Raw genomic sequence first — 71753 nt, forward strand, 5'->3', positions numbered from 1 at the left:
CACTGAATTAAGTAAGGACATCTAAAATAAGTCTCTTGGGTTTTGTGAAGCAACATGAGAAGCTGAATGTCCTAACTTCCTTGCAAATATTAATTCCTGTAATTTTAAAATACGTCAAAATTAGATCCATGGCACTTTCAAGAGAAAGGGGATATCCTCCATTCTGAGCACCAAAGTAAGAGGCACAAACCACACGGCTCTGGGAGCTCCCAAATTGCCAGTACCAGAGGTTCATGGATAATCTCTGACTTGGATATTACAGTTTGTTTTAATGTTTCATAACCATATCCTCATTATTCTGCAAGTCTTTACATAGGCAGTTCTGTGCTGTGAATTTATAGGAACAGCCACTGCTTCAACTAGTTTAAGAGGGAACTGATTTCCATCACTTACTTAAAATTAGAAAGAAATAATTCCAACAACCTAGTTGAAGGCATCATTATATTATCAACAATTGAAATAAAAGCCCTGTCATCAGTTACCCATCATTTAAATACTGTAATTACAAACACGAGGAAGACAACTGAACATGTCGTGGTTTAACCCCAGCCAGCAACTAAATCCCACATAGCTGCTCACTCACTACCCGCACGATAGGATGGGGGAGACAATCAGAAGGGTAAAAGTGAGAAAACTCGTGGGTTCAGATAAAGACAGTTTAATAAGTAAGCCAAACGCCACACGTGCAAGCAAAGCAAAACAAGGAATTCATTCACCACTTGCCATCGGCAGGCAGGTATTCAGCCATCTCCAGGAAAGCAGGGCTCCATCACGTGGAACAGTTACTTGGGAAGACAAACGGCATAACTCCAAACGTCCCTCCCTTTCTTCTTCCCCCAGCTTTATATACTGAGCGTGATGTCACAAGGTATGGAATATCCTTTTGGCCAGCTGGGAAGAGACATAGCCAATCCCAACTGACCAAGGGGATACTTCATTCCCTGTAAAATGTCCATAAATATCCACAAAATGTTTACTGAGATCATTTAATCCGTGACTTTGGGCTCCATCTCTTATGGTGGTCACTCAGGACAGGAGAGGTGGTGTGTTGCATGGAGTTATTGGGCACCGGCTCAGGTGAGGTCACTGCTGCACGTGCACTGCTTCTTCTAAGGCCTGTTCTCCATTGGTGTGGGTGGTTCCTGCTCTAGTAATTCCTATAACATGCAACTCAAATCATGGGTTATAGCAATTGAAAGACATATCCATTACATTCTCCACCCCTGGTCCCTTTGGGCCAGGTTATAGGGTTTAACTTTTCAATGAAATCCCCCCCCTTGCCCTTAGTCTGGATAGCAACAAGGAGTTCCGTCTATAGTAATTCCTATAACATGCAACTACAGCCCTGGCTTTAACTTTACTCCTGATTTCTCTACCTCCCACTCCTCCCCTCGAGCAGTGCAGGGGGACGGGGAATGGGGGTTGCAGTCAATTCATCACACGTTGTCTCTGCTGCTCCGACTTCCTCAGGGGGAGGACTCCTCACGCTCTTCCCCAGCTTCTCCAATGTGAGTCCTTCCCACAGGCTGCAGTTCTTCATGAACTGCTCCAGCGTGGGATCCTCCACGGCTGGACATCCACTCCATCGTTAACCTCCATGGGCTGCAGGGGGACAGCCTGCCTCACCATGGTCTTCACGAGCTACAGGGAAATCTCTGCTCTGGTGCCTGGAGCACCTCCTCCCCCTCCTTCTTCACTGACCTTGGTGTCTACAGAATTGTTTCGACTCGAGTTCAAACTGGAAGTCCAGCTTGTCCAGTATCGCAGCACAGAAGCCGTGATGCCCTGGCCATCTGCCAGCCCAGGTGCATCCCCATTGCTGTTATCAAAACATTCCCAGGCACAGCAGAGTAACATGATAAGCAGTACAGCAGCACAGCAAGCAGAGAAAGCAAAAATCAGTCACTAACGAGCACAAGATGCTAATTTACAGTAAGGCAAGAGAGCCCCATGGCAAGCACAGGAGCCTGCCAATTAATAACTAGACAGCAATAACAGCTATAAATTTGATCTAGCACATTCCAATCAAACCTGTCGTTACCTCGAACCCTTGGAGCTCCACGTTAGGTACCAAAAAGGACTGTTGTGGTTTACCCCCAGCTGGCCATTGGGACCACGCAGCCACTCGCTCACATCTTCCCCCTCAATGGGATGGGGAAAAAATTTGGAAAAAATTAGGAAAACTCATGGGATGAGATAAAGACAGTTTAGTAAGTAAAGCCAAAGCTGTGCACACAAGCAAAATAAAACAAGGAATTCATTCACCACTTGCCATTGGCAGGCAGGTATTCAGCCATCTCCAGGAAAGCAGGGCTCCATCACGTGGAATGGTTACTTGGGAAGACAAAATGCTGTAACTCCAAACATCCCTCCCTTTCTTCTTCCCCCAGCTTTATATACTGAGTGTGATGTCACAAGGTATGGAATATCCCTTTCGCCAGCTGGGAAGAGACATAGCCAATCCCAACTGACCAAGGGGATACTTCATTCCCTGTAAAATGTCCATAAATATTCACAAAATGTTCACTGAGATCATTTAATCCGTGACTTTGGGCTCCATCTCTTATGGTGGTCACTCAGGACAGGAGAGGTGGTGTGTTGCATGGAGTTATTGGGCACCGGCTCAGGTGAGGTCACTGCTGCACGTGCACTGCTTCTTCTAAGGCCTGTTCTCCATTGGTGTGGGTGGTTCCTGCTCTAGTAATTCCTATAACATGCAACTCAAATCATGGGTTATAGCAATTGAAAGACATATCCATTACATTCTCCACCCCTGGTCCCTTTGGGCCAGGTTATAGGGTTTAACTTTTCAATGAACTCCCCCCCTTGCCCTTAGTCTGGGTAGCAACAAGGAGTTCCGTCTATAGTAATTCCTATAACATGCAACTACAGCCCCGGCTTTAACTTTTCTCCTCATTTCTCTACTTCCCACTCCTCCCCTCGAGTGGTGCAGGGGGACGGGGAATGGGGGTTGCGGTCAATTCATCACACGTTGTCTCTGCTGCTCCTTCTTCCCCAGGGGGAGGACTCCTCACACTCTTCCCCTGCTCCAGTGTGGGATCCCTCCCCCTGGAGACAGTTCTCCACCAGCTTCTCCAATGTGAGTCCTTCCCACAGGCTGCAGTTCTTCATGAACTGCTCCAGCGTGGGATCCTCCACGGCTGGACATCCGCTCCATCGTTAACCTCCATGGGCTGCAGGGGGACAGCCTGCCTCACCATGGTCTTCACGAGCTACAGGGAAATCTCTGCTCTGGTGCCTGGAGCACCTCCTCCCCCTCCTTCTTCACTGACCTTGGTGTCTACAGAATTGTTTCGACTCGAGTTCAAACTGGAAGTCCAGCTTGTCCAGTATCGCAGCACAGAAGCCGTGATGCCCTGGCCATCTGCCAGCCCAGGTGCATCCCCATTGCTGTTATCAAAACGTTCCCAGGCACAGCAGAGTAACATGATAAGCAGTACAGCAGCACAGCAAGCAGAGAAAGCAAAAATCAGTCACTAACGAGCACAAGACGCTAATTTACAGTAAGGCAAGAGAGCCCCATGGCAAGCACAGGAGCCTGCCAATTAATAACTAGACAGCAATAACAGCTATAAATTTGATCTAGCACATTCCAATCAAACCTGTCGTTACCTCGAACCCTTGGAGCTCCACGTTAGGTACCAAAAAGGACTGTTGTGGTTTACCCCCAGCTGGCCATTGGGACCACGCAGCCACTCGCTCACATCTTCCCCCTCAATGGGATGGGGAAAAAATTTGGAAAAAATTAGGAAAACTCATGGGATGAGATAAAGACAGTTTAGTAAGTAAAGCCAAAGCTGTGCACACAAGCAAAGCAAACCAAGGAATTCATTCACCACTTGCCATTGGCAGGCAGGTATTCAGCCATCTCCAGGAAAGCAGGGCTCCATCACGTGGAATGGTTACTTGGGAAGACAAAATGCTGTAACTCCAAACATCCCTCCCTTTCTTCTTCCCCCAGCTTTATATACTGAGCGTGATGTCACAAGGTATGGAATATCCCTTTGGCCAGCTGGGAAGAGACATAGCCAATCCCAACTGACCAAGGGGATACTTCATTCCCTGTAAAATGTCCATAAATATTCACAAAATGTTCACTGAGATCATTTAATCCGTGACTTTGGGCTCCATCTCTTATGGTGGTCACTCAGGACAGGAGAGGTGGTGTGTTGCATGGAGTTATTGGGCACCGGCTCAGGTGAGGTCACTGCTGCACGTGCACTGCTTCTTCTAAGGCCTGTTCTCCATTGGTGTGGGTGGTTCCTGCTCTAGTAATTCCTATAACATGCAACTCAAATCATGGGTTATAGCAATTGAAAGACATATCCATTACATTCTCCACCCCTGGTCCCTTTGGGCCAGGTTATAGGGTTTAACTTTTCAATGAACTCCCCCCCTTGCCCTTAGTCTGGGTAGCAACAAGGAGTTCCGTCTATAGTAATTCCTATAACATGCAACTACAGCCCTGGCTTTAACTTTACTCCTGATTTCTCTACCTCCCACTCCTCCCCTCGAGCAGTGCAGGGGGACGGGGAATGGGGGTTGCGGTCAATTCATCACACGTTGTCTCTGCTGCTCCTTCTTCCCCAGGGGGAGGACTCCTCACACTCTTCCCCTGCTCCAGTGTGGGATCCCTCCCCCTGGAGACAGTTCTCCACCAGCTTCTCCAATGTGAGTCCTTCCCACAGGCTGCAGTTCTTCATGAACTGCTCCAGCGTGGGATCCTCCACGGCTGGACATCCGCTCCATCGTTAACCTCCATGGGCTGCAGGGGGACAGCCTGCCTCACCATGGTCTTCACGAGCTACAGGGAAATCTCTGCTCTGGTGCCTGGAGCACCTCCTCCCCCTCCTTCTTCACTGACCTTGGTGTCTACAGAATTGTTTCGACTCGAGTTCAAACTGGAAGTCCAGCTTGTCCAGTATCGCAGCACAGAAGCCGTGATGCCCTGGCCATCTGCCAGCCCAGGTGCATCCCCATTGCTGTTATCAAAACGTTCCCAGGCACAGCAGAGTAACATGATAAGCAGTACAGCAGCACAGCAAGCAGAGAAAGCAAAAATCAGTCACTAACGAGCACAAGACGCTAATTTACAGTAAGGCAAGCAAGCCCCATGGCAAGCACAGGAGCCTGCCAATTAATAACTAGACAGCAATAACAGCTATAAATTTGATCTAGCACATTCCAATCAAACCTGTCGTTACCTCGAACCCTTGGAGCTCCACGTTAGGTACCAAAAAGGACTGTTGTGGTTTACCCCCAGCTGGCCATTGGGACCACGCAGCCACTCGCTCACATCTTCCCCCTCAATGGGATGGGGAAAAAATTTGGAAAAAATTAGGAAAACTCATGGGATGAGACAAAGACAGTTTAGTAAGTAAAGCCAAAGCTGTGCACACAAGCAAAATAAAACAAGGAATTCATTCACCACTTGCCATCGGTAGGCATTCGTTCAGCCATCTCCAGGAAAGCAGGGCTCCATCACGTGTAGCAGTTACTTGGGAAGACAAACGCCATAACTCCAAACATCCCTCCCTTTCTTCTTCTTCCCCCAGCTTTATATACTGAGTGTGATGTCACATGGTATGGAATATCCCTTTGGCCAGTTGGGGTCAGCTGTCCCGCCTGTGTCTCCTCCCAATTTCTTGTGCACCCCCAGCCTACTCGCTGGCGGCGTGATATGAAGAGCAGAAAAGGCCTTGACTGCCTAGCAACAACCAAAAACATCAGTGTCCTATCAACTCTGCTTCCATCCCAAATCCAAAACAGCACCATGCCCGCTACTAGTAAGAAACCCCACTCTATCCCAGCCGAAACCATGTTATTTCCCCTTTTCTCCCCTTGGTATTATTTCCCCCCTTGCTATTATTTCCCCCCTTGGCACTATTTTCCTTCTTGCGATTATTTATTTGAAGAACATGTGTTATGAGGAACATAGTCATTACTGCATTTTCTACTGTAAGATGAAAAGAATGAATTAAAGTGTAAAATAATATTATATTTCACAGTTTTGAGGTTTGTTGTGGGTTTAGGTTTTGTTTTTTTTTAAAGTATCGAGTTATGTATCAGAGGCATGGAGGCTTCTTCTACCCTAAGTACATGTTGTCTCTCTACTGCTGAAGTATCAGTGCTAAATAATTGCTGAAACCTTTTTTCATTTTTCTTTTTATCTTCACTTGGCCTTCACTGACTTTGAAGTTTGGTTCAGGTCAAATTGTACATTCATCTTTTAAAGCATCTGAAGCGGTAACATCAGTTTGTCCTTTAGGTCTTGAAAGCTTACATTTCTGTTCAACTTTAATTCAGCTCTTCACGGTCTGTACCAAAATTATTAGAGGCACTGAGTGATTTATTTTTAATGAAAAATAAGAGGCATGCATCAGGCATTGCACAGACTTTTCAAGAATGTATCTTAGGAAAAAAAGCTCTTAGATTTTGCTGCAACTATCACCAGTCAGCTTGCTTTCTAACAATATCTGATTTATGGACATGAAAAAAGGACCCTTGAAAGCTGCCTGTCCAGTGAGAACAATTCATTGTTTATTAGTACTTCTTCACTCGTGATTATGAACCATATAAACTTATGTACTGGAATTTTCTTTCTGCCCCCAGAGAGTCTAATCTGTATAACATGTTTGTGCCTCCACATATGTTACATGCACCGGGATAAAAAAGTGTCATAGACACTTTATAAAATTATCTTCACATACTTTCTAAAGATTTACATTTTCTGCGTCAGCATCATAATCTGTCTGGCAGATTTCTATCATCATTCTGCTGGAGAATTTTGCTCTCTCCAAAATGGAGACCACATTAGGACATCCATTTTGAATTATGAGCTGTCTTCCCAGAAAAAACTGTTCAGACATCTCAGAGAACAGCCATGGTAGGACAATTTTTGGTTTGATCTCAGAACTGCTGAAGCAGGCCCTGGAAGTGGAGAGCTCTGGATTTGTTATTTAATTATTTTTTTTTTTTGCTTTGTTTTTACAGAAGGGAACCAGCATGGCTGATTGATAGACCTGCTGCTGCTCAGCAGGAGCGCAGAACAAGCAGAGGGAGAGCCGGCTTGGCTGAAGAGACAGGTAGGAAGCAGACCTGGATTCTCTGTGAATGGGGGCGCTTGGAGGGAGAGGGAGGAGGAAAATCTGTCTGACTTGAAACACTGACAAAATTTGGACTGCTGTGGAGGCAAGGCCAAGCTTTACCGAATTCTGGGACTCGGCAGCACTTCTTAACAATAAAGCAACTGGTTGAGAAATTCCTTTGTTGAGCCCAAGTACCAGGTGTCTTGGGTTGGGGTTTTTAGTGTGTGTGTGTGTGACATAGTGCCTGGAGGTGTCAAACTAGGATTACGACACTGAGGAGGAGTTCTGAGAAAATATAAGATTACTGAATGGGAAAGGGGACTCTTGGACATACAAAGCTGCAGTTCAAAGCCCTGTGACAGCCAGATCAGGAAGCACCGTGGCTCAGGGAAGGGTTTACACATGGATTTGGGGCCTGGGCGAGAGCAATGCTGATCCAGAGGTAAAAAGAGTAACCAAGTCAGTTTAAAGATAGTCAGCTTTGGATTCGTCTGGCTCTTCTGACAGGTTAGCTGCTATCCCAGGCCTGGGGGCTCAGCCTTAGATTTCAGTAAGGACTTGTAGCAATCTTTGATCCTGCAGCTCTTAATGCTGCGAATAATCCTGATTTTCAGAAGAGAAGTTGCAGAAATTGCTGCTGTTGTCTTCCACGGCAGCTTTTGGGGCACTTCTAGTCTGGCTGCATTCGTGGGATGGGAACACTGTGATGGTGTGGTTCTTTGCGAGTCCTCATTTGCCATGTTATTGTGGGCAAGTCATGATCCCCATTTAAGAATGGAAGATGGAGATGCTAATGGGGGAATTGGATCCAAATGTTAATGTTACAGTGCCTATATTTAGGTACTGTATGTTCTTAGTGCCTTACTAAGAGGTGACATATGTGTCCTGCATAATGAGCACTGAGAACACATTGGACCTGTTCCCAATCTGATAGTATTTTATCATGATTTTAACTTTGATGCCAATTATTGCTTAAAATTTTTATCCTCTGAAGCAGAAGAATCGGGTTCTTGTATTTTCTCTAACTGTGGGGAGACCTTGACATTGGTTGTGGTCTTCCCTTGCTTTGTGTAGCTTCACTTCTCAGGGATAGCACTGAGATACTTGTGGAGCTTAATTGTAACACAGCTTTTTCAGTATCTGCTACTAAGATAGTGAATTAGCTGCCAAAGTTCAGGTTTGTTAAGAATCACTCCCTTTTTCTGTAATTAACAGAATGCTTTCACAGGCACAGCCAGACATAGCACTCAGTGCTAAAGCGTTGCGATAAGGCTATAATGATCATGCACCAGTTTGCAACAGATGAGTACTTCCTTCATGAACTTTAATTTTGCCATTTAAGAAAAAAAAAGTGAAAAAGGTAGGAGGAGAGGACAAAAGGGGAAAATCTTTACTGAAAATAATGACATTAGCTTTTCTGAGATGTGTTCTGTGTAAGAAACTGGGACTGGAGATCTGGATAAAGGTGACACATTTGAATTTCCTTGCTTAGAGACTTGCTGTGTGTCAAATGTGTTGTGGCAACCGCCACTGTGTATGTGCTGCTAGGCTATAGGAAGCTTAAGGTAAAATATGTTAGCATGAACCTCCAGGAAAAAGGTTTGCGCTAAATCATTCTGTCTCCTTTTGATAAGCTAAAAAAGCAGGCACATACTGTGTTCCTACAGCCTCCTGCGAAGTGTCATAATTCATAGAATCATAGAATCATAGTATGGTTTGGGTTGGAAGGGACCTTAAAGATCACCTAGTTCCAACCCTTCTGTCCTGGGCAGGGACACCTCCTGCTAGACCAGGTTGCTCAAAGCCCCATCCAGCCTGGCCTTGAGCACCTCCAGGGATGGGGCATCCACAGCTTCTCTGGGCAGCCCGTTCCAGTCCCTCACTGCCCTCAGAGTGAAAAATTTCTTCCTGATATCTAATCTAAATATACCCTCTTCTAGCTTGAAGCCATTACCCCTTGTCCTATCACTACAAGCCCTTGCAATTCAGCCATACCTCATGGTCCTGAGGCGGAACTGCTGTGCTAAAGTCATTAAAACCTGGATCTGCAGTGTTTCTTCTTTGGTGCCAGTATCGTTTGTTTTCAAAACAGTGGATTAAATGAGGAAGGTTTCGGTTAGATCTAGTTATCCCATTCGAATGAGTGATTATGCAATTTTAAAAGTATTTTGGGACCAGTGACCTGAGTTCTTAGTGCTGGTCATTCCTGCATTCACTGAAGTGCAAAGTCTAGCTTTGTAAATGGCATTTGTTTGACTGGGCAGTCAGCCCTGGCTTAATCCCTAACGCTGACTCTGTCCAAGGAAGGCTTGGGCTGAATTCACTTGAAGGAATGAATACCTGCAATGATATGCTTGCACTCTGAGTCCCATTCCTTCATTCATACCAAGTGGGAAACCAGACAGCCTGTACACCAGCTCCCGCCCAGCTGTCCCACAGGGAAGGAACGGCACAGGGAACGCTGAGTCGTGTCCGATCTCACCCTGGTGGGACACACGTTTCGTGTAATGTTGCTGGAATGGTTTACCCTTTTACAACCAAAGTAAAAATATATCTAAACTGACTGTTATTATCCCTCCCCTACCCCTCATGTTTATTTGTGTCCACATGTGTTTGTTTACAGAAGGCTGTTTGCATTGTACTTAGTACCATTTTGGTTGCCTTGTGATCAACTCTCACCCGCAGGTCATTTGATAAAAATCAGTGAACCAGAGGTCTGGGTCAAACATGCCTTTGTGCGGCCCGTCATTTTCTCCTTTATCTGTGACCTAGAGATCATATTGAAAAGGCCACGATTTAGAAAAACTAAAATTGGGCTAAATGGGTTTTGATATTTTCCAGAGGAAGAATTCACTGTTTCAAGAATTTGTATCCAACATGGCAGGAGAGAGGAAAGGAAAAATAAGGTATTTTTTAGAAACTTTTATGTTTTCAGACATCTTGCCAGTTTCCTCTGCTTGAATTTAAACACGGTAAGATTCCAGGGAGTTTAATTTTTGAAGGTGGCTCCCCCCCCGCCATTTAGTTAACTCTTTGTCAGGGATTCAGTTTCACGTTTGTCTTGGTGACTGTTAAGAGACGTGTTCTTTGTCTTCAGTCTACCGTATATTTTTTCAGTTTCAATTCAGACCATTGGGTCACTCCACCTGTGAGCAGGTAGCTGGCCTTGCCGTCTCACCCTTCCATTTAAATCCTCTCTTGGAAGGATTGCTGTTTTTCCAAGTCACTGTATTCAGCTGGCTGCCCAAACAGGAGAGTGAACCGAAATAGCTGTGATTTCCAGTATCACGAGGACTGTTCAAGTCCTCCTTAATGATTAAGGTTGTAATCTGTCTCTCTCTGTCATCATCCTCTCCAGGAGCTCTTTCCCCGCCAAGCTGTGGAAACTTTTTTTTTTTTTTAAAGCCATGATCTTTAAATCTGGCGAGTCATTCAAAGGTAATGCCAGTCATTAGCTAGAACAAGCATATGCTGCTTAGTCATGAAGTGAGACACATCCCGAGGGAATGTTCCAGCTCCCAGATTCCTGCGTGCTCTGTAGGAGATCTGTTCCAGCCTCTTGTAACTAAATATTTATTAAGTCAGAGAGAGAGAACGACTTCCTCTCTCACTCAGCTGCGTTGTCACTGAGCACAGTTCATATCTTTGCTTTAATGGATGTGTAGTTATTTATACAAAGCTATATAAAGTTATTTAAACAGCTTACCTAATAGAGACTTACCCAAGAACAACCTGTGTTACACAGAGTTACAGACCCCTGGGTTAAAGTCCAGTTCAAGGGCCTGAAACAAGATCTTCCATGGTAGCTGTAAATACTCTAACCACTAAGTTAACATGAGAATATAGGTGCTAAACATATGGGGAAAAACAGTCTTGTTTCAGCTTTTGCGAGCACTACATATAGCTTAGGGATGTTCTGAACTGCCCTGCAGGCTCCAGTTGTCCTGGTGAATGTGCTGGAGGAACAGACTGGTTCAAGGGTTCTGCTTTGAGACTTCGGGAGTTTCCATCAGTCAGCGGCATACCTATGGAGTGATGCTAGGATGGGTTTGAGGACATCAGATCATGAAAGTGTACCTACCTGTGGGATTAGAAAGCAGCTTTTGCAGAATTCAACAGTGCTTATAGTGGCCTTAGTCATCTAGTATCACTTGACGCTGGAGAGATTTTCTTTTGTTTATCTGATTTTTAGGTTGGAGTTACTGATATAGGAAGGGATTAGTTATGTGTCCCAATACTGCCATTTTAGAATGAAAACCAAAATAAATAAAATGGTCATTGAAAGTATCTCAGTTTCTTAGGTAGTAAACAGATCTAAAGAACTAGTTGTAGCTTTTTAGATTGATGTTTCTAAGAAAGAGACACTTATTCTTGTGCCTATATTCTTCTTGAAAATGTGACTTGAGAAAAGGCTGAGTGACTGCATTTCAACTAAAGACATAATACATAGTAAGCTTGAGGGAACACGACCCACCTGTTCCCCTCCAAAAGGAAGCATTTAACATTCAGTTTGTTTCTTCTCACGAGCATTTTCATAGACTCTGGAAGCCAGGAAAATATACCGGCTTTGCAGCATGGACAGAAGATCATGATAGCAATTGCTTTATTTCAGTCTTGGTAGGCAGTGGGAAGCTGAGCAACCTCTTTGGAGAAAGCCACCAGGCAGATTCAAAGCACAAACACTTGATGCCTGTGAAAACTACGTTCCTGTAACTAAGGAACTGCCCAACACTGCAATAGTTTCAGTGTCTGGATATGTTTAAAACATGGTTTAGCAGTGGGCCCGGTAGAGTTAGATAATGGTTGGACTTGATGATCTGAAAGGTCTTTTCCAGCCATAACAATTCTATGATTCTGTGATTCTGTGAAAATGCAATGTGACATGAAGGAAGGGGAAGAACAGTTTTCAGGGTTATAGTTTCATCTGTGCTACTAAGCCTAACTGTTAATTTAACAAGAAGCTTAATTTCATTCCGGGTCTTCGTTTGCTCAGTCACCTGGGGTAAATGCAAAGTGGATTTAGTGTCATCGTTTCAGACTTGTGCTGAATTAAATCAGGATGTGAAATCAGGATGTGGCCTAAACCATAGTAAGTACAACATATTTTTCCACAGTTCTCTTTTCAGTGCTTATTTCAGTTTATGCTGACAATGATTGCATGCTTTCTCTACTTGTCTTTTTGCACAGTTGTTTGGAAAAAGTATGGCTGCTGTTTAGGCCTGACTTAATGATTTGAGTTTGAGGGTTTTTTATCTTGTGTCAGTGACAGCAGAGTAGAATTAGGACAGGATCAGGATAAATAATTACATGTAAAAATAAATTAGTTCGGTCACTCTTTTGGGGAGGCACTGCATGCTGCTCTCTGATATCTTTATACATATTAATTTACCACAGTTTCTAACATGAATGCTCTCAAGCAGTCTCCACGTCCATGCCTTCCTTCTGATGGCACTCTTGAGCAGCAGGACTGCGCAGCCAAGCTGCTCTAGTACATCAGTCATCTCAGTTGCAAGGCAAAGCCAGCGCAGCCTTCAGTTAAACCTTCAAAGGCCCCTACAGCATCCTCAATTGATGCTATGTGCAGGTAGGGGTCATGTCTGCAGTTATAGTCTTTGGGAAGGGTCTCGGTATCGCTGCCTCTGAGCAGGGGCAGGTTTCCTGGGGGTAAGCAGTGAGGTTGGGTGTTTCTGGGGAAGATGTTTAGGGAATGAGGGCTGAAACTGTCACGGACTAACACCATGCCTTTTGCATGCAAAGCAAAACCTTACAAGCTGTGTGCCACCCCTCTTCTGCAGAACTGGTGGGAGGTCTGTGGCTCGGCCAGAGCCAGGACAGCCACTTGGGAACACCTCGCACGCAGCCTGGCTGAAGGAGGGTCTGTACCTCCTGAGGGAGGCAGCAGGTCTGGGAGAAACATGCCTAGGGAGGGCTTCCCCTTCATCTGTGTCCTGGTTTGAGGTAAAACAGAAAAAAATTTCTTTTCCATAATTCTACTTTTAAGTTAAACCTCTTCTACCTCTGAAATTAACAGCATAGTTTTCAGACAGTGTCCGCTTCTAGCAGATAAGGTCTGATGTTCATAGTGAATACCAAGGAATGGTATGCAGAGAGGCTCCTGCTTATACTTATTGCTATAACAGCCAAGGGCAGCTAAACTTTGTTATTTGCCACGCTGGAGGGTCGGAAGCGGAAAAGCACAGAGGGGTCGCACCTGTGGGGAGGAGCGGACAAGGACAGGTGACCCAAAACTGACCAACGGGGTATTCCATCCCATCTGCCTCATGCTCAGTATAAAAGCTGAAGGATCAAAGGGGTCGGCCGACATGCGAGGAGGACTCTGCCTGTTTGTCACCCTTTGATCCAATCCACGTGTTCCTGAATCCAGATCTGGAATCCAGTTCCCATCCGTCACTGAGTCCAGTCTGGGACTTTCCCAGTGCCTGCCAGTGATGTGATCATCATCCTGGGAGCTCAATACAGTTTTGTATATATTTCATTATTTTCTTATTAATATTACTATCTTTCTCTTGTTACTATTTTATTATTAATATTTCATTATAGTTTAGTTTCTTTTCAACTCGTAAGTCTCTCTCTCTTATTTTCTCTTCTCTCTGAAGGGGAGAGAGATAAAATAGGACATCTGTCATTCTTTTTAGTGGCCAGCACAACCCAAACCACGACAATCTGGTACGCTGAGCTCTCCTCTACAAGAAGTAGTGGTCTTGTCTTTGGTTCCTCCTCTGTGAGAAGGGCAAAGCACAGCAGCATCTGAACAGGGAGGATTTTCTTCACCTGCCAGAGGGGAGAGAGAAAAACAGGGGCCTAAACTGTTGACTCCATGTGAGCAAGACAGGTCTTACAGGCATGGCTCTGCTCTGCAGACCCATGTTGGGTGTTTGGCCAGATGAGTGTGAAGGGTCTTACCTTCCCTAGTGGGATGCTTTGCATGCAGTGGTGATGTAGGAGATTCTACCAGAGCAGCCAAGGCAACAAATCCAGCAGCACCCTGTTTGAGACGTGTGTCCCTTTCACCCAGCACACCCAACTCCACCAGTGAAAGCAACCTTGTCAGTAGTTCAGTTTGTGAGATGCGTCCAGTCCCGTGGCATTGCAACAGATTCAAGACTTCAGTTCCCTTGAGTTCCATGTTCTGCTCTTGGGTGTTCCCCAATATTCAAGGCAGCAGCCTTCAGGGTTCAAGGTGAAGCTTGTGACCGCTGTGTCTCACCTGACTATGGAAGGGAGGGTGGTTTTGGCAATGTGAGGACTATGCCAGCAAGCCGATGAGGCAGCACCAAGGGAGAAAAGCACTTCTGATTTAGTGTGTCCTGACATAACGGTTGCAGGGTGTTCTCCAATCAGAAAGCAGCACTCACAAAATATGGATACCTGTTTAATCAGATGTGCCTTCCAGGACCGAATTTGATGTGGGTGTTTTAACGTCCACTTCTATATGAAAAAAATTGTTTATATTAAAGAACCCTAGTCTGCTTAAAAAGATAATTGGCTGCCTACCACCAACAGGATTTTGATGGAAAACTTTTAAATAAAAGTTGCGGAAGAAGTGTTTGCCTAGGGTCAGAATGCTAGTTTCGAAGAATGGCAGTGTAATATATTAAAGAAGTTTTGCCCAGGAATGCTTGATGCATTAAAGATTACCTTCTTACTCTAAGTTGTTAAACCAGGTGTCTGTGGAAAGATAAGCAAAGTCTGTGTTCAGTAGCTTGGCCTTTGCTGCACAATGCATCCAGTAACATTAATATTTACCTTGTACATTAGTTTCTCTGGTTTGGAAATGTAAATATGTACTTGTAGCTATAAGATCCTGTTAATAATTTTATCAGGAGATCCAGTTCACCAAATCTTGCAGCTGGACTGTTGCCATGGTCATAACTTATAATCAAGGAGGAGATTGTGGCTATGCCATGAAATAGGACTCCTGTGAGATTGGTCAAATATGTAATAGATGAGCCCTTGAACTGAAGAGACTTAGTGAGTCAGAGTGATTTGGTAAGTGACATGTTTTTCATGGTGCCTGTGTAAAAGAATGACTAAGAAACTCAAACCCCAGTATGAGTATGCAAATAAAACTCTTTGCTCATATCCTGACCAAAAGGGAACAGTCCAGATCCAGTATTTGGATCCTCAGTTTCCCAGCCCTTTTCCTAATATTTGAGATCGCCACCAAAATAAATGGTATTCTATGGTTCTGTTCCAGCCTGTCATCCACAAAGTCCATAGATTAAAGAACAGCAGGAATACTGACAGCAACAAAATACTTCCAGTCTGAGATAGAAATAATTTTTAAACAAAAGGAGGAGAAATATTTCTCCTTTGGACTCAGACCACAAATGGGATGTCTCAAGTACATGAAATTAGAGTTCAAAATGGAGATCTGCAAATAATTTCAGCTATATGGCTTTTGCTGCACACGGTCTAACACAGAGTGCTTGCTGCAGCAATAGTGCTGTGTAATAATTACTTGCAAAAATAACTTCTCTGTGTCCACATTCATCAGTTGTCATTAAAGGGCTCCTGTGACATTAAATGTAAGTCTGCTGTTAAAGTGTGGGTTGTAATGAGAAAAGGGATACTGAGTTAACATCTGAATAAACAGGAGGAGATGATCCATGAGTGACTGATCAAGATTATTTTCACCCATCATTGTTTTAATGTGCAAGTCAAAAGTTTTCTTAGTAAAGAGAGCAGCTTTGGGAGGTGACTGTACTCATAGTGACATGTCATTTTAATATTTGGCTAAGCAGGAAAGCCTTATTTTAAGTTTGGAGGGGGATAGCTTAAATAGCAATCTGTTTTGTCGCTACTAGTCCATTCAGGAAAATTTTCAAAGTGTAATCAAAACCACATCCATCATATAGCATGTCAATTCCCTGTTCCTGTCAGAAATATTTCTATGTAAATCAAATGTTTTTCTTTCTGTTCAGAGAGTGCTATGACTTCCAGAGGACACCTGCCAGAAACACTTTGGTTTTAATCTCAGCTCCTATGTGGCTTTTTAGCTTGTTTCCCTTCTCCGAAGGGCAACAATAGCTGCCTATGTAACTTCTTATCTGCCAGGATGAGTCCTCCTTCTTGTCTGGAATGTGGAAGGGAGTGGGGAGCCAGCAGAGCCCATCAGGTCCAATATTTGGTCAGCCACCGAGGAGGAAGGAGGAGTCATTCTGCTGAAGCCCTACCGTGTCAGGTCCTCTGTGCGTGAATGCTGTCAGGCAGTACCTGATTCCGATCTGGGTGCCACCTCAGTATTACTCTTTTCTGGAATTTGTTATAGATTTTGTCAACAAGGGAAGATTTTTCCCCAATGAATCTACTTGTCATGAAGGCCCTCAGCCACCTTTAACATTTTCTGCCCTGATGGTAGTATTTGTCCTTTCCTGAGCTCTGCTAGTTCACTCAGTAGCTATATACAGCTGTCTGCTCTAGGACCTTACTGGTGGTATAGGTGCCTCTGAAGGCCCATGCAGGATAGCAAAACAGTCCTAACCAGTCCAAAGTCACCGTCTTTGTCACCTAATGATGTTGCAACACAGCCTTTGACAACACAACCTATACACAGGAAACTATTTTGTATAGGAAATATTTATCCTGTGTATTACTTTCAGGTCACAATTTTACCTTTAAATGCTCTGTATGACACACTCATGTCTTTCCAGTTAACATATGAAATGAAATCTGTAGGATTAGTTGCAGAGTGAGAATGAATCTGCATAAGTAAGGACGGCAAATGGCTTCAAAAACTTCAGGAAGCAAACCCAGAGAAGATTAGAAACAGAGCAGTGCCATCCCTGCCAGGTGGGTCTGTCACCTTTTCTCACGCCAGTTGCAGGAGTTTCCAGCTTGTTCCCAACCCACCTCTCCTGGCCACAGCACATGGGCTGTGCTTGCTTGGTGCCTCCAAAGGACCCGTGTGCCCCATACAGCACTGCTGATCACGGCTGTTTCCTCTTCCAGTGCCAAACTGTGAGTTCTGCAGGCTGTTCTTCGATCCGTCCCTCTCTCTCCTCATCTGCTGGCACTTTTCAGTTGATAAGGCCCCCTCTTCCCCGCAAACCTTTGCCTTCAGCTTTCCCGGCCCCCATCCTCTGTCCTGGGGGCAGCACACAGAGGACAGTGCTCATTAGGGGGAAAAGACGAGGCTTGATTTAATCACCCGTTTTCTAGGTAGAAAAAGCAGGGGGGCACAGAAGACAATAATGTTTTAAGCTGATTATGTTACTTTATTTTTTGTGTGTGTTAGTTTTATACGCATCTGAAGGGATTGCGCCAGCCATATGGATAGCAAAACTTCTGGTTTCTGGGAAGTTTCCTACTTTTGCTTTAAAATGGCTGTCAGAGTTCTGGGGTTACATTGTTAAAACTGACCACAGAGGAGTGGAATAAGTGCAGACTCTCGATCTCCACATGAAATATTAAGTAAACTTCTCAATGAAGCAAATCAGCAGAACTGACATGTGGTTTGATCTGAATTTTCCTTTGTGGTTTCTTTTGTCTCAGTCTGATTACGCTCCATACAGTCGGTTCCGTTCTTGCCCTCGCTGGGAATGATCCTCTTGCTTGTCTCCCAGAACTGCTCTTGGGCTCACCTACCCGATGCTCCTTTGTTCTGTATGTTTTTCCATCATCTTACCACTCAGAAAGTGACCAGGCAGTGCCTTTCTGAACATACAGTTCCTATTTCAGCCAGATTTCACCATCTTGTTCCATCCCTTGCTAACCTTTCTCCTCTAGCCATTATGAACGTGAACAGTTATATTTGGCCTATTGGTATCTCCTTTCAAGACCAGGAACTTTCTCCACACCTCAAGGTATCTCAGCACCAAGTAATTTGGGATTCTCAAGTAGAAAAGATGAAGATAATAGCTTTCCTCATCAGTCAGATATACATATGCCACACTATTCTACAGTGCTCTCAGCAGCACACTAATTTCTGCCATTCACTGCTATCAGAAGACACTAACAATCACGGTTCCCTTTTCAATAACAGTAACTTTCATCTCTCTACTCAGCTTGTCTTCCCCATTTGGCCTTTTTCCTGAGCCACATGCAAGCAATTTTGATCTTTGTATTAAACTAAATTCTCTCCTTCCTTCAAAACACCCCAACCAACTTCTACTACTACTACTAGTTTGCTTCCTTCTGACTCATCCCAGTAGGCTCTTATGCCTTCCCATCACCTAAGAAACTACCCTATAACATTTGGTTTGGACTCTCCGTCATCACTATTATTGCCCATCGCACAGATTTCCTGAGCTCGCCCTGTAGTGGGAGCCCCTCTGCTCTCTCCTCTGATCAATTGCTCCTTTCATGTTGACAGTCCCACTGCTTCCTGTTGAATCTCAAAAGCTCCCTTTTCAGCGAGCGAATCATGAAAGCACTTTTGTTTCATCTTTTTCAGTTTTTCACCAAAGACAGTTGAAACTAATTTCAACCTTTGCTATTCTTTCACAGTGGGTAATTAACGGCAGTATTACCAGTGCTTTCCTTTCTCTTGATAGTTTTTATGTGTTCTTGAACTTCGTACCACTTTGTGTACTAATTATTGCTTGTATACTAGTTATGCAGGCATCTTTCCCATTAGGATACCTGCTTCCCTTAGTCCATAGCGATTCCCTTTTAGTGCCATGACTTCTCTTCTGTGGCAGCCCAGAAAGGTCGTATCAGACTGTGATGTTTGGTCCTAATTCTTTCTCCTCTGCAATCATATCAGCTTGCACCAAAATATGTTTCCGTTGGATATATTCTGACTGCTTGGACTGGATCAGGAATAATCTGTGAACAGATTATCTTGTGCCATTCTGTGGATTCACAGATCTCAGATATAAACTGGGACTAGAAACGCATGGAATGTAGCAAAGGCTGACATCGCTGAAATTGGCTTAGAAAGCTGAGAAGAGGCAGACTTGTACAAAAATGTGCCAGGAGAAGGGGAATGTGCTGCCTTGCACAGCACCAAAGCTAAGAGCAGGATGTCTTGGGATGCAGCAGATATGCAAAGGGTTGCCTGGGTCAGGCAGCTGAAAATGGACCCCTCTGGAGTGTGGAATAGGCTCAGAGTGCTGATTCCAGACAATTTAAAAGACGGAGACTTGAAAACAAGCAGGCTTGTTGCATAACACAGACATGCACCAGAGAATAAACCACTGGATCGATGCCTTGCCACCAGTGGAACCACAGATGTGGAGCCAGAACTAGTTCACTTTCATGACTTGCCATACCCATGCTACTTCTGCCAGGATCTAGGGTAGGGACAGATGAATTCTCCCACAGTACGCTGTAAAAACACTGGCAGAGCTACACAGCTTACTGCAACGTTACAAACCCTAAGCACCACATCTGGAAAAATGGAACAGGGTGAAGGCATGACTTGGCTCACACGGACATTTGTACACCCCCTTCCCCACAGTGCTTGCCCATTATCCTGTCATTCTCCATTATGGTAAGCTAATACAACAGGAATGTATTGAAGGTGTCCCTCTCTCAAATTAATCCTGTACCGGAGAGGTGCTCTGACTGGGGAGCTGAGGGCAGGGAAAATCCATGCATGGAAAAGCAGCGTGATTGAAAGGCATGGAGTCATGTCTGTTGGCATGCTTGGGCTGTGGCATAACAGCTCTGCTGAGAGGGAGCTAAAAATTGGCGAGACTACTGTCTGAGGGTGGGGTTAGGCAGAAACCTGAGCAAAAACAAGCATAACGTGTAGCACAGACTTCATGTGTTCCTATGTACCGCCCCCTGTGACCATCACCACCTCTTAAAGTTATTTAGGCTTGACAAATGCTAATCCTCTAAATTGGGCTTAAAGCTTGAAACATTGCTTCAGGTACTTTGGGCACTGAAGACCATTCTAGGAATCTGAGGAGCTTGTCCATGGTTTTCCACACGTTTTAGGCCTAGGCTGTACCTGCTGTATAGGGCTTTGGCCATCCTTCTGTTCAATATTTAAGGACTGTTTGAAGAGGGAGGAGGTGAAGACAGAGGAAGAATATATACAATCTGTGCATTACAGTTGCTTTCCCAGGTCCCCATTTGCTCTGTGGCCTTTCCCCAGCTGAGGGAATTTTTGATGTGTAGTTGCTTCCTGAGTTAAGCAGTGAAGGAGTTCATCCCTTGCCTGCACACACCTCAGCCTCATCAGCAATAAGTTATAGCTGTGATGGAGATTATACTTATGCTCCACTAGATGTATAGTGGAGGAAACTGTAGATGAAGGGCAGAAGAGAGCATCTTTCAGTTCCATTTCAGTTCCTCCATTGCCTGTGTGTTCTCAAGACCTAGAGAAATTCACCAGCTAGAAGTTTGGACCCAAGTGAAGTGGAGAGTGTAGACAGCCTCTTTCTCTTACACATGTCCTTGCAGAACATGGTATCCAAACCTAATCAACAGAAAATTAGGAAACCAGCACCTTAACCCTGCCTCTCCATTAAATCCAGATAGAGCAGTTGCCCTACATAAAGAAAAAGAAAAGGAAAAAGAAAAGGAAAAAGAAAAGGAAAAAGAAAAGGAAAAAGAAAAGGAAAAAGAAAAAGAAAAAGAAAAAGAAAAAGAAAAAGAAAAAGAAAAAGAAAAAGAAAAAGAAAAAGAAAAAGAAAAAGAAAAAGAAAAAGAAAAAGAAAAAGAAAAAGAAAAAGAAAAAGAAAAAGAAAAAGAAAAAGAAAAAAGGAAAGTTCTTTTTGGCTGGGATAATTTGATATTAACACATCAATTTTTTCATTCACATCCACCCTCCCATTTAACTTGTACTTATTTGCAATGACCTCTGGATAGCCAGAGGTCATGCTGCCACCTTGAGATTTTATCCTGAAGAAGAGGACCTGTTAAGAGTTCCTTTCCATTGATACAATTTTCTGTCCACAGAGTTATAACATCTATTCGTACACCTGACCTGCACAAATGAGAATAATTTATTCCTTGAAGTGGGATATATAATCCTTAATAAGTCAAATCCTCTGTTAGGAATTGCCATAATGAATAATGCAGCGTACAAAGTCCCACCATCAGTTTGCGTCTGCAGTTCACTAGTACTATATGCAATAAAAAGGTAACATTTTGTATGTAAAAATGAAACTGATGTCAATCATCATATGAGAAGGCAAACCTCTTAATTGAACAAGAAGAAATGCAAATAATAAGGGTATGTACAAAGTAGAAAAGGAGGTTGAAAAAAAGAAAATCATTCCAAACCCACTTTTACAGTTCAATAAGAAAAATGCTTCCTAGGGGAGAAGGCAGGCCTGGCTGCTTCTAAGGAATTTTTTGCTTTGAACAAAATGCACAAATTTTATTGGGCTTCACACTGAAGAGGCCCAATGTCACATTCTTCAGGAACTTTTGAGTTACAGAGCGAGGCACATATACTGTCTCTGTCTGTCTCCCCTTGTGCTCCCATGAATCTTGCCCTCCTTTAACAGTCCAGCTTCAACAGGAAGAGTAGAAAAAGGTGTTCTTCTAGAACAGCTTCTGGTGTAAGAGCCTTGAGCCTTCTCAGGCTCAAAAGGAAATTGCACAAAATCGCTGTTTGTAAGCTCTAGATACTAAACTAGAATGCAAAAGGCATGAATCTCATCAGTCGTGATTTTGCACAAGAACAGAGAATCACAGCATGGGTTGGGTTGGAAGGGACATTAAAGATAATGTAGTTCCAACCCCCCTGCCATGGGCAGGAACACCTTCCACTAGACCAGGTTGCTCAAAGCCCCATCCAGCCTGGCCTTGAACACCTCCAGGGATGGGCCTCAACAGCTTCTCTGAGCAACCTGTTCCAATGTCTCATCACCCTCACAGTAAAGATTTTCTTCCTAATGCCTAATCTAAATCTACCCTCTTTCAGTGTAAAACCATTACCCCTCGTCCTATCACTGCACTCCTTAATAAAGAGTCCCTCTCCATCTTTCCTGTAGCCCCCCTTTAGGTACAGGAAGGCCGCTATAAGGTTTCCCCGGAGCCTTCTCTTCTCCAAGCTGAACAACCCCAACTATCTCATAGGAGAGGTAGGTGCTCCAGCCCCCTGGAGCCCCCTGCCACTGGGCTTGTACTGAACTCAATGCTGTCCGTCCTTGCTAAATACAGTCAGCGTATGACTGCTGGACTCAGCCCATGAAGGAGTGGGACACGAGTTAGGCCCAAAGACATCATTACATTGTAGATTGCATGTGGCTTTAGGTTGGAAATAACAGTGAAGCCGTTCAGCTCAGCCCAGAATATAAGTATTCCAGAAAGAAAATAAAAAAGGCCACTCCAGACAATTAGGCATGTAAGCAAATAGGACAGGAAAAGTACAGTTCATTCTGTTAAGAGCTCAAAGCCTAAGTTCAGTATAACTTGAAACCTGGAAGTCTTAAGTTCCTTTGCAAAACCTGTGTGTCCATGCTGATGGGACATTGGTAGATGATTAAGTCATTTGTTACCTTAGTTGTCTCATGTTCTTAAAAACAGAAGTTCCTTTCAAGCACGTTAGGATGGAAACAGATCTTCACTTGTTAAAAAGTGAGTTGCAGGCACAGAGCCAAAATTTGCCTGTCAAACTTGTATGAGTACTGGATTTACTGGTATGGATGTAGACTAGGATTTGGCCAATACAGCTTGTCCCAGTCCCAGGTGTTTTAAATGGCAATAACATGCTGTACTCTGGCCAGCCGTTAGTGCAAGGATTGAGGGTGTCTTGGCAGTAAGGTCAACAAAATAAAGTTGACTCAGTTCCTAGGCTTATAAAACCAGTCTCGCTGAGGCTTCGGCACTACTTTCACCTGTGTGATTCATGGTTACATAGCCACCTGCAGCTGTAATTACCCCGGGTAAGTGTGAGGTTCTCTGGGAACCTCTCTGAGGGCTCTCAGTAGCTCACTAATTTGTGCTGCTCAAGGAATTGATTCAGACCTCATTTCCTCTTTCTCTTCATGGAAGGACTTAGCCTGCTGACACATTTAACCCAGTCACCTCCAGCTACGCACACGCATCAGTTCTGTCCACTCAGGCATAGTGCCAAAGCAAGATGCCCGCATAAAACAGACTTCTTTTGCAGCCGCAGTAGCAGAATGTAATAGAAGCTGCGTAAGATGAGATAAGCCCCAGCTTCTGACATCCAAATACAGCATGAGGCCTCTGAAGGGCCATTAGAGCTGCATTTATACCAGGGTGCAGGCCTGTAGGCTCTCTGCAGCACAATCGACATTAAACAGCTAGATTACGTTCATCCGTGCCTGGAAGGGTCAGCAGAAACTTCCGCGCTTCCACAAGGGAACAAAATCCTTCTGGTACGTTATGAGAGGCTTTCCCTGATTCTCTTCACAGTACACCGATGTGGAAGCCTTTCTGCTTAAAGCAGATAGTTACCGAGGCTGGAAGCGAGCTCTCTCACCTGCCCGCTTGGAGAGCTGTGGCTCGGCTGTAGTCAGAGGCACGCAGACCATATGGTGCCCAGATGATGTGTAATAGCATTTATTCAGTGGCCTGGAGATCTGATGTTCCGCTGGCTGGTAAAAGGAACAGCTTCCCTCTGAATAACAGTTATTGACAGATGCCGGCGCTTGTGTTTGCTCTTTTGTGACACCGTGCCCATGTAACGCAGCCAAGAGCTGCATGGAGGCGCTGCGCAGACAGTGACACAGAATGGTGATTAGCAACTTGATGACAACAGAAGCCAAAACACAAGATAAAGCACAGAGTGTAGTTAGCAAACAAGGTACAATTGTCTCCTTTTGTCATTAGGCTGTGGGATAAGAAAGGATGAGGCAGCCTTGGAATATTTTGGTTGCCGCTTGTTATCTAGAGCACTGCTAACAGAAAGCTGCTAAATCAGCCTGGCCAAAGCCAGAGGTGGAAATGATGTTCTGATGCATTAGAGAGGGCCTGGTGGAAGCTGTTCAAACATAGCTTTTGTCACCTCTACTGAAAAAGTGCTTATTACTTTTATTATGGAAATGCCTTAAGACATTATGTTTTCAACCCCCCCCTCCCTCTGGTTTGCCAGACACTGTACAAACAGAGGGAGACCTACTCACCTGTCTGGAGCTCTGAGAGCGTTGTGAGCATTGGCACAGAAGCTGCTCTTCAGACAGCTTTTTTTTCAGTGTAGTAAGAGGAAATACGCTCAGCCTAATAGCAAAATATCTACTAAAGTCAACTCAGGAGTCTCTCTCTCTCCCAATAAAGACATAGCCTATTTCGGGAGTCCAAACTGCTTTTGACTATGGATTACAGGACAGACTAGCTTTGCCCAAAGTTTCTATCTTAACTCTGCTTTTATTTATTACTTGACTACGGTAATAGCATATTGTATAAGATAATATAACCCAAGATTGTACTGTGCAAAGGGCCCCAATTTATTTAATCAATATGTCTCACGGTGTCTGGATGATTACATACAAAATGCCAGGGGCAAAAAAGCAATAAAAGCAATGAGACACTAGAAGTATTGTTCAGATAGCTGTGTAATGATCTTAAGCAATTTAATTTTCTGTGTTGAAAGTTAATTACTTACTTTAGGGAAAGACCAATTTAATGTCTTCTGTCAACTAAGTGGCTAAGATTCATTAAAAGGAACCCATATTACAAATACCTTCATGCCACATTGCTTTTATTTCCAGGGATAAAAACTTCTTGCCCCTTACCCCCAACCAACTTCTATTCTAAACAGATTTATACAGTCTTTTTCTCCATAGCTTCTGGGCACAAAAGCTTGAAACAAACCTTTGTGGGCCTTGTAAGAACATGTCCAGATAACACAGGTGTCTGACATCAGCCGCATAGAGCAGAGAAATGCAAGGAAATTCACCAAATTAAAATTTCAACTGCCACAGAGATAAAATTGGGCAAACTGTATAGGACAGTCATCAATGTAATATTGTTTAGAGTCAGAAATTCAAGCAAACTGTACCTTTTAAAAAAAAATAATGTAAAAAACCCCAAAACCTAAAACCAGCAGAGTCAGGAAATGAGCCAGAATTACGTATTGGTATGTAAAGATAAATATTGGAAACTCACATAATGTTGCTGAAATGGCCTTTTTAGGTGTGCCTCTCTGAGTTCAGTACAACTTCCCTGTAGAAGGAAAGCCTGTGAATAGGCTTAAGAGAGGCATGGAAGGATTGGAAGAAGAAATAACTAAAATAAACACACCCTAACCCATACATAACAGCATCTCCCAAATGCTTTCCTTGCTTTTATCGTCACTTTAAAAACCACCAGTAGGTAACAAAAACATTCCTGCAAAGGGTGTGTGCAAGCACTAAATCTGTCATAGGTAAGAATAATCCAGAATCAGTCACATAGGTGTAAAGTATCCTCCGAGTCCGGAAAGCAATCGTGAAAATAAGCAGCCAGCACCCCTTTGTTTGATATTTGCTCTTTCATAGCGATACTTGAGATCAGTGGTGGAAGAGGCAGAATTACCTGCCCTGAAAACCTGGCATAGGGTAAGATCTTCCAGGCATCACTAGTAAGAACATCAGCCAAAAGAATCTCCTATTTTCCTCACACACTTACCTACTGCCCTCGGATGGCAGTTTTGTCATGTGTCGCCCTGTTGCTGCGCCGCCAGGGATGTGCGCAAGACTCTGATTTGCGCCTGCAGCCAAGAGCCTGAAATGTCTGAGGTACCGACGTCCCATTTAGACACTGCCAGCATTTTCAAAGCTGCCACTGAGTTACTCCTTAATCCTGGGGGTGCCTGGATTTCTACTCATCAGAATTTGCAAAGCCTGCCTTAGAGCTCATTAGCTGCTTTGAATCTTATCTCCGGGTGAGGCCTGAGGTGTGGTACACAAAGTGGGGAAGGGAATGCCTTTCTTGCTGGAGGGCCTCGACCCTTAGGCATGTGTAAAGCTTGAAACAGGAGGGGTAGATGCAGACCACTGACATGTGGAAGGCATTTAAGTGCTTGCATAAAGGACAGGAGGTGGGGAAAGAGGGAGAGAGAGAAACACCAAATATGAAACAGAATCCTGGAAGAGCTGCTGAGGGTTGCAAAAGGGGCAGCCTGAAGAGTTGACTAGGCACTGGTGTCCGGCTCTTGGAGAAGGCTGACTGCTGGGATCTCACCTAAAGACTCATCTCTCCGATCAGCTGCATTGGGAAATACTTAAGTGCCTCAGCCTCTATCTGCTCTACCCTTTCTGGTGTTTTAATCTTAATTAGGTTGGTTACCCAAATGCTGTGTCCAGAGCTTGGTGCAGAAAATTTCAGGGGCAGCAGGCTGCATGCATTGCAACGGTAACAGAGTAAAAACAAGTATTTCCAGCAAGCTTCTGTCTTCTGGTTACTGTCTTACCCATACTGCAACTTGCCTCCAAATTCGGCTACAGCTGCTCCAGGTAGGGTTTTTGCTAATCATGCAGTTATAACTAGCGCTTCACGGCAACAGCATATCCTCCTCTTTGGGGGTTCAGGTAGCCCATAGTCATCTTCTAGTAAATGAATCAGAGTTCTGCATTTTTGCAGTGCATTCCTTACTCATCCTTTTGTACAAGTTTGGTGACTCCTCCTTCCTCCTAGGTCTGCATGTCATAGGACAGCCCCAAATACAGCTGCAGGAGTGCTGCTGGGATCTGCCTCACCGAGGCAAAGAGGCTGTGGAATAGATAGATGGATGTGCTAAAAACCACCAATGACAAGCACCAGCAAGACGGATGCAGTTTGTGTACCTACACATTACAGCAGAGAAAGTAGTTATTAGTTAAATTCTAAGCTTATGTTCAATTAGTTACAAAAAAAACCCATGGAAAGTCTGAAAGAAATGTCTTTTGACAATTGAAAATAGCATTGCTACTGTTTTATCTTTTTTTTTTTTTTAATTAGCAGAGGAGGAGGGCAGGCAAAGTAGGAGGGTTTAGATTCATGGCCAAGTTCCCCTGTTTGCCAACAGGATAGCAATAACAGTATTATAACTTGTTTTGCACAACATATGTCTCAGGTTCTAATAAATATACAATAACTTATCCCCTAAATCAGTAAAAGAAACAGGCAAGTACTAACTGCAAGTAATTTTGTTCCATTTAATTGTCTTCCAAAAACGTATCACAAGGTTCAGGAGCTTATCTTGCTAACATGAACCTTGTCAGCTCCCCTTTGAGCTGACTCCAGCCCTGTAGCTTTGAAGCTTGCTACGGCTGTGGGGCAGAGAGCTGAGCAGATTTCTCAGGGAAATCTTGTGTACGTGTGCGTGGGGGCAGCAGGCAACGACTGCGGTCTCACTGTAGCTTTTTGCAACCATTTCCAATGTCACAGTGACCTGCAGTTATTTGGAAAGGAAGTTTCCAGCTGCAAGCATCTTTAATTTGCAACTCTTATCTACTCACTGAAAGAAGCCTGCTGGGACTGGTATGCATCCCCATTAAAAGTTGTGTGAATGCTTTTTTTTATATTTTTTAAATACTCACTTTACACGACACTTCTGATCTCGTGACGATTACATAGAAATTCCAGTTAGGGTTTGCCTTTCACAGCTAATGAGTGCTACTAAAACAATTTTTATACTTAAGCAATGGGATGCGTAGAGTGGAAGTTGAGATGAGTCAGGAGTGAGCTAAGGTTACGTGAATAGCAACACAAACCATGCCTGCCGCTAGGAAACAGCCCAAAAAGGTCATACCAAGTGCCTAGTATTTAGACGCTACCACCCTGGTGATACAAATTCTGTTAAGACTCTCAGGGTTTTTAGACCAAGCATCATTCTATTTGACATTTGGATGTTGGCATATTCAACACCCGTTACTTGGTATCTGGAGGAGAGGGAAGAATGCTTGACATCACCGGTGCTATTCACAGCGAGGCACGCCTGCCACGCTGACAGATGCTGCCCTCTCCCCATCTAGGGGAGTTAGGCACTAAAATTAGTAACTATTAAAACAAGCGTACTGAGTACAGATCAGCTGAATCCCATCAACAAGAAATACCGAAGAGAAGGTAAGGAGTCACCACTGCTCTTTCTACGGGAGTTAGGGCTGTGATTCAGCAGGAGGGACAGCACAGTGTACAAAATGACTGCCCCCGGCACAGAGGTAGCCGGGATGCCCGAGGATAACCAGGTGCTGAGCCACAGCAGCTTACAGCGCACCACATTAAAGCAGAGCAAGGGCGGTGACAACCTTTACAAGTAATTACCTACACAGTGTGTGCAGGGGGGTGTTAGGCCAGATACAGGATGTGCGAGACAGTTCCCTGGTGAGGCTCCGCTTCTCACAAGCGGTCCTGGAGAGGAAACAGTTTATAAGCTAAAACTCATTTAGAGTTCAGCTCTGTTGCCTTCACGATGAGAAGAAACCAGTGTTATCAGCTCCACTTGTGAATCATAGCTTTTGGGAACGTCACCCTGAAGAGCAGGAAAGAGTCTTTCTTCAGGTAGAATTGATCTCTTTAATCTCTTCTGCTGGGATCATTGCCTAAGCTCCTTCATTTGCCAAAAAAGAAAAAGGAGGAAAGAAAAAAAGAAGCACAATAAGAAACACAGCTGCTTGTGATGGTTCCACCCTCCCTTATTCAATTGTTCAGCGGTTTAACAGTCAGCCTGAATGTTGCAGACCTACTTTTAATTCTCTCTTCTAGCTGAGAGAGTTCAAGGCCACATTGTTCCAGCCCTCCACTCAAGTGACCTAGCTACAAAACAACTGAATTAATAATAAAAAGAAAAAATAAAAGGAGAAAGACATCCCACCATAAACGCCTTCATGTTCTGCTGACCCACTTCAGTAAGAACACTTGGAGACTCTGTGTGGCTTCTCACCGAGACTGATTTTGCCAGGACTGAGGACTGCAGTTATTCTGTAAAACTAGTGTTATTGGTTGCAGACAGATACAGTCTTTACAGCACCTTCTGCATCAGCGGTGAGCAGCGCTTTAAAACTTCATTGCAAGAGAAATCTCAGGCCTCTGGATTACCCACCAAAAGTCCGTTTTTATCCATCTCTGACACGTTTGTATCAGCGCATTAAATGCCATTAAACTTGAGAGGGTAAAACAAAGCTTCTCCCACAGGCGATGCTATACAGCAACACAGCCCTGGCCCATAGGCAAGAACTGTGATTTAACAATTGTCAATTATTGTTATAGGTAAATACCAGCTGCCTCACTCCTAGCCTTGACAGTGTAGCTTATATCACAGGTTTTAGTCTTTCATATGTAAACAAAGTTATGCAAACATATAAATTTGAATTTGGGGTAGTTTTTCAAAGCTAATCTTTCACAGCAACCGGAGCACTTACTGAGATACCGAGAAAGGCATGCGCAGTGTACCTGGTTTGAGTTACAAAGGCAGCCTGAACTCCCGTAGAAAACCAGTCTTTTTTTAACATACACCACACGTGTGTTTGTACATACGTGACTGTAACAACGGCTTGCAGGTACCTCTTTTAACTTCCTTTTGTAATGAATGAATTTGATTCAAGTTTCAGTGCATACGAAAGCTGCAATTTGCCAAATCCTGACTGCACTAGTCCTCGTTGCGGTAGGAGCAGAGCTTCTGTGGGGACTGACCGTATTCTTCTCTGTGTGCTGCACCAAAGGAGCTCTTCGGGACTCAAAAAAACCCAACAAAAAAATTGTGTTGTGAACAATTTGCCCTTCCGCTTAGTGCTAGGAGCTGTAATGCCACCTACTGATGGCTCTGCATAGTGGCCTCAAGTTCCCAGCCCGCTTCCTTCAAAGGAAAGCCAGGCGGCCACCGCAGACATGCCTGTGGTGCAGAGGGCAGGAGGGAGGCTGTCCTCAGCTGGTGGGCTGGTGAGGACCTAGCCGACTTTGCCTCCTTCAGGCACGGCAAAATTGGTTTCACTGACAGTTTACAGAAGTTCTTTTTCGAGTTTGTTATCCCTACCCCCTCTATTTAAGTATTTTCAGAAAAAAAAAAAAAAAAAGCAGCAACTGAGAGAAAACTTATTTTTGAAGCATTTGGGTTTCTTCTGTCTTCTCTGAAAGCGTTTTGAACCCTTTCCCCCCTCTGTTTTTCAGCATGTTCCATACTTTTCTTACAGTCCTACTGTTAGCATCCTGTGCTGCCTTATGTGTCCAGACAGCCCTAGTTCTTTTGCAAAGCTAACTGGGACGGAGGTAGAGCAGAAACTTCAGAGGTTTTTCTTACAGGTACCAATGAATTATTTTTATGGCATTGTTCTTCTCAAAAGACTATAGTTCTGATAGGTTGTTCATGAAAGAACAGTGTATTTCTAAAACAAATGATCACTGTCCTAAATTTAATACAAGTTCCATTTGCAATAAGCAGCCTACCAAGAAACAGCAAAATGCTCTCAAGCCAAATGACATTTCTTAATTTTGTAACCTAAATACTTAAGGGATAACAATGTAATTCCTAGAAGTGACAGAACCAACTCTGATCACCCTTTCTCTCAAGACCAAAAAGCCAGAACCACAAGTATTCAGATTATGGCAAAGTTGTTTCAGAGGACTGTAGCAAATATGCTATGCATTCCATACCACAAGAACTAGAGGATATAATTATGAGAAATGGAAGAAAAAGGAATGCCTCCTTCTCACACACAAAAAGCACCACTCTGAGCAGAGGCTCTTCAGAATATATTGTATACTGTTTCATTTGGAAAGCAAGAATAATATTTTCAGAAAGAAAAGAAAAACGACAGAGACAGCACACCTTCCTTCTTCATCCAGCCCCATTCTCACTGTGCTTTGAAAAAAAAACGGAAAGAGGAAAGAAAAAAAAAAATGGTTGCAATGAAATGTAACAAAATCTGTATTTTAAGTCCTGCAGATGTGGTAAGAAGCATCACTCAACCATTCTACTCACAAATGGTATTCTTTTTTAAGAAAACACTAGGATTTACCATGCAAGTTTGTAAAAAGCAGTATTAATATTGGACTCAGAGTCAAGAAATGGAGGCGCTAAAGTGGTAAAATACTCCCTCAATTACATCTGTAAGATTTAAAATTTTTAATGTGTGAGTCTAGGACAGAAATCATTAATTTACAATGCACTAAAATTTGAAGAATGGGAGCTTCTTAATTGTACATGCTCACCATAGTAAGTGAAGTGCTCGGTTGCTGAAGTACAAAAATCAGTATGCTTAAGTGACTTATGCTTCATTTTTAAGGCAAAAATAGGTAACAACACAACTGCATACAGTTGCAAAAATATTTACAGATATGATTAGATAAACAGTTCACTTCTAGCATGAAAATTTTAATGACGTACTTAATATAGCAGAGTTTTATTTGAAAATTCCCATTAAAAAATGTAAAAATCTAGCCAGGATGAGTAGCGTTCACATTTTTACCTGGGCCTCTGCACTCATCGATCTTTGTCCCTAAACCTCTATCACCGTAAGCTGCCCTCTCTCCCTGCCCATTTCCAGTCTTATTACACAGGTGCAGGTGTGCCTGAGCAGCCCCAGAGTCCACAGGTGAAAAAGCTGGAATGTTAAAAATGTATGCAAAAGGTCCCAGCAAGAAAAAAAGAAAAAACAGATCCTGAGAAATAAAATTACTAGGGGGTGGAAAAAAAGCCATCTGCAGGTATCAGGAGATTTGCTCAGTCATCCTTGTCTTTCGCTCCATGTTTCAGGATGCGCGTGAATTCAATGTAGTTGAAATTCCCCTTTTTGTCGATGGGTGCCTCTCTGTACAGCTCATCTACCTCTTCATCTGTGAACCTGTCTCCCATTGTTGTCAGCAGCTCTCGCAGGTAGTCCTCCTGAATGAACCCTAGAACGAGACGTACAGAGAGAAACACAAAAGGGAACCCATTTCTTAGCCCAGTCTTCAAAAGCAGTAAGACAGACATAGTGACAGACAGGCAATTCACTAATACAGCATGAAATATATGCATTTGCACCAAGAGCCAAAAATACTTGCAAAGGGGAAGGGAAGTTTGATGCATTTCATACAGATTTTTGAAAAGAGGGCCTGATCTGCTGTGATCTAATAATACCTATTTCCATCTACTGATCTTCAACAGCTCAAAGTAGAAAAACAAGTTCCTGTCACTGCTAGTCTTAATTACACAAGTTGTTCTCTTAATTAAATTTATATTTTTCTTGACTTAATTAGATATATTTGTGCATCCTCTATAAACTAGTTTCCTCTGGGGACTAAATAACCACTGGTTGGCTCTTCACTGCTGCACAATACTGTTGCTGGAGGCAGTTTACATGGATACAGTGGGCTGCTGGCAAATGTCCAGGGAAAGAATTTATAGCAGAAAGTACTTTCAGGCAGGATTGAGCAAGTTAACTCAGGAAGGAGGAAGAATGTTTACTGTGGAGAGGTAGAGGTGGAGAAGCTAGTCAAAAAAAAGGTAAGATATATTCAAGTTATTTATTTTATGCTAAAATTTTAGCAGAAAAATTTGGAAGAAATTAACAAAGATATAAAAACGAGCAGTTGCTAAGTATGTTCTGTTAATTCAATTTCAATAGACAGGCAGAACCACTGGTTGCCAAATAATTCCAGGAAAGTTTAGACTTTAAAAAAGGAATGCACATAACAAATTGCCCAGGGAAGTTTTGGATGCCCCATCCCTGGAAGTGTTCAAGGCCAGGCTGGATGAGGCTTTGAGCAACCTGGTCTAGAGGAAGGTGTCCCTGGCCATGGCAGGGGGGTTGGAACTAAATGATCTTTAAGGTCCCTTCCAACACAAACCATGCTATGATTCTATGAAATGGTAGACATAAGAATGCAGAAACTGCTTAATGTTGAAATAAGACCTACCATGCCTTTAAATGCACAGCAGTTGCTTCGTTTGAGAAAGAAATCGGTTATTGAACTTTAGTTGGAGAACTATCAATAACAGAACAGAGGAGGTAGAAGTATGTTCCAAAAGAAATATATGTAAACTGTGCAGCACAGCTGGAAATCATAAGTGGACACCCACATCAACTGATGTAGATTCAATTAGAATGTGATTAAAAAAAAAAAAAAGTTGTGCTCTGGAAGGAGAGTTGAATAACTTAAGCAAACAGTTCATTAGAGAGACAAAACCAAACACGGAATCAGGGGACCAAAAGGCAGGCAATGAGCATGACAAATTATCATGGGGTTGGTGTATGCTGCAGGGAAGGGAAAAAAAATGTGTTTCAGCATACGCTAATTAAAACAGCATCATATCCCAGTGTAGACAAGCCCTTGACTACTGACTCCAAATGAAGAAGGCTAACAGCAATGTTCTACTTAAAAAATGGGGAGAAAGTTCAGTTAGCCAGGCCCATCTTAATCTGGTCAAATCCTGGAGTTGTCTCTGCAGATGTGCGTAAAGAAAGGAAAAAAATAGCTAAATCAGATTAGGCTTTTTATTTCTGCAGTCCTATAGAGACCAAGTAGTGATGAGAGATGACATAAGGGTTAGTATTCAAAGAATGCAAGGCCTTTGGTACTGCAAGTTTAGCCTCAAGAACTTAATTGCTTCTGTCTGAACAGCTAGGTGTTTAGACACTGAACTAGGTTGCCAGACTAGGAATACACTAAAAGTTTTAGCAGCGCCAAATGGTAAAGCAAACAGTGCCCCCACTCTCCCTCTCACACAGCTTCAACGTAGATGGGGAGCAACAAATTAATGAAGCAAAATTTAAGATTCAGCACGTGGCAGACAGCACAAAACAGATGACAATGCAGGATCAAAGAGCAGACAAAAGATACACCAAATGCAGACAGATACAACTTTTACACTAATTTCATAACACTACATACGACAGTAACACTGAAGCAATATACCCAACTAGATTGCCGATAGAGGAAATATAAGTAAAAACCAACAAGTACAACTAACTGATCCTTATCAAGAGGATCTGATTTGTATTAATCCCTTTCAAAAGAACTACACTGATGTAGAGCTAGAGAATCAGGCCCATAACACACACATGAAGAGTATGAAGTGAAAAAAAAAAAAAAGTTTGACATAGCCAGAAATGCTTTTGTTCATTTTCAAAGGAACAAACTGATCACAAGCCAAATCTGAGAATAAAATGAATGAAAGGCAAACATAACATGGGTTCTACAAATCCATTGCGCGCTATTTTGAAGACTGCATTTTGACTATTATGAATCAAAAATCAATAAAACAGCGTAACTATCTAACACATTTCCTGGTTAAAATTTGAGGATGGCATAAGACACAAAAGAGACTGTGGAACCATTATCCTCAAATCATCCTAGGACTAGACTAAAACATTTACCACACAGAGTTGAAAGATAATAAAAATCAATCTTATCAGTACATGGGGGCCTGAACTAGTAACTTATTGTTTACATAGACGTAGAAGGTTACTGTTCAAAAGAACTGGTAGCACAATAATTTTCTTTATATCCCAATTCACAGGCTCTTGTTTTGGAGCACACAAAAAAACCCTGTAGCACAGTGAGACTACCTGTGGAGCGAAAATAATTAACCTACTAACAAAACTTCCTTCTCTAGGAGATGGTAAAGAGATTTCCCTTGAGAGGGAGGAAGTCAATTAACATTTGAAAAGGCCTTACCAACAGAAAGCCTGTTTACCTACATCTCAGCAGGAAGGGGATGCTCTTTGAAAAGGCAAAAGGTGCTAAAAATACACACACTGAAAATAGCTGTTTGAAATGGAATAATATCCTTTGAAAGGTTCATAGCACATATCCACAGGTTAGACTGAAATATTGTGGTGGACAGCTGTGAGGAAAGTTATAGGTGCAGTGAGTAGTACAGAGGCTACATAATTTCGGCATGCACTAGTAAGATGTGTTTACAACATGTCAAAGCGCTGATGTTCTGTAATTCCGCAGAATTGCCCTAAGGATTCATCCCTGTTTGCTACGCACTTCTCTGGAATCTTAGCCTACATGAATAAATAAATAAAAGCATAAACTCTAACCTCAAGATTACAGAGAGAACCTTGAAAGTCTGATACAGTAAAACTGAGCTCTGCATTTTCCTCTTTCCCCCCACGTTGCTATGCAAGTCAGTCCAATCTGTCTTCTACCTTCTAGACCCCACCCAGTTTTTATCTTTAGATCATTAAGGCTACAGCCCTTCCTGCAGTCCGAAAACAAACTGAGCTGTGGGTGAGGGCATGACACATGGCATTTGTCATCACAATCATAACATACACTGGGCAAGATGAGGGTTTAAAGACTTTACGGAGTCTGGACGGTCTGTCTTGAAATATTACAAACATAAAAGAATTCAGATGCACCTCAGATCTACTGCAGGGGAAGGACAAACTCAGTTGTACTATAGATTTCACACCATTACCTTTTCAATGCCATAGAAAATGACATATTACCAATTTGAATTCCTCACCTTCTTAGAGCAAATGCATCTTATTTTGCACTTTGAGGAACATACACACTGCCCAGTTAAAAGATTCTTCAAAGCCTCACAGAAGAACATTACTCCTAGTCCTAAGTACTCACATAGAACAGCCAGTTTTTACTTTCACTAAGTAATAAGTCAAATTCTCATTACTTGGTAGAATATGCTATCTAGAAGGATTACTGTATCATACTTCATTTATAAAGGTCCAAAAATTAGCATAGTATTTAGAAACCCAAATAAAAAATGTAAAAGTACAACCCCCACCACCAAGCAGCTGAGTTTCACCCACATACCTGTTGCTTCTTCATCAAAGCAAGCAAAAGCATTCCTGATGACATCTTCTGGATCAGTGCCATTTAACTTCTCACCAAACATTGTGAGGAACATTGTGAAGTTTATGGGGCCTGGAGCTTCGTTCATCATGGCATCCAGGTATTCATCCGTTGGATTCTTTCCTACAAGCAAAGGGATTCATAGTTGGTTTAGCTTTCAAACTAAAAGAAAACTTAATCTGAAAAGCATAATACAAACTGGGACACCTCGCATAAGCTATCCCAAGCTCAGTACTTCAATTTTAATAGCACAAGTTTGCTTGGCAACCGTAAACAGAAAAGTGACATTACCAAGGGAGGCGAGCATATCGTGCAAGTCCTCTTTGTCAATGAAGCCGTCCCTGTTCTGGTCGATCATGTTGAAGGCCTCCTTGAATTCTTGAATCTGCGACTGATCAAACATTGCAAATACATTGGAAGTGGCACGCTGCGGGCGCTTCTTGGTGGTCTTCGTCTTTGCCTTTTTGCTAGACATGTTGATTTTTGGACACTAGGGAGAGAAGTAAATACAGTAAGTACAGTAACATCAGAGTTACGACTTAAAAAAAACTGTACTAAGGTTTAACGTTAAAGTTCATAGACAGAAAACACCTCTAACACACTTCACACTTCCACTTCCTCTCATCAGAACATATTTCCCTAATCAAGAAATGAAAAAGAGAAGCAGAAAATACAAACAAATGAAAGACAGACTCCTAACTAAAAAAAAGTCACTAAAAGAAGATTTAAGTTAAACTTGCACTTCAGTCTTCAAAGGGATAGCTTTTGTCTGGGATCCCTTCTTGATACGTGCACCTGCAAGAACTCAGATTGGTCTCAAGTCTAAAAGAGCAAAGCAAGGTTTTAAGAGCTGTCATTAAGTTTGTGAAAGCTATCCATCTGTATGGATACAGATATACAATAACTACGTAATATTAGGTAGTAGGGGAAGGAGAAACTCAGCTCAGTTCACCTGAACTCTGAAGCGCCTATGCTTGACACGACAGCAGTAAGTAGTTGCTATTTGGCATAATGTCTGTCCTTCCTTTGCCTTCCATTATTTAAAACACATTAAGACTAGGAGAAAACTGTGCAAGCTACGTGTCTGCTCATACCAGTAAGTTCTGCCTGACCTCCATTTACTTTTATGCATTTAATATTAGTGAAATATAGTACGGGCCTGGCATACCTGAAAATTGACTTCTGCTGCCTACTCCTTTAAGCAAAAAGGAAAAGCAACCAAATCACACTGCTTTTGCTCATCTCCCTAGAAAAACCGCTCAGAAAAAGGTGTCTTCACCTGTTACACTCAGGCTGAGCTTGGGTCTGAACAATGCAGAGCAATGGCCCATTCCATCGCTCCCCCTGTCATTTAGTTTACCTGTTGCTCAGCCTGCTGAAATTTCCCTCATACAGTGCTGCAGAGCAAGCCGAAAGATTTTATAAAATGAACTGGGTGAGAATGCATTTGCCTTTTAGGGAGGGATGGATAGAGGAAACCTACACACAGCCCCTTTCCGCTTTAACCACAGAAGGCTGCAACCTGAAAACAACCTGGCCACCACTTCCTTGCCCTAAGCCTGGACTTGTGAGAAGAAATCAAGCTCGGCAGCAACGCTCAGTTCCCCAGCAAGCACAGCACTGGGGAGATTGTTTTTTCTTTTTTAAAAGATTTTTTTTTTTTTTCATTTTTTCGACCCGGTGGAAGAATCTCTCTTCAACAGCGGCACACCGCCCTAGGCTTCAAGGCCGCACAGAGTCGAAGAGCTCTTGCCCTCCCCACGAAGAGAAAATGGCGCCGGGGGCCCTCCCTCGACCTCGCCGCCGGTGGAGGCTGAGGCTCCGGCAGCCACGGATGTGGCTGCCGGAGCCTCAGCCTCCACCGGCGGCGAGGGCGGCCGGGCGCCATCGCTTCTCCTCAGCAGCAGCTGCCCCAACGGCTGCCGCCAACGGTCCCAACGGTCACTCTCCCCGCAGCCCCTCAACCACCCCACCCCCAACCGACAGCGCCCACGCCCCTCACCCCAACGCTCGCTGCGAGAACCCCGGTATGAGACACAGGCGGAAAGGAAGGAAGCGGCGGTGGCAGTAGCTCCGGTACTTCCCGGAGAAACCATCACCCTCCTGAGCGGCGGGTAGGGGACGAGCGTCGGGGCCGACGGGGCTGCGGCGGGAGAAGGGGCGGAGGGCAGCGAAACGGCGGCGAGGCCGTTCTACTTAACGATCGCAGTGGTTGTCGTCCCCCGCCCCGTCTCCTCATGGCTGCTGGTTCGGGACGTCCCCGCAGCCGCTTCTCCTCACCCCCCTCCCCCGCCTCCAGCAGCGTTGGTGCAGCCCGGGGGAAGTCAGCGAGGAATGGATGGAGGGAGTTTATTATTATTTTTTTTTTTTTTTTTTTATATGAGTCATGTTGAAGATGGAGCTTCGGTCCGTGTGCCTGAAGCCACAGCTGGCGACTGCTGAGTTAACAGGTTCATAGTGTCACGGCAGTGAGGTAACCAAAGCCTGATCATCTGCTACCATACTGCCCAAATTCAGTGTCAGGTATTATCCTTACACTCAGGCTTCCTCATGTTTCACTTAAGGCATCAGAAAAATTCGAGTTTGCATCTTTAAGTCTCCTGCATGAACAAGACTTAACACCTTTCATAGCCATAGATTAGAAACCCCCTGGAAGATGCATTATAGAATCATAGAATGGTTTGGGTTGGAAGGGACTTGGAAGATCACCCAGTTCCAACCCTCTGCCATGGGCAGGGTCACCTCCCACTAGACCAGGTTGCTCAAAGCCCCATCCAGCCTGGCCTTGAACACTTCCAGGGATGGGGCAACCACAACTTCCCCAGACAACCTGTTCCAGTGCCTCACCACCCTCAGAGCAAAAAATTTCTTCCTAATATCGATTCTAAATCTACCTTCTTCCAGTTTGAAGCCATTCTCCCTCATCCTGTCACTCCATGCCCTTGTAAAAAGTCCTTCCCCATCTCTCCTGTAAGCCCACTTTAAGTACAGGAAGGCCACTATAAGGTCTCCCCGAAGCCTTCTCTTCTCCAGGCTGAACAACCCCAACTCTCACAGCCTCTCCTCATAGGAGAGGTGTTCCAGCCCTCTGATCATCTTTGTGGCCCTCCTCTCGACCCACTCCTATTCTTGCTTATATTTTCTTCATGAAAACAGTGCAAAGGATAACACTAATTTTTTTTTTTTTTTTGCTTTCTTCATTTACGGATGTAGGATCTCAAAGAAATTGACGTACAAGCTCTTTTTAGTGCTCCCCTGAGGATGGGGTCTGAAATGCCTTCAGAAGAAGCTGCTTGGTTTTAGCCCAAGACTGCTTTTGCATTTTTGAAAATTTTCTGAACCTACTGCTTATTCACATCTTGCGTATTGAAGTCCCATATAAATCACTTGAGCTTCAAGAAGCTGTTGTTTAGTACACAAAAGGATTCTGAAACATTGTCAGATGGGAAAGCGGCACTATCAGTTCATCATTCTATCAATTCCTTTCCTACCTGCTGTCAGTTTTGTTGGTATACAGTCAGTATCTTGGTAAACAGTAACTCCTAAGGAGGTAGGGAAAAAATAGATGAACAGGCTTTTGCTGAAATTACGAATTATATTTACAAATGTAAATGGATTATGTTTGGGCACTGTACATACTGAATTTACTACATAATCTAGAAGTTGCAGTCCCAAATTTGAAGGGAGACACTTTAATTGCTAAAAGGCACAACTTTCTTTCCCTGCCCGCCCCTCAAACCAGAAAAGTGATTTCATGAGGTCTGAGAATTTGGCCTAATTAGCTCGTAAGAATACTTCCCTGATTCATTTTAATATTGCTTTTCTAAAATTTGCCTCAAAATGCAATGGAAAAAAGTATTAAACTTTGCTGAATTGAAAGCACGAGCTTTTTAATGGAAAAAGTTTTGGTGAAACATTCTCTGTACTTACTAGATGTGTCACATAGTTTCAGGATAATTATATGCAAAGTGTGAGTGGGCAGGAAAGCAGTAGAAACACCAAGATAGTAATAGAGTTATTAAAATACTCCATGATAATCTTGAACAACTGAATTGTGTGTTGAAATTTAATTATTAAAATAGTTATTTGATATCTTAATTTAAAATCCTTTCATCAGTTACTTTAAATTGAACTACTGCTGCAAACATGCAACTCTATTGTATTGTTTTTCATGCTATTACAAAGGTGTTATATGAAACCTGTCACCGTGTATGTTGTTCCCAGTGTTTAACTTCCAAGAGAATAGATCAAGTAATATTACTCACCCAGTATGAGATCAGTTCTCACTGATGAAATCGTCTGTCTGCCTCTCTCCCTCTCTCTCTTAAAGCTTTTGTTTTCAATTTGTCACATCATAATGGAATGAGAAGCGGTTGTTAAATGCAGACCATGTAAATCTGTACAATGCTTTTACAAATGGTTCAATTTTACTTGATTTCAGCATTCATGATACCACTAAAGAAATTTAAAGAGGAAAAAAGGGATTTGTTTTGTCCATTATAATATTTGGGGACTACTTTTTACTCATTGACATAAATCTTAAAGGGGAAAAAAAAGTAAAGGGTTGTTTTTTTTTTTTTTTCGGTGAATGTATTAGCTTGTGCTATGGCTCTTATTTAAGAAGATCTGCTGTGATGATCTCTTGGGTGAACAGGACTTTGTTTCTGTTGTTTAAACCTCCCTGTGGAGAGGATGCTGCTTGAGGATGGTACCTGTGAGCTGCCTGCAGCCTTGAACTGTGCTTAGTTCCCTGTGACTGTGCATCCCTGGCTGATGCTGGAGAAGAGCATGCCTGTAATCCCATTTCTTGCTGCCTTACAGACTGTTTCTGAGAGTACACTGAAGTCAGGGGCTGTTTCTTGAGCACGCAGGCTCCTTTCTTGAGTACAAAGGCTCCTCTGCGCTCTGATGGTGTTCCCTGACTGCACGTAGAGCTGTGCTTGCAGATCACTATCTGATGGGACAGCAGGCCTGGTCTTGAAGGCAGCCTTCGGGATCTTCTAGAAGAACAGTCCAGGCACATCCTAGGGAGAGCGTGTTCTGGGAAGTCCGAGGTTGAAATGAGTAGCTCTGCTGCTAAGTGGTTCATCCAGACTTTTGCCACCACATAGTGCCAAGTGTGTCCGGAGTGAAGGAGTTCTACAGCTGCTGTGCAGAGGGAGCGTGCCCTGCCTGCTGTCCTGTGCGCAGGCAGCGCACTGCGAGAGCGCCGGGGGCCGGGGAGTTCCCAGGCTGTGGGATGGGATGCTCAGGGGGTACTGTACCGAGAAATAGTGCCACCTAGTGATGAGCTTCAGTTTTATACAGCGTATGTTTTGTGGGCTGGAAAAAAATGCTTGCACTACCACATCCAAGACTGTATGCCCCAAATTTGTTTATTTCTCAGTACCGCATAATTTCCTGCATAAACCATACAGAATAGAAATTAATCCATCCATTCTGAAAATGTGATTTTTTTAAAATGCCGAGCTCTTAACTACTTCAGTTTTCTTCTTTCTACTACGTTTTCCTTCAGTGCTCCCACCTTCTTTCTCATTTATGTCAGTCTTGTTTAAGAAAAAACCCTTTTAAGTAAAATGTGTAAAATTTTCCTATCCTTTCCATCTAAAATTCTCAAATACTTTGGTGCTGTTGAAATGTTTTCCTAGACTTGTTTTCTTTAGACTATCTAAAAGCCTTCAAAATTATCTGTTTCATACTCAAGTTCTAAGGCAACAGACAGCAAGGAATTTACGGTAAACCTTTTCCCTCCTTTAATTTAATTGTCTCCATTCCCTCACCTCTGCTGAGTTATGATGACAGTGCAAATATTTGTGATTAACTCAGTTGCTTAATGAAGCAGAATCAGTGTGTCATATGATGTTTCTTTATTAATCTCATTAATGTTACAGGAATAGCTGCCCTGGCTTGCAGTGAAAGTCTGCCTAGTCCAGTGTGCCCTAGTTGTAAAGAGATGCATATTCTGGATGTGGAAAGCAGGGAGCAGAGTCTCATCCATCCTTTGGTGAGCTGCCATTCCCATGGACTGTGTCCGCGCTGTTTGCTTCACAAGGCAACTGCGCTCAAAAAGTGGGGGCCAGGGGATTGGTCTACTTGTTTGCGGTCATAGTGTACCGCTGGCTCGCTGCAAGGCCAGAAAAAATACCAGGATCATCCCCAGTGCCTGCATTTGGCCCTACATACCAGCGAGGAGCAGAGCCAGCCTGTCAGGATTGCTCAGGCTGGAGTTTTGCTCAACATTCAGATTTTGCTGCCTCCTAAGAAGGTGAGAACCACGAAGCTGCGGTTAAATGAGGTTGTCCAAGTCTCACCCTGATTTTTCAGCAAGTCAGAATTGGCCCATAAAGTGGGGAAGGGGGAGCCCAGCAGCTGTGTCTTCTTCCTGCTTCTTGCATTTCTAGGTGGAGCACCACTGGGATGTGTCTACTGGCTCCTTGGATGCTTTCAGCAAATAATAGATGCTGTGAGGTCTACCCTAGCAGGTCCCTGGAAGGTTTTATTGGTTGGTTTGTTTGTTTGTTTGTTTTTTCCTGAACCTTGGAATCCTCAGTTTTTTTTTTTAAATCTCTTTCTCTGTAGTTCCTCTTCTTTTTGGAGGAGAGTGAGCACTGGGCACTTTTAGCCTATTCTTAAGGGGAGAGCAGCAGCAATGGCCATATGTAGGTATGGAGGGAAGAGTAAGAGTTGGGGAAGCCTGTGATGTCCTCTCAGAATCCTCTCCCTCTCTTCTATGTTTAACTCATGGAGGGGTAAGCCACCCTGAACCAGATGTGGTATTCAGTAACCCATGATGAATTACTTTCATGAGCTTGCCTAATATGTAGTCCTTGCATTGATGTAAATTTAGCATCCACAGTATCCTTTGCAGGTGTTTTTGGATTCCTTTGCTATTCCGTTGCTATTTCTTACATGAAGATCTTTACCTTACTGATTTTGAACCTACTTATTCCTATTTTTATTCAATGCTATAGACTTTATTTTGGAAAAAAAGCTAAGGCTGAATTGTGTGTCCACCTCTTTTTGTGTTACTTTTGCTTCTAGAGAACTCTTGAGAGTTCTCTCAGCTGGAGCGCAGAGTCCCGCTTAGGTAATTTTTCTTGTACAGAGGCTATTCCATACCTTTGGTCATCATAGAAATAAGACTAAGGATAAGCATAGGAAACAAACAAAAGAGTATAAAAAGGGAGACTAGATGAGAAAGCATATTTGTGATTTTCACATTGAATTAAGAATTAAAAACGCACGAAAGTTGGATGGTTTTGCCAGTTAAGAGATTTTTATGAGCGTATTATCACTGTTCAGCAAAAGTAGCAAATGCTATTTGCAGAGGTTAAGTATTGACAGCACAATCAAATATTTTCACATTTTGTTCTAAGTCTCTTCTAGGTCAAAACAGTCATTTAACAAAAGCGTTTTGACTGTCAGTTGCTTCACCTGGTATTTTGGCTCATCCCTCTGCCTTTCCATCCCTTCTTCCCTGATTCCAGCTGGCATTTGTTGTCTCTGTCACGCTATCCCAAGCGCAGTGCTGTATCAGTCATACTTTTTGTGATGCTGGGAGTGTCCCAGAGTTGTTCGGGAATTTCTCCAAAAATAGCTCCAGCGCTGTGATCCAAAGGGAAAAACCTTTGAGGAGTCATGAGTGAAAGCAGGGATTCTGAATGCATGTCTTCACTTGGGTCTCTTGGAGGGCCTCAGAGCAAGACTTCTAACCAGCTGCAGGGTATTCCCTGTTTTCATTCAAAGACCTCATCAATAAAAAGAGTAAGTTACTGCTTTCCCAGATGGTCCCTGCCACAGTATCGATGCTGAAGCATGAAAGGTAAAGGCTCTCAGAGAATGCACCAGAGCCTAGAGAAAAAAAGATATATTCTTTCTCAATATTGAAAATAAGAAATAGCTCTGTTTTGACTTTCTGGTAACTTCCAGCATGCATAGCCGAGGAAAAGGCGAGAACGTAAGTTCTCTAGCGCTTTATATGACAATGATATGCCAAGGCCAAGGACAAAGCAGAGAAATGTAATGGAATATAAATAAAATAAAGTCAGTCTCTGAAGTGGTGTAAAACAGGAGAAAAAGAAAAACCCCAATATATTTTTTTTAAATCTGCAGCTCAATCACTGTACGTATAGGCGCTGAAACATATGTGACACAGTATCAAGGGACTGGACTCAGCAGACAAGACTTGCATTCCCAAGTCCAAAGTCCTTTATGTATAAGAACACAAATTTCAAAATAAAGAAAAATTTAAGAAGTACATCTTGGGCTGTTGATTTCTGCCAGGTTTTTGTCCCTTGTTACCTTTTCTCTATGATAAAGAAGTCACTGTACTGCCACTTGTGCTCTATGTCCATTGTTTTTTATCCCAGCTGGTAAACTGCAATAATTTTAGCCAAATCTTTGTGGGTTTCTCCCCCCTTTTTGCAATAGTTTTAAACACAAATATTGCCAGACACAGTGGTTCCACAATGTTTATCAGTGAAATGCAAAAATAAGTGTTGATAAGAAATTCCTTAGTAAGAAGAGAGACCTTCAGTCTTTCAAACACATCTAATTAATTCTGCTAAACTAAGGACATAGATACGTGCCTTCTCCTCGCATGTTAAATTAGTGTTTGTGTCTATCTGTCAATGTGTATGTTCAAATAAGGAAGGAAATGAAATGTGCTCAATGCTTGGCCGAAGGCCTAAAATTTTTTTTTTTTTTTTTTTTAAACATACCCAGAAAACAAGAAGGAACTTATTTAGTCAGGTGTTTGACATACAAAGCAAGCTGTTATCAGTTTTCTGATTAGCTGATGCCTATGCAAGTTTGGTTGGCTGGTGGAGCACTTTCAAAATCAACATGCTTCTTGTGGGGTGGTAATATGTTACCAGTATAAAACCTATTGCGTTAGAGATGGTTAGCTCACAGCTAAGGAAGAAGAATTCAATAGAGAAAAAAACAACAGTTATCTGTTAGATCCAGTGCTCAGTCAAGGCTCAAGTTACTTGTGTCTCATGACAACTCTATTTTAGCAAATACTAAGGGCTTGCAGACCTCATTTTACCCCCACTTACTTGAATATGCTAGACAGAGGCTGGAAATTATTGTGAAATGCTGTCTTTTAAGTCCCAAGGAGCTATGTCCACAACATTCATAAGGAAAAAACAAACAAACAAACAAAATGTAGTTCAATATTTTGTGAGGTTGTACTCACTGATACCCTAAAATAGTCAAAGTGAGGAAATTACAAATTAAGGATTAAATAAACCTTGCAAAATTGAACAGCGGCAGCTTACAAGCATGCTAAAATGAATGCTGCTGTCATGCACCTTCTGCTCCTTTCTGCACGGATATTAAAGTTAGTCTTGACCTGCCTAATCCTGTAGTATTTGTAACTGACTCCCAAACTTTATCGCAGTGCAAGGCTGGTTTACTAAGGGACGGAATCACAGCTGCATGTCAGAGGAGTCTGTGCGCAGCAAGCAGTTGGGATTTTCCAGGAGGTAGTTTGATTTCCTGCTTTCCTGTTAATCACATGCTTCTGAGACACACGTAAACAGCTTCCCTTAGATATACTACATTCCAGCAAACTGCATGACCCCTTAAACCCTGTGATGCAATGTCTATTATGTATGATCTGTTCTCTAGGGAATATCACACATTTGGTCTCAGAAGATTCCTTGGCAGTATTTCTCTCTGTATTGTTGAAATTTGCAATACAAGTTATTTTTTTAAAAGTCTAGCACAGGGATTCGTGAAGGATGTGCTACTGCAGCAGCCTGTGCACTTTGCACACAGCAACTGAGTTTCCTCCTACACAAAGTGAGTGGTCCCAGGAACAGTATGTGTACAGGCACACAGGCTGCAGAGGAAAATGGGAGGATCAGCCTCTTTTTTTCTTAAAAGTTTCCTATCTAATATATCAAAAGTTTAGGAAAACAGTGATCTCTATGGAGTTGCTGCTCAGAGCACAACAAAAATGAGCTGTGTGGAACTTATTTTTTTCCCCGGTAGGTATTGCTTTTCAACATTTCATGATAACTTACATTTAAGCTGCATTTTGAGAGGCATTTGCTGATCTCTGATTGCCTCTGTATTGTTCCCGGCTTCTATAATATCATTTCTGAGTTACTGGTATTCTAAATCATTTTTTGAAAGGAGGAGGTTATCTAAAAATGGCAGTAGAGTTTGAAAAATTAAGTAAGTAAGCCAAAATAGGAGCATGGATACACGGGCAATACCAGTGGCAGATTAACTGCTGATATCCAAAATGTTCCTGACTCTGATTATTACTCACCCGTTATTTGGACTTACATTGTCTGAATGCTTTCAGTGTGGTAAAAGAGCTATTTGTTGCCATTTGAAGTTCAGCAGAACATACCAAATGATAGGTAGTAATGTTACTGACAAGAAAAGGCCGTGGCCATGAGAAATGTGATGACAAGATTTCAGGTATTTTCCAGCTTTTGGAACCAATGCAGTGGGCAGGACACAAAGGTGTACTGTTACCGATGGATGTCCTGTAACAGGATGGGGCCCCTGTGTTACATTTCATTTCTCAACATAAGATAGTGATCCTAGAAACAAGCGATCTAAAGATAGTTCTTAGGTCAGTGGTGAAATGGATCCTTTACTTCAGAGCATACGAACACCACCTCTGTCTCTGTGACATCAGTTAGTTGCTGAGCTAGTATATTAAGCTGACTTCACATTGTGAAATGCTTCAGTCATCTGATCATTGCATGATAAAAGATGATTTTATTTGCTTAAATGCATTGTAAACAACAGAAACAAGTGTATCCCTAGTTGGTTGTAAAGCTGCATATGACAAATACCTCCAGCAACAGTCAGAGGAGGATGGGAAATAAAGCAGGAAAGCATATACTGGCAGCACTTCACACAAGCATTGTCCTCTTTGGAGATTTTGCATGCAGCTGCAAGAGCTCTTTGGCTTCAATTCGACCTTTGCGGATGTAGCCTCAGAACAGGGTAAATGGGTCATGTAAAATAAATCACTGCTTTTCAGTAGTGCTTCACAGGGCATTATATATCACTGTAGATGTAAGACTATTAAATGCATGCATCAGCCTATGAAAATAGTTTTTCATCATAAGCTTCATCTGGCATGCAGCTTGGAGACCATTATATGTGAACCCCAAGGGAGAAAAGATTAGCTTCCAAGATTTTGAATGCAAAATGGTAAATCTAAGTCATCAGAATTTTAAGCTGTTTCAGTGACCAAAGTTATTTTTATTTTTGGAAGTGGATTATTGATGACACATCCCTACAGCCCTCAGCACGCAACCTCAGCTGTCCAGACATTCCTCACTGCCTAGCTACAAAATGCATCTGATGCTCTTATATGGTCTCTTGGCTGGGTCTGTAGGTCCCATAGCCTTCCAGCAGTTGAGGGGTTTGTGCCCACTCACAGGTTAAGTGGTCTTCTACATTACAATAGAGGTACTAGGGAAACCTGAACTTGGAAGGTCATCATCAGTTAGATGCAAAGATCCTTGGAAGTTCTTCCTCAATAACATGACTTCCTGAATAGGTATCTGTACCTTAATACAGTTTCCTGTCCCTACACCCTAATCAGAGAGCAGCACCCACACAGTGCCATAAGGAACAAAGCAGCTACGTCCCACATTTCATCTGGCTGTTCAAAAATTAAGAGCAGCAGTACAAAAGATTTTGAAGTGGGCAGTTTACGCTCAAGAGGATACCAGATTCTTTTTTATGTAACTCACATTTATGATTTTAAAGTCACTACTTCAAAACTTTTTTCCAGCAAGAAAAATGCAGCTGGCTTGTCTGCCAGTTTTGCAGTATGACTAACATACCAACACCTAAAATTTACTGAGAAGGCAGGATCAGGAAGAGGGACCCAGTGTTCATAACAGAAGAAAACCGATCATCTGAATCTTACCCCATTTAGAAATTCAAAGGGAAAAAATAATCAAGATAGTCTAGCATCTATCCTTAGTGCAGCCTGCTTGCATGTACACACACAATATTGAATTACACAGATGTGACAAAATCAGTCTAAAGAAGTGACAGTGTAACTGTTCTTTGACTTAATGTTACCTAGCAACATTTCAACAAGACCGTGTTTCCTAGATCTCCACACTGTTGTCTTTGTCACATGGGAAGTGTAGGTGACAACTTCCATACATGCTTGTAAACTACCTTCTTAAAAAAAAAAAAAAAATTGAAAAATCAGCTGTTGCTGGAACCTTGCAGGCATCCCATGAATAAACACCTCAGCAACCACACCAAAGAGCACTGAGATAGTTTAAAGACAAACTTTTGAGAAAAGAAGCAGGTGTGGCACTCTGAAGTAGTATAGCAGAGAAGATAGTCTGGGTAGGAGAAAAATTGAAGCTAAGTTCCAGTTAGCAGATAAAACACAACATTGGCAAAAGAATGGCTGAAAACTCATTTTAATTAAGCCCAGGAGTCGAAGAAACCACCCAAGAAGAAAAAAAAAAAGTAAAAAATAATCAAAGTATGCCTACTGAGTATACTTTGTCAAGTTAACTTAAAGCTAGATCCAGAATATCTTCAAGAACTGCCATACTGGGAACACAAGCAAGATTAAGTAACCAAGCCTTTATGCTACCACACAGGAAGCAAAACAAACCCTCCTAAAAGTATAAGCTGTAACATACAACCTTTACAAACCCTTTGGTGAAGTAAAATCCCTATTCCTTGGGGTCTTAAGTCCCCAAGGGCATGGTTCTGGATAAGGTCATCACTTCAATTGATAAATACATAGGTAAGAGAAACTTCCCTTATGCTTTTCAGCTTGCAGTATCCAAGAGAATGAGACACACGGAAGGACACGATCATGCTAAGAACTAAGAGAACCACCCTTCTCTTTTCTTGGTGTTTGAGGCATCAGCACAGCTGGTTTTGACTGAGTAAGTCTTGCTTGCGTAAAAGCCATGTTAACAACATAGCTGAGGAAAATGTATGATCTTTTAAAAAAATTAGGGGGACTTTTGCACGTATAGAGTTTTACCAAGTTAATTCTCAGAACTACTGTGCTCACATTCTCCCATGCAAATTAAAAGCTGCAGAACAGTAAAGCTTTATGTAGGTTTTCTGGCCATGTATTGCTGTTAATTAGTGCCAGCAGAGACACTGTAGCTCAGAGACAGATTCCTTTATACCAGCTTCCTTCAGCAGAAGGGAAAAAATATGCCTAATTCCTACTTATTGCCAGCATAAAAATTTAGCAAACAGGGATGCAAGCTTTGACATTAAAATATTGCTAAAAAACCTGTCAATATTAAAAGGAAATAAAAGCTGAGCATGATATCTGTTAAGAATCATAAGCGTTCTCCGCTGGCCATGAGGCAATTTTTAAAATCTTCCCTAACGATTTCTTTGACTAACTACTTACACCAGTCACATCCCACTTCAAAAACGTGAGATAAGAGATTTGTACAGCTGCATTTTTCAAGACACCAGCATATACTGCTGGGAACATTTCAGAACTGCGTGACACTGCACAAAACATCGTGAAAATAAGTTTTCTAGCTTGACTTGCAATTGCAAGTAAAATACAATTAATACACCTGAATTTGTAAAGGCATAATAGAAATGTCATTCTTCAAGAAAGAATTTGAGGTGTTTTATCTATATAGCAATCTTTATTTCAAAATGGCATTTATTACAAAAATGTAAAAATCCAGATAAATCAGAAATACTGAGATTATTTTCCTGGACTATCAAGCCCATTGATCTTTGTCCCCATATCCTTTTCCTCACAATATTTTCCCCACTTCCAGTCTGATTACACAGGTGCAAATGTGCCTAATTGGCCTGGAATAGATAAATACATTGAGAAAGGCAAAAGCTGTAAAGCTAAATGCATGCAACACTTTCCATCAGGAAGAAACCCTCAAAAATAAACATAAGTGTAAAGTAGAAATAATCTGCAGGTATCTAGGGATTTGCTCAGTCATCCTTGTCTTTCGCTCCATGTTTCAGGATGCGCGTGAATTCAATGTAGTTGAAATTCCCCTTTTTGTCGATGGGTGCCTCTCTGTACAGCTCATCTACCTCTTCATCTGTGAACCTGTCTCCCATTGTTGTCAGCAGCTCTCGCAGGTAGTCCTCCTGAATGAACCCTAGGACACAACGTAAGAGGACATAAGAAAAACAAGTTTTTACATTTATCTGCTAATAGATGGATGATAATTTGTTTGAATTCTTTGTTTCAATTAGACCTACAGTCTTTGTCGCCAAATAAAAAAAAGCCATTAAAGCCTATTACTATAATTGCCAAATAATTACAAACATTCAATCAAGTCAAGCCTCTTAGTTAATTTGCATGGTCTCACTACTTCAAGTAAAGGCTGTTTTATGATTTGCCTGTGTTGTTTCAAAGAACATACGAATTTGTCAGTATACATATTGGCCTTTCTTCCCAACAGCAAGGCTATACTCCTGGTAGTAGAGAGCCTTCTAACAACTGTGCATTTTACACAAAGGGGATCCATTTGTCTAGAATATTCTTAATGAAAACCACTTAAAAAAAAAAAAAGAGATGGAACTTGATAACTTGACTACCAATATTCAACAAGTACATGAAACACATGGAAGTTTGACGTATTTCAATAATTTTAAATTGATCTTACATCAGTGACAAAACTCAGATTTACTAGTCTGGTTGCAAAGACATTGTTTATTAAACAAGCAGCCTTATATAAATTGTGATTCCTTCTATCACCACTCTTGTGAGTCAAACAAGGTTTTTCTTATATTAATTTTCTTCTCCATTAGGTGCAGCTTAACATAGGGATGGTGGATACAACTCGCTGACAGAAAACAAGCTCTTCATAAGAGCACAACAACTTTGAGGACAAGGATTCCCCTTATAAAAGTTGCCCCAAAGCTGAATTTTAAGTTAAGAAAAATATAGGACCCTGGTTCCTGATGAACATCTTTTTTTACTTTCTCCTGTCTTGAACAACAGAACCAAAGTGCCAGAAGTTCCGGATTTAAAATGTTATACTGTTTGAAAAAGTAATTTCAGCTGCTGAGGATACATGGCATGATTTTTAGTTTGCAGAAATCTGAATATTCAGAGCTAAATTCATCACCACTTCTATGAATGCAAGTACTTATTGTTACAAAAGTAAGTAGAAGTAATACACCCAACATGGTAATTTTACCCACATACCTGTTGCTTCTTCATCAAAGCAAGCAAAAGCATTCCTGATGACATCTTCTGGATCAGTGCCATTTAACTTCTCACCAAACATTGTGAGGAACATTGTGAAGTTTATGGGGCCTGGAGCTTCGTTCATCATGGCATCCAGGTATTCATCCGTTGGATTCTTTCCTACAAGTAAAGGGATTCATAGTTAGTTTAGCTTTCAAACTAAAAGAAAACTTAATCTGAAAAGCATAATACAAACTGGGACACCTCGCATAAGCTATCCCAAGCTCAGTACTTCAATTTTAATAGCACAAGTTTGCTTGGCAACCATAAACAGAAAAGTGACATTACCAAGGGAGGCGAGCATATCGTGCAAGTCCTCTTTGTCAATGAAGCCGTCCCTGTTCTGGTCGATCATGTTGAAGGCCTCCTTGAATTCTTGAATCTGCGACTGATCAAACATTGCAAATACATTGGAAGTGGCACGCTGTGGGCGCTTCTTGGTGGTCTTCGTCTTTGCCCTTTTGCTAGACATGTTGGCTGTTGGTTCTAGGGAGACAGAAACATATCCAAGATTTAGTCTTATTAAAATCAGATTGCAAGTTCCTGGGGGAGAGATGGATAAAGGAATATCAAATTCCATGTTATAAGCATATACCACAAACTACACATTTATTTTAGTAGCTCCTGCTCTATTTTCTTTAATTTGGACTTCACTTGCTATTAAGTATAATGTCTTTCAGGCCAACAGCAGGCTACATTAAAAAACAAATCAAATCATAGTTCCCAAAATGAAACTCACACAGTGCTTGTATTGCTGATTCAATGCTCTATCTGCATCTTTCACAAATTAAGATGACTACATACTTAGCAGTTTAGGAGGCACTATTGACCTATCACATAGATGGATACAGGCTGCTAACCCAGCATAGTATGTAGTGGTTAAATAAATCAAGCAGTATGCTAAACTAATATTTGGGAGTATTTTAGGCTGTTAATATCTATTTGTTAGATTAGCTGCTCTTAAAGGAACAGTAGGTCTCAGAACACAGAATGACCCTGACAAGAACCTAATGTTTTTGTGAAGATCATTGTATGATACTGGAGCTGGGAGACAGATCTGCCAAAGAACTCTTACTAGAGTGCTTTCAAAGTCAGCTAGAGGATTGTGTGTGTTAGAAAAAGGACACTAACATGGTTCGAAAGCACTACCTTGCTATTCTCTTACACAATGGAACTATTACACAATACATCGGCAAATGCAAGCATACTCTTTTTTAAATGAACTGATGATGTAATAGTATTAAAATTCTGAAGATTGTTTCTTTTAAATTATCAACCCTTTAAAACATTTATATATTCTCTTAGAATCTTTACATAGTTTCATGTATCACAAATATACTAATTTAATAATTTCCCTTGAGCTGTCAAATGAAGAAATAAACGTGGTAGTTTACATGTTATAACACTAATATAATCAGGGTAGAAGTGAGGCTTTCAAGTTAACTGCTTCTTTTTAGCTGAGAAGATACATTTAGTCTTCAAATATGGTTGATGGTACAAACACAAAAAGCTGAGTCATTCACTGAAATGCAAACACAAAGACCTCGAGACTACTATTGGATCAAAGTAAGGTAGACCCTGTTTAATGTTGTTTCTAGAAGTCTCGTACACTTCTATGCTTTAATCTAATGCAAGCAATCTACGCTGCTAAAATCTTTTATTATGCCCAAACCAAATGTTGTGCAAACCAGATTCCTTCTGTGCTTGATTTTGAATTTTACAGGAAGTACCTGCAGCAATTGTCCTGAAAGATGACAAATTTAAGCTTCACCTGTATTCACAAGAATGCCAACATTTGAAATTTATACTGAGTATTAATTTTAACTTTAAAAAAAAATTACCTGGTCAGAAATGCAGTTCTAATCAGAGTCACAGCACAGCTCTAATAGTTTCTCAGATAGTTCACCTAAAGTTACTATATTTTGTTAGACTTCTGAAATGCAAAACTGAAGTCACTAACTTAAAAAAGGGAGTAAAATTAAGCAGTTACTCCCTTACATAGTCAATTAATCCAATACTCAAGAAAAAAAACAGTTAGTTTCTTGTTTTTAATTAAAGACATTTTACCTTGCTTTGTATCAGATACAGGACATGCTGTACCAAGCATCTGGATCATAAAAGGATATTCCATGGTTATGTCCTTCTCAGTCTTTCTACAAACAGTGTTACTGATTTCGCTTGCTAATTCCACACTTTTAAATCCTACATGCATATACAACGTTCTTCTGACGTATTAAAAAAAACCCATTATGTCCTGAACTAAAAATAGCCTATGAAATGCAACTACACATCATTCAAGAACACTGAAGTTCTCTTCATTGCATTCACTAACCACAAGCTATCCGAGATGTTTGGCCTCCAACAACAGTTCAGCAAATAAATATAAACTCCTGACATCTAGATATTTATGAAGACAGCTGACAAAGGTAGTTTGCTTTCAAGCTACACTCAAGGGTTATGCATAACTTCAGTCTTTTTCTTACCTCTATAAAAACACTCATTACTGTTAAACTTTGAATTATTGATTAGAAGTTCCACTACCCAGAATAGAGTTACACTGTATCTGTTAATAACTGTTCTCTGAAATAATTTATAGTTTTCAGGATATGGCCTATTACAAATAAACAAAAAAGTTTACTTTGCACATGCTGCAAGGCAGTGCTCCCAGCAAGCCACTACCCGCAACTCTCTAAGGTACAATTCAATCCTAATCAAGATGAGACAATAACAAGAGCAAACCACTGCTGACTGCAGCTATACATGGTGGGAAGAGAGCCCATTTCTTTTGTAATTCTGTTCAGCAGATTGCCATATCAAAATATCATACTACAGAAGATGAAAACTTTGCCCATGCTTGCATTACTATTTTCTAAGTTTCTCTCAACGGGGCTTGGGAGGCAGCCACGCAGAATACAGACAGCACAACTCTTTCACTTGAAGAGACCTGTCAGCCTGCATATAGAGAAACATTAGGTCTCACAAGACTGTAGTGCCTTTCAGCCCAAGTGTAGTGCAGCTATGCCTGAAATGGTACAAAAACTGGCTGGACAGCCAGGCCCAAAGAGTGTTGGTGAATGGAATTAAATTCAGTTGGCATCCAGTCACAAGTGATGTTCCCCAGGGCTCAGTATTGGGGCTGGTTCTGTTTAATATCTTTATCAATGACCTGGACAAGGGGATCGAGGGCACCCTCAGCAAGTTTGCAGACAACACCAAGTTGGGTGGGAGTGTTGATCAGCTTGAGGGTAGGAAGACTCTTCAGAGGGACCTGGACAGGCTGGACTGATGGGCTGACGCCAACAGTATGAGGTTCAACAAGGCCAAGTGCCAGGTCCTGCACTTGGGTCACAACTCCATGCAACGTTACAAGCTTAGGGAAGAATGGCTGGAAAGCCGCCTGGCGGAAAAGGACCTGGGGGTATTGGTCAACAGCTGGCTGAATATGAGCCAGCAGTGTGCCCAGGTGGCCAAGAAGGCATCCTGGCTTATATCAGGAATACTGTGGCCAGCAGGACTACGGAAGTGATCATCCCCCTGTACTCAGCACTGGTGAGGCCACATCTTGAGTACTGTGTTCAGTGTTGGGCCCCTCACTACAAGAAAGACACTGAGGTGCTGGAGTGCATCCAGAGAAGGGCAACAAAGCTGGTGAGGGGTCTCAAGCCCAAGTCTTATGAGGAGCAGCTGAGTGAACTGGAGTTGTTTAGTCTGGAGAAAAGGAGGCTGAGGGGAGACTTTATCGCTCTCTACAACTACCTGAAAGGAGGTTGTAGCCAGGTGGAGTTGGTCTCTTCTCCCAAGCAAGAAGTGATAGGACAAGAGGAAATGGCTTCAAGTTGCACCAAGGGAGGTTTAGACTGGGTATCAGGAAAAATTTCTTCACCAAAAGGGTTGTCAAGCACTGGAACAGGCTGCCCAAGGAAGTAGTTGAGTCCCCATCCCTGGGGGTATTTAAAAGACACGTAGACATGGCACTTATGGACATGGTTTAGTGGTGGACTTGGCAGTGTCAGGTTTGTGCTTGGACTGGATGAACTTAAAGGTCTTTTCCAGCCTAAATGATTCTATGAAATACTGCACTCAGTGCTAGGAAACTATTAGAAAGAGGGTGATAAATGGAAATACATTCAGAAGAACAAGGACATCAATCCAGTTAGCCAAAGAGATCAATTTATGATGAAGTTGTTCAAAGTGTTTAGACTTAGTGTTATCTCTCTGTGTACAACAGTGAGTGATGTAATGAGTAAGAGTGAACCTGATATGAGTCAAGCACTATCCCACTTTTCAAGAAAATAGGATTTCATCTGATCAAAAAAATGACCTGGTGGGTTTAAATCATGCTTTTATAATGAAATAGGGTAAGCATAGGCATAGAAGAATTTCAGTAAATAAAAAATGGAAATACTTCACATTAGATAGTACAGGTCATGATAGGCAGGTTTAGTCTGTTTAATGCTACGATGCACTGAATTGTCTCAGCCTTATTTTAGAAACTGTTTAAGGAACTTCTAAAGTAAGATCTTGCCTTTAAAACTTACCATAAAATACTTCCAAAAAACATAACCTTTATTTAGGAAGATTTTCACATATTAAAAAAATTAATAAATTGCACCCACTGGACTAGAGAGGTAGTAACAGCACTGTGCCATACATTCATTTGCTTAGTTGAGCAATAGCAATGGATATCAAACTACAGAAGCACAGAAAGTCATCTTCTACTCCTTACCTCTGGGAAAAAAACACGAGCCCTAGAAGGAGCCACAACTGAGCAACTGAAGAGCTTGAGCTAGACAGTAAGATGTGAAACTTTACAACCTGCTAACAGTGGTGCAAGTTTGCTTTGTTCAGAGGCAGTGAACAAACGTTATGCTTCAGAGAACAGCTTTGTGTTTCAACAGTTGTTTTATAATGACTATGAATGTCTATCAATCAAAATAAAAAAAAAAGACACACAAACAAAAAGCCCAGCACAACACAAACCCCACATCTGATAAAGTCTCTACATAAAATTTAGTATTGAATATTTTATTTTAACATTGTCAATTACTTGGGAACTTTATTAAACTAAAATAGAGTAGTCATCTTCTCTTAAATCATCAAATGCAACAGTCAGCCTCAAATCTAAATCCCAAGTTCTCTCCATGTAACCAATCACAGCACGCAGTACCACCACTCATCCATCACAGTCTGGGTGGCAGCAGGAAGGGATGACAAGACCAAGGCACTCCAGCACATCTGTGGCAACGGTCCATAAAGAGCAGATCACACTTCGGGGGACAAAAAAAAATAAATACCCTATGCAACTTCACCTAGTCCTGAAAGCCATCTTAATACGCTCCTCATTAGTAACTTTCCCTAAGCCCTTGTACAGGAGTCAAACCTGCCTCAAAACCTAGATTTTGTGACTCAACAAAGCCTCTGTCTGTAAGTTGGAGAGCAGAAACCACCATGAACTGTCCCCGAGGGCTTTGTTGCGGCCGTAACTACTTCAAAACGCAAACAGGACCGGACAAACTCAGGCTCACGACCCCTCCTGCCATCTTAACCTCTTCCAACCGCAGGAGCCTTCAGACCAGCCCTTCCCCTGCTCCTAACAATGGCGGGGAACCGGCTGGCAAGGGCCGAAGCGGCCGGAAGGCAGCCCCTCCCTCACCGGCGGGCTGCCCGTGCCCACAGGCGCTACTGCCGCCTGTGCCCGCAGCAACAGCCCCGGTGTATCGCTCCCCAGGCCGGCTCCCCGCTGAGGCAAGCGGCGCTCCAGCCTGGGCCCGGCACCGGCGAGGCGAGGGCGGGGCAGGGGGGTGCTGTCCCCGAAGCGAGCGACGCCGCAAGCGGCCCCCGGCTCGCCGCACCCCTCACCTATCCCCGGCTCCAGATGCCACGGGCGGTCGCTGGCGTGGCGTCCCGTCCCCCCTCCCCACCTCACCTGGCGGCTGCGGGAGAGGTTCCTCGTCCGAGCGCGGCGGGGAGCGGCTGCAGCGGCAATAGCACTTCCGGAGAGCCCAGGGCCGCCGCCCCGCCGGCGCAGAGGAAGGAAGGCGTGGGCGAGACCATCTGTGAGAAGAGGCGGGGGGGACGGTGGCGGGTGGCGACGAGACTCGTAGCTTCGACGGCACAGACCGTGCCAAGAGAAAGGTACTGATGGCGACTGTGTGTTTCGCGTTTCTTCACAGGGGTGTCGACCCTCCTCTGGAGGGGGGAGGTCAAGTTCCCGGGCTCGGCCTCTCTCCCCTCCCCGTCCCACCCCCGCGTTGGTACAGCCCGGTGCGGTCACCGCATTCCAGGGCCGGGGGGGCGGAGACAACGCCGCGTCTGCCCTTGTAAGGTAACGGCGGGAGTTTCCTGCTCGCCCGGCTCGCGGCGACGGGTGGGGTGGGGCGGGGCGGGGCGGGGCGGGGCGGGGCGGGGCGGGGCTGGGCTGGGCGAGGCCTTATCTCCCCGTCCCGCCCCCTGTCTCCCCCTCCCCGGGAGCCGCGGCTCCCTCCCGCTCTCCGTGGTGGCACCCAACGGTCGTTCCCAACCGCCTTTCCCGGGACCGCTTTGCAGTTGGAGTGGTGGTTGCCTCATAAAGCGTCACAACCCTCAGCTGTGCCCGAGTTCTGACGGAAAAGAAGTGGATAACGTCTGTGGCTCTTCCAGGGCCGTGCGGTGGGGTGGGGGAGGCGGTCACCGACCCGGCCGAACATCAAAGCGCGTTCCGTGGACGCTGCCGTGTGTGCGCGGGGGGGTGAAGGGGGGGGCAGGACGTCACAACGACCACCCATGGAGCCCGTCGAGCTGGAAGGTTGTTAACAAGTTAATTAACAAGTCTGTCTTGGGTTCAGAGGCAGTAAATGTGGCCGCCCGTCGGGCCTGGTTTCCTAAGGGTGTGGTTTGGGCCGGACTGGCCACTGAGGGGAGCGAGAGGTGCCCAACACCACCACCTCTCCGAGGAGAGACGGGAGGGAGAGACTTCAGAGTTTAGAAGAAGCTAAACTACTTTAATTAAATTATTAATAAAATAATAAAAATAAAATAATGAAAGGTATGCAATATATACAAAACCATATCTAGCTCCCAGGATAATGATCATGTCACCAGCAGGCGCTGGGAAAGCCCCACACTGGACTCAGCAATGGACAGGAACTGGATTCCAGATGTAGATTCAGGAACGCACGGATTGGGATGCAAGGAAGACAAACAGACAGAGTCCTCGTCACACATTGGTTATTGAAGAAAGAGGCTGACCCTTTGATCCCTCGGTTTTTACACTGAGCATGAGGCAGATGGGATGGAATACCCCGTTGGTCAGGTTAGGGTCTCCTGTCCTGCCCACTCCTCCCCACAGGTGCGACCCCTCTATGCTTTTCTGCTTCCGACCCTCCAACGGGGCAAATAACAAAGTTGGCTGCCCTTGGCTGTTATAGCAATACATATAAACTGAACCTCTCTGCATACCATTCCTCGGCATAAATTACAGCTAATCAAGTCTTATCATTCTGAGAACAAACAGTGTCTCCACACTATGCTCTCAATTTCAAAGAGTTTCAGAGGGTTCAGTTAGTTAGAAGAGGCTTAACTGCAAAGTAAAATTAGTGAACAGAAAATTGGTTCTGTTTTACCTCAAAGCAGGGCACCTAAGAAGAAGGGCTTATGCTGGTTTGTTGTCTGTCTGTCCTCCTATCTTGGAATAATTTTTACTCGCCATGGCCAATGCCAGCACGTGTAACAGGCAGCCAGAGGCCTCAGGTATCTGACTTAATTGGGGGAAACAAAACTTATCTGAGTGATGGAGGGATGCAGCAGGCAGGTGGCCATGACGGTGTTATGATTTGAAAAACCCACCACAACTTATTGTCATTTAGACAATTATTCTATCACCCGATGACCCGTCCCCACCTGGAAAGGGGAATCAGGAAAAACAAGGAAACCCAGGGGTTGAAATATAAACAGATTTAATAGAATAAGACTACACAATTAACATTAATAATACTAAAGAATCAATATTGATCCTGATACAATATAAAATATACAAGGATTATAGTTAGCCAATTCTGTCAGTAGGAAGCTGTCCCAGCAGTGGACAGCAAATGTGGGACACTGCCAGCGATATGGATTCAGGAGGAAGGAAAAGGCTCAGGGGTCTGGCCCTGGGGCAAGAAGTTCTCAGGATTGCAGCCCTCAAGGAGGAGAAAAACTCCTCAGCAAACTTTCTAATGGATATTGCATGTTACATTCATGGTATGAAATAATCCTGTTGGCCAGCTTGGGTCAAGTGCCCGGGTCTCGTTCCTCCTCATCCCTGCACCTGGTGAGCTCGAAAAACACTGAGACCTTTAAACCCACATACCACAGCTGGCTATAGAGCAAATAAGTTCACAAATTCAGACACTAGAGTCTTCTAAAAATGCAACTTTTCCAAGCATTAGAAGAGACCTTACTGAAAAGGAAAATTACTGAAGGACAAATTAATCCTATGTCGCTCAAACCAGGACGGGCAGGCTGTGCTGCCCAGGGCTCCCCTGGCCAGGGGAGCTGGGGAGCTCCAGGGGAACATCTCCTCCGCCCAGCTCTGGAGTCAGGAAAAAGGTCTCCTGCTTGCACAGTTTTCCATGTCGCTGGTGCTGCTGGTGGTGTTTTTCATTTATAGGGAAGCCTGGTGGCTTCTGTCACATCTCCTGCATTTCCCTGGTGCGCTGGCGGGATGCTGCAGGCCGCCTGCTTGGGGAGGCGGCACCAGGCAGCACTGCGCCCCGAGCGCAGGGGTTCCTGTCACAGAGCAGCTACGACGTGGAAGTGGAGACAACCTTTCCTCTCGTGACCCAGAAATGGGTCGTTCCTCCTGCTGCATACGAAATTCGTGCCTGTTCCTAACTACTTTTTTTTCAAGCTGTGTTTCTTATGTTTCTGGGGTCCACTACTTCTACTGCTGGAGTCAGTGGCAAAACTGACATGTAATCGAACAGAGTTAGCCTTGATAAGAGCAGGAAGGGGAATCTTTATCTATCCTAAAGATTATATTTTTATCCAACAACGAAATAAATAATATGCGATAACAATGATTTCCTAATTTCTTCCTTCAAAATGTGATACAATACTAACTCGATGATTTAAAAGCATATTTATTTTAATGACCTATTCTAAAACAATATTTTAGCTTACCCCAAACTGGAATAATGAAAATGTATGAATAAAACAACAATCAAAGGCTAAAATGTGAATAATGAATAAGTAGGAAGACCTGTCAGGATAAGCCTTTGTACCTGGGATCTGTGTCTGAAGTGTCTGGCTATGAGTAGCTGCCTGGTTTAATATTTAACATAATGAGTAATACTTAATACATTGACTAACCACAGAGGACTTCAGCCTATACTTTAAATTATCATAGTTGAGTTTACCTTATTGCCCACTGACCTGTCACAATATTTTTTTTCTGAATAATTTCTTAATGGGAAAAGGTATGCAACCTTTTATTTTGAGAGTAGGGAGAAATTTAGAGACTTACAAGATTTCAGACATCTTTAAGAAATACAGATGGCAGTAACATTGATTCATGAAGAGCAATCCTGTTTTCAGAAAAAAATAATTAACCAGTTATTAAAAAATACATGATTAATTTGTAACATTCTTCTTCATTAGCTCTCATTAAACTTCTTTAGACAGTATAAAAGCGTCGTGAGTTCCACTTTGCAGATGATGAAACTGAAGTGACGGTGGGCTAGACAACCAGTGATACATAAATTCTAAAGAATGTTGGGAATGTAAAAGGATTTTCAGTAGGTAAGTAGTTTCGGAGTCTGCCTTCAATGGAATTTGGAAGCTTCCACATTTCCAAAACTCCTACAAGCTTCCAATCTTTGGACACCTAAATAACTTCAGAATCTACCTTAAAGTGACTTACCTGCTCCTTCCTCAGATGCCAGAGGTCCCTAAAGGAAGTTTTCCAAGGCTGCTTTTAAACTCTGTCCTGAATATACACTAGACTTAGGCTCATCCTTCTGGGTTGGTGTCTCTTTTGTATGGGTGGATAGTCTCATCACAGTAAATACAGTGTTAACAGAGCAACCAGTCTCCTCTCTTGTCTAGCAGGCAATCTGCTTGGGAACTCATCTGCGGTGGCTTGTCTGGGGAAGGGTCTGCTTTCCTGTGTTTGCTTGATCACTGGCATCATCACATTTTGCATCTTCCATATCTTTTCACGTTCCACTGTTGTAAGGCTCTCCACTGCTGCCTTCTATGTACGTTTGGGGAACTTCTCACTCTCAGTAATACCTTACCCTGCGTGTAGATTGGTATTTTCCCCATACATACAATGCGATTCCCTTCCATGGAAATTATCGTATTGCAATCCAGGCTGGCAACGGCAGCCTAAAATGAATGATATCAACTTACCAAGATGAGTCTGTAGCCAGCAAAATACTGGCTATATGGAAGCAAAGGGTCAGAACGTCATCAGCATGTCTATTCTATGAGGATGCATTTTATCGGGAGAAGCAAACTTATGAAGTGCATACTTTAATGAAGCTCATGCTTCATAACAAAACTCCAGACAGCTCAGTGGTACCTAGAGCATGGAGAGAAAGCAAAGGTGAGCACTGTCCTCAAGCAGATGTTTTACATACTCTAACCATATGTCAAACTTAGCAATTTGTCAAATGCTTTTCAAATGTTTTATTTTCTTTGTCTAGAAGTGAAACAATTACCAAAATAGTTAAATAATAACAATAACAGAATATAATAACAATAACAGAATATAATAATAATAACAACAACAACTACTACCTAATACATTTGCAACACAGGTCAGGAGAATGCATTATTTTATGGTATTTAGTTAGGTAAAAAATAGTGTAGTCTGACTATTAAATAAAATAAACCAAGGAAGCTGGACTATAGTTACATTCTGGGAATCGCCAATACTGACAGTCAGGAAAGAAGGAACATGCTCTAACTTGTTATCAATTCCAGCAGTCAATGCGCGTCTTCCACGCTACAGTGGCTGACAGGAGTTTACTTAAGTGCAATTCCAGCAGGTAGAAGGCGGGTGCCACATCGCGAGCCTGGTGGGGCCATTCCTAGGGCATTCCTAGCATGGGAATATGGCCCTGCACCTCACTGACCCGTGAATATGTGCCTGTGGAGAAGTCAAAGGTGCTGCTGCTTGCTCATCCCGTGCAGGCTGAGCTGCTTTATCCTCACTGTCCGTTTGCTTCTCGCACAACTCAGGTGTCCCACTCACAGCTGAAGTAAAGAAACTTTTTGAAAATGCCAAGTGATGTCAATACACTTGAGAACAAATCAAACAAAAGTGCTGGCTAAGCTGAGCCACCATTCTCCTGCACCATGAGGCCATGAGTGATGGCACGTGAAAGAGGAATTATTGAAGTGTTTGAAGTGTTAGAAAAGAGCACTTTGGTGGGCTGTCCATACTGAACAGCTGTGTCTATGTACCGAGTTAGTTCTCTGGTATTGTTGAACAGCAAATAACTGCAAAGTAATGATTAAAAATACAGTTACCTTTGATTATGGTATGCTGGATGACATGAGATCTTGTATTTATCTTTCTTGTTCTTTCCAGAGATTTCTATCTGCTACATTACTTTTTTCCCCGGGTTACATTACTTTTTTCCAGCCATGATCAGTACTACAATCTTGCACATGCATCCCTCTCTTTCATTTTGTAGTGTTATATTACATGTGAAGTAGATTTGTGCTTCCATTTGGCGACAAAACCTGGTGCCAATGTTGGATGCAAGGAGTCAAGCCACACACTGGGCATTGCAAGCGCTGGAAGTGAAAGGAATAGCGGCCCGTCCATCCTCTATGCCCATTCTGCTCTGTGACAGCTTCTGTCACACCTTACTTGCCTGTGGGCAGGTTATGCAGGTTGTGCAGTAACTGGGGGTGCACAAACCTGATGCGGATGCTGTGTGAGCAGATTGGGTTCAGGAGCAGAATGGACAAATTCCCATGGTGCTGACTGTGAGGACTCGCAGGTCTCCTTGGCTGGCAGGTGAGACATCCCCACTCTCTGCAGCAGTATTCTTTCATTTGTTAAGCCCCTGTTGTAATCCTCATCATGTAATTTATTTATGGCTTGTACTAGAAATGTTTTATTTTTTCCAGGTTATTTATTTCCCTGATTGCCGTGGATATTGACTGTACTAGGTTTAAGATCACAGAATCATAGAATGGTTTAGGTTGGAAGGAACATCAAAGATCATTGAGTTCCACCCCCCTGCTATGGGCAGGGACACCTCCCACTAGACCTCAAAGCCCCATCCAGCCTGGCCTTGAACACCTCCAGGGATGGAGTTTCCACAACTTCTCCGGGCAACCTGTGCCAGTGCCTTACCAGCCTCACAGTGAAAAATTTCTTCCTAATGTTTAATCTAAACCTACTCTCTTCCAGTTTGAAGCCATTCCACCTCATCCTGTCACTACATGCCCTTGTAAAAAGTCCCTCTCCATCTTTCTTGTAGGCACCCTTCAGATACTGGAAGGCCGCAATAAGATCTCCCCGGAGCCTTCTCTTCTCCAGGCCGAACAACCCCGACTCTCTCAGCCTCTCCTCACAGGATGAAACCGCTCTTACGATTATGCCTTGCTCCAGGAAGGAAGATGTCTGTTTTATTTACAGCAGCAGTCCGCTACCTCTCCCTACCGCCCTTACAAAGCCGGGGGCAGAGAGTCTCCATCCACACCCGAGGCAGCGCGGCGGTGCCTCCTCCCGGGGCTCGGAGTCCGTCCTCCCGCCGGCTCCCTTCTCCCCTCGCTGCCAGAAACCCGCCCCGCAGCGCTGCTGCCGCCTGCTTGCAGGCTCTGGGGAGGCGGAGGATGATACACTCACCTGGGTTTGGAATTCCGACCTTGAGCCGGCCACGTTTGATGTCGCCAGCAGGGGGCGCCCCTCCTCCGAGTGGGAGGCGGGAGGCGGGCGGGGTGCGACACCTTCCCCGGGCGGGGACAGCCTGGGGGTGACATCGGGCCGGTTTGTCGGAGCGGGTCCAGGGGAGGGCCACGAAGAGGAACAGAGGGCTGGAGCGCCTCTCCTGTTCAGACAGGCTGAGTTGGGGGTGTTCAGCCTGGAGAAGAGAAGGCTCCGGGGAGACCTTATTGCAGCCTTCCAGTACCTAAAGGGGGCCTACAGGAGAGCTGGGGAGGGACTCTTTATCAGGGAGTGTAGCAACAGGACGAGGGATGACTGTTTTAAACCGAAAGAGAGTAGATTCAGATTAAGTATTCGGAAGAAAGTCTTTATCCTGAGGGTGGTGAGACACCGGAACAGGCTGCCCAGGGAAGCTGTGGATGCCCCATCCCTGGAGGTGTTCAAGGCCAGGCTGGATGGGGCCTTGGCAGCCTGGTCTAGTGGGAGGTGTCCTTGCCCGTGGCAGGGCGGGTGGAACTCGATGATCTTCAGGGTCCCTTCCAACTCTAACGATTCTATGATTCTAAATCCTGCTGTGCTCTGAAAAGGAAGGGGAAAGACCCTACGAATGCAGCAGGCTCCGGGGTGACGCTTGGGGTCCTTCTGAGTTCCTCAAATGCCTGTAGCAAGCTTCTGCCCACCTCTAATGGGAGAAATTGTGGGACATTTTACAAAATGGGGGTCTCCTTGCTATATAGTAGCCCCTCTTTGCTCTGCTTCATTGCTGTTAATTGCTTTTTCCCAGTCACCAGAAACTTACAGATGTGTTTCCAAGCTCTGGTTGCTTCAGCAGCTTTCCTGTGAGCTCGGTTTATTACAGCTGTTAAAGCGCTGTGAAACCTGACATCACAACTTCGCCTGTGATGAAACCCTGAGCAGCCTCTCCAGTTTTGGTCCAGCCTGGGAATCAGTGTGCTCATTTTATGAAAAGCTCAGATTTTTTTTTCTGGGATGGAAATCATTTTGTTTGATTGCAATCAAAGTTACAAACACAATAACAGGTACAACATCATAGTAATCAATATCATCTATGGTAAGTATGTTTTCTGCTTGTATAACAAAATTAGTCTCTTTGTTTTCAACAGAGGTACCTGTGTAAGCGTGATGATCCAGAGCTGACTTACCACTCGAACTCTTTTCAGCGAGAATTGATGAAACGAACACAGGGGCAGCAATGAACAAACAACAAATTACAATGAAAAAAATGAGCAAATGAACACTGCAAATTAAAACCAGCTTTGCAAAGCTCTAGGTACACCTTCTGTCTCTAGCCACGCTTCTGAGTTGAAGTCTACCTGAATACCCCACAGAAACATGTGAATTTTGATGGTAGGATTAAGAACGTGTTCTCTCCCTTGTGTAGCATAGGAAAATTAATGAGGACTTAACAAGAACTGTGAAAAAATTGATCAAAGACATAAATGCTTTTAAAATCAAATATTTTGAAATTGTCCTGTTTGTAGGCCTATCCCACCGAACATTATCTGGATGTTCTGCTTGCACCCAGGACTCCACTAGGTCCCTGTTGCCAGCTATGGAAGGAAATACAATTTTTTTCCATTGATGAGCTGGAAAGATGTCTCAAAATCCCTTGTTTAGAGAGCTGGCTCCTGTGCTTTTTAAAAACTTTAAAAACAAAGTATTAAGTCTCTGGCCATTTTACGCATGAAAGCAGCCTTGACACCAGAAACCAGACGATAAGGTGAAATGGCATGTGTAACTTGACTCAACTTCTCCAACTGGAAGTGGGGATAAGGGGAAGCATAATCATTTTCCAAATGCTCCACCCAGAACTGTAATGTGACCCACGGCTCTGGAGTGATAACAGTGAACGGGAGCTGATTGCAAATGGTAGGGGTAACCAAAAACATTTATATTTTAAATTCACACGTGAACACTAGATATTCACATTTTAAAGGCAGTCTTCTTGTGAGTATCTCATATTGCAAAATAGGTGCTGACAGACCATGCTCCCCCAATACTGCACCCCAAAAAGGATTCCTTGGGGTAGCTGACAGATGTGATAAAATCCTTTTTTCCCTTTTTCCTCCCCTTGTAGCGATTTCAAGGAAGAGAAAAGGACAAGCTCCCACTTCGAAGCCCTTCTCTGGCCCTTTTCCCACCAGATTCTGCTTGCCTGAGCCACACTGCTTTCTCTGGAGCAGCTGCCGGGGGAACACGGGACCGTGTTGAGCAGTGACGACCTGTGACAACCTTCCTTGTGGCAGGTTGGGTGTCCCACCGCTCCCGCTCCCTCCTGGGGAGGTACCCCCCTTGCTAGGGCAGGCGGCGCAGGCACCAGACCAGACACTGCTCACTTGAGCGTTGCGGGCAGGCAGACTCGTTCCCCTCTTCATTAGCAACCCAGCAGCAAAAAAAAAAAAAAGAAAAAAAAAGCAATTGCTCCACCAGGAATTTCTGGAGCTCATCATCAGCTGTTATTAACCCTCTAGCAGTCATTATGCAGCTGCGCTTGGTCGCGAGCCCCTGCTGGCGTGAGCAGAGGGAAGGGATGTATTCCCTCTGTATTTACTCTGCCAGGTAGTGTAACAGTCCCCAGGGAGTTATAACGAAAGAGTAAAATTTTAAGCAGATGCAGGAGGGTAAGCAGAAAAGCAGCCCTGTGTCGGGAAGCCACTAATACCTTTTGCAGGGCTGTTCTCAGACGTGCCCCGTGCTTAAAGCCGGGGGCTGAGGATTGAGCTCTCTGCCCGCGATCGCTGTCGGAGCAGCACACAGCCTTCCGCTCCAAAACCCCCAAAACACAGCGCTTTTTTGTTGATGGGAAATGTGAAGTACTGTGGGAGGCTTAATAAGTTGACTTTTTTTTTTTCTGTAGGCAAAATGAGAGAAATCTGATATCGGCTGAAAAATGTTCATTGTGTATTTTATTTTAATGATACTTTCACACCTGCAGATGTAATGATAAATGGATGTATTAGAAATGTCAAGGTGTCTCTGAATGTCATGATGAAAATTGTCTCTTCATCATGTATAGATAAATACAAGAAAAAGCTGGCAAAAATCTTTAAGAATAATATGTTTCCAGTCCCCAGATAGTGCTGTATTCCCGCAGTGTGGATAAATTTTTCCCCAAATCCCATTGGAATCTGAAACTTGCAGGAATTTTAGCCTCTGCAAGTTAAGTAACATAAAACTTTAATTCATAAACCCACAGAATGTGAAAATAAGCTTGAACTATTCAGTTTGATCTCTCCCTTCTAGCAAACTATAATTTTCTTTGGCCAGAGCTAAAGCAATGCTTAAATAAATCTTTTTTGCAAGAGCAAATACAGTAACTGTGGCTAAACTTCAAAGAACTGCCAGGAGGTGATAAATGGTCAACAGATGGGCTCAAATTTGGATCATCTCATAGAAAAGCACACACATCTAGTGGACAAATGCTTCCTCTCTGTTTTTCCTTGTGACTATAAATAATAAACAAAGTTACACCCCATATTTTCTGCTGTACACATTTAGTCCTTGGGTAGTTATCAACTTTATAGCACAGCGAATCATATGAACTCCAAACTCCACTCTCTGCTAACTTTATCTAATAACTTTGAGTGTTGTGGGTCCGTATCACTGTTCTAATTATTCCTACAATGATTATGCTGTTATCTGTAAGAGTGTTTCTAATTAATGCAAAGACTTTATGTAGGTAGAGATAATAATTCTAGAGGCTATCTTCCTTCCACTGTTTTTCTTATGATAGATATGAAGATTAGGAATCATATCCGTTGGGTTTAGCATTGTAATGGGTCGTGCAGAGCGGCATCTTTTGCGATAAAGGGATTGTGTTGCAATTATATTAGCAGGCATTTTAGGATCATGTAGAGTGCATGCCTATCCATAAAGAGTACAGCCCTCTGTGTGTAGTTCTCCGAGTTACTCATCTACCCTGTTTTAATACACAGGGGGTGAGTGCTGGAGGGACTATTATTATAAGAAGTTCAAAACCAGAAAGTACGTGGGCAAAAGGGACTTTTCCAACCCGTTGCCAGCTCACTACCAGCAACAGTGGGATCAAATATTAAGGGCATATGCAGATTAAGATTTTTACAATACGCTTATCAACAGCTCAGGGACTCACAGAAAGACAAAAATCAGGATGCTGGTATCTCTCCAGCTTCTTGAACTGGAGACAGCTAACGTTAATTACAAAAGAAGTGTATATAAGGACACCAGAATGAAAGACATTCTGTGACATAAAGCCAGATCCCAGGCAGGTTGCGAATGGCTGCCAACCTGCCCATGTAGCATGTTTACTAGGTGAGCAGGAGAAACCCAAGCAAAGCAAGATCACCAGCCTTCCAGTTGGAGAGAATTAGGTTGCTACGTCTTCCTTGGCCAGCAAAGTTAATACTGACCTGCTCTGCTGAACCAACTCTAGGAGAAACCATTTTCAGAATAAGACGTAACTATGCAGCAGCAAAGTGATTGTGACTGAAAAGCTTTAAATACCAAATAGTTTGCAAATGCACTTTGGAAGTAGATCTCCACTTAATTGTGCTACAGGGAAAGGAGAGAAAAAAGGAAGGAAGAGTTACAAAGCCAGTTACGTGGTAGGATTCTAATGTTTAAAATTTTGACTTAGATGACTGGAGGTTGAAATACATTTCCAGTGCAATATTCTCTGGTCAGTCTTGCACATATTTGTCTCTTACATCGTATCTCCTTGTCGGCCTCCACCTCCATGGACAGGCTGAACGGACAGACATCCCAGTGTAGAAAAGGCAGGGAGAGGATAACCCCGGTGTGCCCGGACCCTGCCGGAACCGTTCCCTGAGACTGTATTCAGATTGGGCAGCCCTACATCTGCCTGCTCAAGTTGTGATAATGTTGAATGAATCTTTAGTTCCCCAGGAACTCTAAGTCCACCATTACAAAAAGCTGGCTGTTAATTTAGTGTAGATGCAGCTCACCCACTGAGTGCTGTTCACAAACTCCCTGAATACTACATCTTGAATAGTAATGCCCTAAGATATAGTCTTTCTTCCTTGAAGTATTTTGGGATTCTTAAGAGGTGTCTTTCGCAGGTAATTGCTTATCCTAGATAAAACTATTTGAATCCCAAAATCAATTTGACAGTACAAGCCTGTGTTAAGAACTTGTATTGAGAAGGGGCTGAAACTAAAGAGCTTTCTGAATTGTACAGTTGGTTTCTGTTTGCTCATTACTTCCAAGTTATTTTCAGTGCAATAATATTATGCTGGTATCTGACACTTGGAAAGAAAAACTAAAAAACAAATAAGGCATTGCTCTGTTTGCTGGAGATTGTGAATATCAATATTGCTTTCAGCAGTTTTCACTGATCTATGCTAATAACTGTGTGGTTGATTAGCTAGTCTGAGCTTACATTCAGAATACTGATCTATTAGGTACACACATAATTTGGAGATGCTGTGCTCTGAAAATGAATGTTATTCAGCAATTTTGGTGAGCAGACTCAAATGTTAAAATGCCTATCCTTGCCACAGCTCTGTGTTCTCACAGTTTGCAACATCTGTACAGCATAGTGCTTTCAGTGTTTTAAGGTAAATACAGACGGCTTGTCTATAACATTGATGACTGTTATCAGTGGCTTTCCCTTGCCGTTGTCCAGTGTGAAGAGGCCAATCTTCCTTCATACAGGTCATTAAACTCCTGAAGTCACGTCAGCTTCTGTGGGTTGGTATACGGCTCTTTCAAAACCTATGGAAAGGATTTCCTTCTTCTGAGGTCCACATCCTTCATCTGGACATGCAGCTGAAGACCTAACCATGTTTCTGGACATCGTGTGCTTGCTAATATTAAATGTTTGTAACTCTGTAAGCCCTCATGACAATCTAGCAGTGATGCAGCACTAACCCTTCCTGGAGCTACGTCCAGAGATTATCCAGATGTCAAGGTTTGCGTTCTTAGGAAAAACCTCCCCTCTGTTGACAACACACAACTGACTTAGGGAAGCCTGTTCCCCTGCGAGGCTTTCACAAGCTACATCCCTTCAGATGCTCCCAGCTCAATGGCTTGAGCTCTGCCACTGATTTTCCAGGGTAAGGCAAAGCTTGGAAAGCATGAGATAGGGACATAGGATAGTAGAAGGAAAATTGGGCAAGTAGGCTGCTATGTAAAAATTCCCTTAAGAACTACTTCAGAGCCTGCCACTGTCAAAAGGCAGTCCTTGGGTTGAAGAAAAGCTTTGCATCCACAGATAAACACTGGAAACTTGTGCAATGGAGCAAAATCACTTTGCTTTGTGCCATTGATAAATTGCCATTGATAAGTTACCATTGATAAATTTCTGGCTTTGGGGATGACCTTGGTCCTAACATATTTAAACTGGTAAAAATAGTAAAATACAGAACTGTTTAAACTGCAGAGATTTTTAAAACAAATCTGTCATCAAACCTGCAAATGGTCTGTTGTTACTCTGCAACTTTCAGAGTGCTGGCAGCCTGTGTGCATTGGGGTTATCTGGAGGAGTTCAAAAACCAGACTGTAGAGCCAGAATCACGTCACAGTTTTTAAAAAATGGACACAAAGAATCAAACTATGATTCTGGAGGGGAAGCAGCACATTTGTGAGCATCTATGGATGATGCTTCTGTCTCTCAGCTGTTAGAATAGTCAAGGGCTAGGACAGGTTGCTCAGGGAGGTTGTGCAGTCTCCATCACTGGAGGTTTTCAAGACCCAACTCAAGCTGTGGACAATCCCACAGCTGAATCTCAGAGGTGACCCTGCTTTTGGCCAGAGGTTTGGCAAGAGACCTTCCAGGTATCTTCCAACCTGAATTATTTTGTGAATCTGCGATTCTCATTGTAGATCCAAATTGCCATTCAGATGCAATTTACTGTACGTTGATAGTAAACTAATGACTAGAAATTATTAGCTGGACTAACATTTTGGTACCCTGAGGTGGAAAAGAGTGCAAATTTCTACAAGCGTAAGGTTAATTAGAAATAACTGCCAACAGAGAGATCACAGTAAAATGATGGGACACTTGTCCTCTGTCTAGCACCAGCAGTTGTATCTTACAAAAATATATGACCAATTTCTCAAGTCCTTCATTTACACATAGGCTTAATTATCATAGAATCATAGAATCATAGAAAGGTTTAGGTTGGAAAGAACCTTGAAGATCATCAAGTTCCAACCCCCCTGCCATAGGCAGGGACACCTCTCACTAGACCAGGTTGCCCAAGGCCACGTCCAGCCAGGCCTTGAACACCTCCAGAGATGGGGCCTCAACAACCTCTCTGGGCAACCTGTGCCAGTGCCTCACCACCCTCAAAGTGGAAAATTTCTTCCTAATGTTCAGTCTGAAGCTGCCCTCTTCCACTTTAAAGCCATTCCCCCTCATCCTATTGCTACATGCCCTAGTAAAAAGTCCTTCCCCAGCTCTCCTGTAGGCCCCCTTTAGGTATTGGAAGGCTGCAATAAGATCTCCCCGGAGCCTTCTCTTCTCCAGGCTGAACAGCCCCAACTCTTTCAGCCTCTCCTCATAGGAGAGGTGCTCCAGCCCTCGGATCACCCTCATGGCTCCCTGGGCACGCTCCAGCAGGTCCATGTCCTTCTTATGTTGGGGACTCCAGAGCTGGATGCAGTATTCCAGGTGGAGTCTCACAAGAGTGGAGTAGAGGGGCAGAATCACCTCCCTCGACCTGCTGGCCACACTTTTTCTGATGCAGCCCAGGATACGGTTGGCCTTCTGGTCTGCGATCTCCCACTGCTGGCTCATGTTGAGCTTCTCGTCAATAAGCACCCCCAGGTCCTTCTCCTCAGGGCTGCTCTCCAGCCATTCCCCACTAAACCTGTATTTGTGCTTGGGATTGCCCCGACCCAGATGTAAGACCTTGCACTTGGCCTTTTAAACTGCATGAGGTTGGCAGTTCTTTCCAAGATTCTTTCCAAGAGAGATTTTTCTCTGCTTAAAATCAGGAAT

General features: G+C 43.2%; 2 protein-coding genes across 2 annotated transcripts; both read right to left on the reverse strand.

The window, feature by feature from the left end:
* Positions 1–30924: 30924 nt before the first annotated feature.
* On the reverse strand, positions 30925–37734 carry LOC309686365 (myosin regulatory light chain 2, smooth muscle minor isoform-like). The gene is made up of 4 exons (XM_082499016.1): positions 37708–37734; positions 35997–36195; positions 35667–35828; positions 30925–31793 (listed from the first exon to the last, which is right to left on the reverse strand). The coding sequence occupies exons 2-4, from the start codon at positions 36178–36180 to the stop codon at positions 31621–31623; spliced, it is 519 nt and encodes a 172-aa protein (XP_082355142.1). The 5' UTR covers positions 36181–36195; positions 37708–37734; the 3' UTR covers positions 30925–31620.
* Positions 37735–48114: 10380 nt separating this feature from the next.
* On the reverse strand, positions 48115–56926 carry LOC309669022 (myosin regulatory light chain 2, smooth muscle minor isoform). The gene is made up of 4 exons (XM_082479590.1): positions 56849–56926; positions 51211–51408; positions 50881–51042; positions 48115–49825 (listed from the first exon to the last, which is right to left on the reverse strand). The coding sequence occupies exons 2-4, from the start codon at positions 51392–51394 to the stop codon at positions 49653–49655; spliced, it is 519 nt and encodes a 172-aa protein (XP_082335716.1). The 5' UTR covers positions 51395–51408; positions 56849–56926; the 3' UTR covers positions 48115–49652.
* Between the last annotated feature and the right edge of the window lie 14827 nt (positions 56927–71753).

This window comes from Vanellus vanellus (assembly GCF_965231255.1).
Source record: "Vanellus vanellus genome assembly, chromosome: 2".
Taxonomy (NCBI): Eukaryota; Metazoa; Chordata; class Aves; order Charadriiformes; family Charadriidae; genus Vanellus; species Vanellus vanellus.

Excerpts from the sequence above, each read along its gene's own strand:
- LOC309669022 (XM_082479590.1), bottom strand. The coding sequence starts at position 51,394 with ATGTCTAGCAAAAGGGCAAAGACGAAGACCACCAAGAAGCGCCCACAG. Across the intron at positions 51,043-51,210 it reads CGATATGCTCGCCTCCCTTG|GAAAGAATCCAACGGATGAA; the intron begins GTAATGTCACTT and ends CTTTACTTGTAG. Across the intron at positions 49,826-50,880 it reads CTTTGATGAAGAAGCAACAG|GGTTCATTCAGGAGGACTAC; the intron begins GTATGTGGGTAA and ends GTTGTGTCCTAG.
- LOC309686365 (XM_082499016.1), bottom strand. The coding sequence starts at position 36,180 with ATGTCTAGCAAAAAGGCAAAGACGAAGACCACCAAGAAGCGCCCGCAG. Across the intron at positions 35,829-35,996 it reads CGATATGCTCGCCTCCCTTG|GAAAGAATCCAACGGATGAA; the intron begins GTAATGTCACTT and ends CTTTGCTTGTAG. Across the intron at positions 31,794-35,666 it reads CTTTGATGAAGAAGCAACAG|GGTTCATTCAGGAGGACTAC; the intron begins GTATGTGGGTGA and ends GTCTCGTTCTAG.